The sequence below is a fragment of the Alnus glutinosa genome, chromosome 12 (genome assembly GCF_958979055.1).
Source record: "Alnus glutinosa chromosome 12, dhAlnGlut1.1, whole genome shotgun sequence".
In the NCBI taxonomy this organism is placed as follows: Eukaryota; Viridiplantae; Streptophyta; class Magnoliopsida; order Fagales; family Betulaceae; genus Alnus; species Alnus glutinosa.
This window is the reverse complement of record NC_084897.1, coordinates 8431562-8503650: the sequence shown is the minus strand read 5'-3', so window position 1 is coordinate 8503650 and position 72089 is coordinate 8431562. Positions and strand designations below refer to the sequence as shown.

The window sequence follows — 72089 nt, the reverse complement described above, 5'->3', positions numbered from 1 at the left end:
ATTTCACTATTCAGAAGACAAAGCTAGTAATAAGACAATAACACTCATAGACCCTTATGCAGCGATCGTATCTTGCACTTTGACACGTAAATCAACGTGAACACCTCCCAACCAAGTCACCTACTTGAAGGGGTCTTCAATGGATTCCTTTGCCTTAGGGCTCCTCCTTAAGATAAACTTCAACACGAACAAGTCACATACTAGACAACCCTTAGAGAGCTAGCAGATCTTCACAATTTCTACCTAAATACCCTCTCTAAGTATAGAAGAATTTAATACTGAATTCATAATTTTTACATGCCTAGAAGCCTTTATTTATAGGCTTAAGAAAACCCAAGTCGAGTCTGAATCGAACTTCTCTAGGCCATGTCCGGATGGAAGCTAAGTGCGTTCAGATGGAGAATTGCAACCGCCTTCCATACCGCACTTCAAGCATAAATTTCAGTCTCAGTGTCCAGACGGAGTTGCCCTTGCATCTAGACGATTGCTAGCTGTTTCCATGTCTGAAAATGAATTCTGAAATTTCTCAAACTCTAGATAGCGTTCGGACCCACTCATCTTCCGTCCGGACATTTCTCTTGCCCATCTAGATTGTTAAGTTGTAGCATTTTTTATTAGCTTTCCAACGACATCAATTTCATCTCAATCCGATACTTGAGCAGAAAGTTATGATAAAAATACTTAGACGTGTGCATAATCTTCCTAGAAACCGGAAATTGCTTTCTTGATGTTTGTGACACTGATACTTGTCATATTAAGGTCCTTTCCAAACTGGAGAAATAATCTCTTAATATTTTGAAGACTCTGAAGAGTACGGCAAATAAAACTAACATGGCAGTGATTTTGTCAACAAAATGTAGCTAATAAAACTAATAGATGGACCAGAAACAAAAGAAGATGCCGGAGGAACAGAAACCAGGTTCATCAGGCACTTAAAACTGTTGGAGTTGAGCATTGGACTTCATCACTGTGCCCTTCCCAAAATATCCTTCAGGAATTTCAACCGGCTCAGAGGGAGGAATTAAGGGCAACGTCTTCTTGAGAATCTTAGTGATTAGACCTCTAAACGGCAATGCAATGTTGTTATTGGACTGAAGCTCTATCATGATCATTAGCATGTGCTTGCACATACAAAATGGAACTCGATTGATGATGGCAAATATTAGTCGAGCTCGATCAAGTATAACATCACTGTTTCGAGAGATGGGATAGAGATTCTGCATGACAATTTGGGCCAACAGTCATATTGGAGCTCTCAGATAACTAATAGGAATCTTGTTCCTATATTCCTCCCATTCAAACTCCCCACTGGAATTAAAACATTTCATAAGCTCTTCCATGGAAGGAGGAGGATTGGAATTTGGGTAAGGCATGCTGAGACCTGAAGTAAGTGGAATGCCAGTGACCTCACTAATGACCTTAGGAGTGATGCGCAATTTGCTGCCGCACACCTTGGTGTCCAATTACGGCATATCATAGCGTGCATAGGGCTTCAAGTTCATGTAGAACTCATGAACAAGCCACGAATAGATGTTAACCGTATAAAAAAGACTCAGCCACCCATTCTCCTGAAAAATCTGAAAAAAAATAAATAAATAAATAAACTGGAATGGTGGAGCCTTGATGTCAGACCGTAAAACTCCACACTCAATCACAATCTTTTGATGACAAATGCGTTCAATAGTCGCATCAATCTCAGCCGTAGATCTCTTACAACCAGACATGGCTTGAAACACATACAAAAAAAAAAAAAAAAAAAAAAAAAAAAAAAAAAAATTTACCAAACACAGCCACGACCATGATGAAATCAAGAGTGAGTCATATGAAGAGGCAATAGGGCAATAAGAACCCAAAATAATGCTAAACATAGTAGGACATTTGATGAAGGCATTTTATAGAACATTTGGTGTGCCTAAACATTTTGAGAAGAACAAGAGAGTGTGATACTCCAGAAAATGCCAAAAAAAATACACTAGAAAAGCAAGAAAACCAACTGTAACACACAAGCATAGAGAGGAAATTGAATCAACTAGCAATAATAACTAGTTGAGAGAAACCCAAAAAAGCAAATCTTAGCCCTAAAAAGAAAAAAAAAAATCATATCTACAAACCAATCTAAAATCAACAAACATAGGAGGAAAGATGCACATACCTTGATGATGAGGGGATGAGGCTGCACAGATTAGAGCAAGATCACAGAAAAACGTGGCAAGTAGCAGTAAAACAAGTTGAGGGCAAAACACACCGGTGAGGGAAAAACAAAAGAAGAAGCAGATTTTAAATAAAAACCTGACTCGTGTCCAAACACAAGGAAACCGTGTCTGGACAGGAGTTCCCAAGAGCCACTTATGGCATGCGTGTCAGGACACAAGGGAGGGCTGTCCGGACACTCCACATACAAACACAATTTTTAAGACAAAAACATAGTAAATTTTTCAGTGAAAGCACCAAAACACACATGTATTTAAAATTGAGGCAACAGTCAAATGGCAAGGCAAAATATCCAAAAATATATATGAGAAGTAGGATAATATGAGCAATGTCACTCTGCAGAAAAATGAAACCAAAAGATTCACTAAACTCATGCCATTCATGTAGTGTGAGAAAGCCATCAAAAAATGCAAAAAGAACACTGATAAGGTGTTAGCAACTGAACAACCTGTCAAGAAAAGGTATAAAGTATGACAAGTTAAAAGTCAAACCTTATTTTACTAGGGCCTAGTCACCCTCATCCGATACACTAACCTAAGATACATCACTTATCTTTTACGTAATTCGTTAGTGACCGTTTATTTCCGCAATGATTTGGTCACTGACTATTTCTTTAGGGACAAGTGTGAGAATCTTTTAAGAGCATATTCAACAATGGACTTTTCGTATCCATATTTTTCTGAGAATTAATTGCTTTCATTCTTGGTGTTGTAACCTAGAGAGAATGCCAGAATATTTAGGTTCTAGATTCAACTAGCTAGTTGGTCATTTTGACTAACACACTAAAACAATTCTCTAGAAAATGATATCTATAGTAAAACCAAAGAAAAAAAAAATTCTTAAGGGAGCTTTGATAGTGCACAAAAGAGGTAGCATGAGAGGAATGAACTATCAAGCTTCAGATGCAGCAGAAAAACAAAGCAGATATCAAACTAAATAATCTCAAGTATATGTAAGGATATATCACAAAGCACAGAGACTGAGATATCAGTTCAAATGACATGAGATATCTGATAAGCTATCTAAGAAAAAAATATTCTGCATCCCCCCCCCCCCCCCCCCCCCCCCCCCCCCCGTGGCTTTTTTTTAGTTCAATAAAAGAAACTTCACACAAAAATAAGGACAGCAAATAACAACAACAACAACAACAAAAGAAGAAGAAGAAGAAGAAAAGATATGCTTAGAAAATAAGACTAAAGAACACAATAGAGTCTATTCCTAGCATGTGAAAAGTCATGTTTAAGACATGTCACAAACAACAATATTTTCCTAAGAAATTCAAACCTGCCTCCATCGAGAGGTTTGATATCACCTAGAACTTAACCAGAATAGAAAAGCAGCTGCTCAACGTACTTTTTCTATCATTTGTATTACTAACCCAGTCAGCATTAGAATAACTTTGAAAGCAATATTAGACCTGCTAGTTGTTTTCTTAAACAAGATCAAACCATTAAATGGATAGAGATTTGAAGATAGAAAAACTCAGTTCAAAACCAAGTCCAACTTATCTAACCTAGTCAAGACATCCCTCATCATGTTGCATATCCCCTCATAGCTTTTCATAGAATATGAACTATCATACTTATGCTCATGGGGTCTTAACTTGAAGCAGCTAGACTGGGTATTACCAATTTTGCCACAATGATGGCAAGTAGGGACAGAATTTTGAGTAGGTTGTCTCCTTCGCAAAGGAGAATATTTAGGCATGGAAAGCTCTACACCAGCTTTTTCCTTCCTAGGAGCATTCTCCTTAGTCCAAGATCTTTGAGAGCGAATCTTAGAGCAATATGGCCGAGTATGACCAATGATACTACAATGATGACAAGTAGGAATGAATCTAGACTTAGATTACTTCTTAACAGGTATTGTAGATTCAACTTTTACATGATCAGGTAAGCTGACACTTTTTTCCTTTATCCAAACAAGCAACATGAGATTTATCATAAGATATTTCAAGCTTAACAAACACAGTTCTAGAAGTAGAAGCAACATGTGAAGAAGAAGTAGCAAATTTATCAAAGCCTAATCCAGATTTGTCAGAAGAGCATTTTTTATCATTTAGCATTTGAACAAGCTTATCATTAGAGAATTTTACAAATGACTCTATGATTTACTCAATTAATCTTCTAGACACTTAACTTTTTCAATCAATTTTCTTCTTTCAATTTCAAAATCATTAACCTTTTCACATTGTAACTCCCCAAATTTGAACCAGCAAATTTGTAAGCAGAAACCTCCAGTTTTCACGTGATATTAATACATCAGAGATAGAACTAATGCAATGGAATATATTTTTTTTCTTCTAAAGACTTAGGAATTGATAACATAATACATCAGAATTGATTGAATTACCTCAATACATTAATTAGATATGTAGTTTTCTTTACATGTGATAAGTACACCAGGTGCATCAAAATAAGTGCCACAAATGGCATGTACATAAGCATACATAAAAGCCTACCAAAAACAAACATCATTCTAAACATGTAAATACCATACTATACTTAACCAAGTTACATACAATAATGAATGTACACAAATGATTACAAATAAATACAACCAACTATACAAATGTTAGCTTAAAATCATTAAAGCTAGCAAAAGAAATCCATGCCTTCAGCTTCTTCACCTGTATCAATAATTATGTAAATATAAGGTCATCATATTTACATAGACACAAACAAGTATGTCAATCGTTTCAATAATATAAGGCTCACTGATCTATTCAGAAGCACATAATAAGAAAATATATGATATAACCTCATGTCTATATATATATAAACAATTCATGGTCCATAGTCATGAAGTGACTATATATATATATATATATCTACTATAAAGCAATGATACGATGACAGTTTTGTGTACATAATCTTATTTATTTTCTTTCACTCGCTCATTTTAGGGCCATTAAATCTCTATTCGTCTTAGCTACTATTTATTGGAGCCATAACTCTCACACCATATTTTATAAATTTTTCAGCACAGGCAGCAACAACACACCGGGTCCATTGGCAACCACAACACATCCAACTTTCACCTATTATTGTTTTTGGCACGGGTAGCAACAATACATCCCAGTCCATTGGCAGCCACAATACATCTAACTTTGTTATTAACATATTCATTAGTCACAACAGTATGCACAAAATACATTATCCATTCACACACGAACATTTAAACAAATCTGCAATCATTATATTATGAAAATCTGTATCATATCTTAGTAAATAATTTAGACTTCCTTTTCAGTGCATCCTTTTGCTCATCATCTGCAATAAATACATATATATATATACAAGAGATAGTATATTCATCAGTTCTCTTTTCCTAAACATAAGAAATGTCACTTTCACATTCATTTTCGATAAAAGAGAATCTCAACATAATCAACCTATTATCATGATTTCAATTAAAAGAAACTTAACATATGAACATGATCTTAATTAAACTTCACTCACTCACCACAAGAGGAACCTATAACCAAAATGGTTTTAATTTGACATAAAAACCTCTAACAACAAACACTCAAATCATTTTTCCATAAAAACACCAAAACTCATCCAACAACACCCAAATCATATCTTCTCAACCCAATGACAAAGAATCACTTCAAAACAAAAACCTAGCATTAGACTTTCCATCTTTGGCCAACACTATAAAATCAACATTTAATTATTTTAGAACTCCAAACTCAACCAATATAATTCAATTAGAAAATCATCAATTAAAACCTGTTAATCCACCATAATAAATCATTTAAAACAACACTATAGAATCCTCAACCCAATCAGCCAAGGTCCATAATTACAGAAATTACAACTCACCAGCCAAAACAACCTAAATCCATCATCAAGGCTAAGCATCAGTACTAACAATTCATCTTATTACTATAAATCAAAAGACACACCTCACTTTAGAAACTTAGCAACCGAAATAACTCCAAGAATTGCAAAACAGGACACCAAAATTCCATGATAATTCGGTCATCAATCAACCTAGACAGTAAACAACAATATCCAATTCCTATGCCCAACTCTATAAATCAGCAATCACAAGAAAGACAATCAAAAACAGGGGCTACTCGACCAAAATAGGGAAATCCAGCTTTAAAATCATCTCTGATTTGGTTAGCAAAAACACAAATACACCCAAATATCCATTCAGCCCTTCAACCACCGAAACAAAGGACAACCAATTAGGGAATTCAAACTTCGAAACCACACGGGTTCAACAAAAAATCATCAACCCAAAATACCAAATCAAATATCAACAATAACCCAAAATAAATCAAGTGGAATCACAAGAAATACTTATTTTGAGGATTTTCGTTTAACACAAAAAAATCCACGGAAAAATGATAAAATCGGCAAGGTATCGATTCTCCACAAAAATCGCCGGGAGTCAGCCTTTGACCCACTAAAAATCGCGTCCTCTGGCTCCACTGGCGTCACCTGCTTTGACCCACTGGAAATCGGGTCTCAAATCTCCCTCTCTCGGTCTCTGGATCTTTCCCTCTCTCTGTGCCCTCTCTCTCTCTCTCTCTCTCTCTCAGAAAGGAAAGAAGGATCGGGAAAGAAGAAGAAAGAAAGGAGAAAAGAAGAGGAAAGAACAGAAAAGAGGGAGAAGCCGTGCGGAAAAAAATAAAAAAAATAATAAAAAAAAAAAAAGAGAAAAGAAGAGAAAGGTGCGGGGTGAAATAAACTGAAGGGGAGGGGTCGTTTTTATAAGCATATGAAGATATTTTTACAAAACTTACAAATTAAGTTTTGTAGATATTTTTCCTTTGTAGATATTTTCCACATCAAGTCTTATTGCATTTTAATCTTTTTTTTTTTTTTTTTTGAAGAATATTGCATTTTAATCTACCCATTATTATTATTCTCATTTACATTTATACTTGGACCCGTTGTTATTTTAATTCTAGTTTATCTCATGATTAATATTATCTCTGTAATAATATTATTACACTAATAACATTATTATTTCATTAATGTTACAACTCCAATAATATTATAACACAATAAATATTATACCAATTGAATTAATAATATTACTATACTAATTATATTATACCAATTGATTCATTGAATATTTAAGTCTGTTTATTCATTATTTAAATCACTCGGCAGTATTATTAGAGCCTAATAATAATTTCTTCTATTAATAAAATCAGTTATAAAATAATAAAACCAATGAATATTTATTAATAAATTTTCATATATCTCATAATTGATCAAGAATTAATATTATATCAATATGTAAGTGTTAATCTAATTTTAATGTCTGAAGACAATTAACCTTAACAACTGCTGGACGTGAATATTGTTCCCTGCAATATTAAGTGGATCGAGCGCCATATCCCGTGGATCAATCGCCAAAAGCTGTGGATTGAGTGTCAACTCTAGTACATGTTTGGTCGCAATATGACTTTAAATAATTATTTTCTTGGGTGTTACACACATGCTGTTTGTTTAGATCTTTCAACTCAGAATATTTCACAAACAACTTATTTTAGGTTCTTGAAAGCTCATTTTTTTTCATCTTTTGACTCACTATTCTCAAAATAGTAATTATTAGACTCATGAGGACTATCATATGAAGCAGCAAAAGCTAAGTAATTTGAGTCTTTTCTAGAAGTCTCATCAATTTTATCACTGTTAGAATCATCACTCAAAGTAACATTAAGAACTTTACCTTTGGATTGTTTTAAATTACCACAATTAACACGAATATGACCATACCCTGAGCATTCATAACATCTAGAACCAAGATGATCCTTTTTGTTAGATTCAAAATTTTCTTGACCAGTTCCTTTCGAATCACCTTTAGGATTTTCAGAATATTTAGTTTTCTTGTTCCTAAGAAGAAAGTGGAAGAAATACTATTAGGCAATCAGAAAAGAACACAAGATTTATGTGGTTTACCGCTAGGGGCTACATCCACAGAGTTGCAGCAGATTTCTCTATGATGAAGAAAATAATACAAGAGACTTTTACAATACAGAGACATTGATTAAACTATTCAACTTTTAAACTCAAAACATCTGAAGAACCTCTATAGAAAACCTATAAAATACCTTTCTGTGTTTCCACAATTTTCCCGTACTTCCAAATTCCCAAAATAGGTCTTTAAATAGAAAATCTGAGTTTTTAGGTATCGGCGTTCGGACACCCTCCTTGGCCGTTTGAACACCCCTTAGGGTTCTGTAGTCCTGTTGCCTCGCCTGTCTGGACGTAACATTGCACCGTCCAGACACACTATTGTGCCATTGATACATGTTGAAAATTAGTCACTCCATGGAGTCTAGACAACCCTTGAAAAAGTGATTCCTTGAATCTCTTGTCCGGACAGGGTTTGCTACCCATTTGGACAGTCTTCACAACACAACAAGCTTTACCCAAATATCTAGGGTTATAAATTCATAAAGATATTTTTAATATTTTTTTAATTACAATGTTTCATAATTAACTTATTTTTAGTGCTAAGCTTATCATAAATTCCATTATGCCTTTTTTTTTTTTAATTCACTTTTTTCTTTTTTAATTCACCGGGAAGTGAAGGAGGATGATGTTAAAGAATTAAATGTCATTGGCAAAAAAAAGTTCAATATGAGTTGGAAGATGGGGTTGTTGTAGTATAGCAATTTAATCATTTTGTGTTACCCTATATTTGGCTCTTGAATCTAAGATGAGCATAGTTTGGATTTTAAGGGAATAACCATATTGTAATGATTTTTGGATTACAGTTTTTGCTTAAGATATAAAATTCACGAAGTTTCACGGTATTGGCGTCAGATATGTACTTTGGTTCAAATATGTAATTAATTAAGATATAAAACTCATGATGTGTTGATCACCAAGTCCACTAGAAGACAATGACTCACTCACGGAACATGAAGATCAGATATTGGTTTCTAACCCAATAGATATTTTAATTATTTTTAATTATAACATTTTCTTTTTGTAATTGTTCATAAATACAAAATATAAACTTTGTTCTTGATCTTTCACATAAGGCTATTTTGTCAATTCAGTCTTTTACAACCAAACAAAACAATTGCAACAAATACCTAATAAAAAATGGATCACAATTGTTAACCAACAACTTCACAAACATCTACCAACAAAAGTCAATAATACCATAAACATTTACCACTCAAAAACAAAGACCAGCTTCTAAAAAAATAACAAAACATATACAAACAAAACTAAAAACTACTTCAAGACCCACTATCTCCTAAAATACATCATTAAATGAGAGTTATTAGCAAATTCCAAGAGTAAAGAAGTCCACATTTTCTCTACACAACCCAAAATTGACTTTACTCGTGATCTTTGTCATGTCTTCCTGTTAAACCATCTACTGATACAGCCACAACTATTGTTAGTATACATAATCTAGCTTTGTAGCTGGCCAACATCAATCCACACACTGATTGTGGAGTAGTAGCAAATTGGGCAAGAGTGAATCCTTTAATCAGTAATCGTTAATCATCAACAAATTGGGTGGAAAAGATATGTTGTTGCAATTTATAAAAGCAAACTATAAAAACTAAATGAAAGGAAAGCTACAATAAAAATATAATAATTTCACCTTCCATGCTGTCATGACAGAAACAAGATCTCTAATCTAAAAGGAAACAACAAATTCAAATCTAACAAATGTAAATCATTTTCACACAAGGAAATCACGTGTCATCATGATCCTTTGTCATCCTTTGATAAAGTAATACAAAACAGAGTTTCAGCCACTAGAGATAAATCAACAAAATAAAATATAGAGTTCAAGATAGCACAGAACTCTTATCATAATCTTCTTGTTGTAAGATTTGTGAAAATATAAAACATACTCCAAACTATACCTAGAAAGAAGGGGGGGATGAATAGGTGTATGCCAATATAATGAGGAATTTAAAATTTAGCAACCACATAAACATTCACCAAATATAATGAAAGCAATAAAACAATCAACACAGAATTTGGTGACGAAGTAGAAACTCTTTGAACCTCAAAGAAAAAAACTATTTTGGGGTAGCTAACCCAGAAATCAATCCACTATAGAAGAATAAGAACTACAATAAGTTCACACTTACAAAACCTTTGAAGTTGACACTCTCTTACATAAGGCAAGTGACCCACTTGACTTCTACCATAGTAGTCCCTTTAGAACCTCTAAACAATTCTTCTATTTTGATTTCCTTCAACGGAATTGGCTTCAATAATTAACAATACTTTGTATGGTTTACAAAGAACAAACTCTAAGAGATAAATCACGATAGCTCTAAGAACCAAAGTTCTCTCTTAGCACATGGAATTCTAGGCTTAGAAATCCTTTAAAAAAAAAAAAGTGCCAAAGAAGTCCCTCTAAACAAACTTTAGAAACCTAGTCAAAACCAAACTTGGAGAAAAGTCATTTTTTTGCAAGAACTAAGGCGGCATACAAACAAGCTCTTATCTTGTTCATACAAGAATAGGTTTACTTGTGAAACATGGATTTCTGGTGTGGCGCGTCCGTATGCGTTGCGGACGAGATTACAGACGAGCGATTCTGTGGCTTTTCTAAAGACATGCTCGTACATACGCTCTGCAGTCGAGATTGTCGACGAGTGTCTCAGTGATTCTTCAAATGTTCAGCTTGTATGTACGCTCTACAGATGAGGTTGGAGACGAGCTTCTCTGTCGATCTTTTAAGAACTGGCTTGTTCGGATGAGCTGCATATGATATTGCAAACTAGCAATCTGTGGCTTTGAGAATTAGCTCGTTCGGACGAGTTGCAAACGAGATTGCAGATGAGGCAAATTGTCCCTCTTCAAAATACTTAGTTTCAAGAGCAAAATGCACCAAGCAATGATGGGTCTCGGTGGGTTCAACCAGATCTGACTGGGTGGCGTTTAGTGGCTAAGTGTGGTGTCTTTGCCGGTGTTGATGGGTCTTAGTGGTTTCTGATAAGTGCTGAATGTTGCACATTCAAGCCCTTTAACTTATATATGTTAATTCTTTAGCATTGTTATTTGTTTGATTTTGTGTTGTTTTAATGTTTTCAGGTTTTAAATAAAGATGCAATTAATTCCATTAATTTTGGGCTTAAAGCACACTTTGAGAAGACCTAGAAGATATGTTTAAGCTTAACCAATCATAATAGAAGACCTATATGATGTGATTAACTTTAATCAAATCAAGAGAAGGATTAAATCGAAATTTCTCCATTAAGAGTCAAAATCGGAATGGGTTCAAATTTGGATTTTGCACATATCTCAGTGTTTTGATCATAACTTTTGACTCAGATATCGTATTGTGATGAAATTAGTGGGGTTGGAAAGCTAAGAAAGAATTAAACAAATATGTCAGAAATAGCTTTTCCCAAATTCGGAATTTTACTATGCCAAAATAGCCCCGAAATAAAAGACCGCAATTCATGCCGAATTTGGAATCCTTTTCCTACTTGGATTGAAGTTTCAATCTCCTACTTGGACAAGAAGACTCAAGAGACGATTTTTCTGGAATTCCAAGGGCTTCTAGGACTTGTGTGCTCCCTATAAATAGACCCATAAGCTTCAAGAGCAGGTGTGCTTGGTGCTTGGTGCTTGGGCTTGTGCTTAGCTTTAGACAGAAATTCTTCTTGGAGGCCTAACAAGTTGAAGAGGAGAATACCATGGCAGGAGGCCATCTCAGCACCACGATGAGCGGTTAAATTCCTAATAGGGTGTTGATGTAGCCCTTTCCAAGTAACAATGGTTTAATTGTATTTTAGTTTGAGATTTTCTCTATGCATGATGGTTGTATAACTGTGAGAATTGATTTTAATGTTTATATTCAATCATTATGAATTTCTTATCTTGTCTTAGAAAGTCTTTTATATTGATTGAACTCAATCCTTCATATTTTCTGTGATTATGTGAATGATTGTTATACAACGGTTTTAATTGATATATGATCAAGAGGATTAGATAGACCATGCTTAGGAAAGACAGATTATACTACACCCTAGTTTAGTGTAATTTAGGTAGACAGTCCGTACCAACCGAAGATGGGTTATACTATTCCATTGATTGTGTGTATATCCTATTAAAGACGTAGATAGTCCATGCCTAGGGAAGATGGGTCATACCGCATCTTAGTGGTTAGGTGGACGGTCCGTGCCAACCGAAGATGGATTATACTTATTCTTTAGAGGTAATTTCTTGACTACTCGAGTGAGACGAGCCCTTTATCATGCATAGTATGAATTTTCCTTATTAATTTATTATTGACCAATGTTATGCGGTGAGTGGTGAAATCAATCCCCTATTCTTGATCTTGTCCCTACTATCTTTAAATTTATGTCTTTTACTTTTATGCATTTATTTTAAGAAAACAAATATCAAATATCTTTTTAATTAAGTTATTTTTAATCTTGAAAAACTTGATAGCAATACCCCTGCAGTCCTTGAGTTTCGACACCCTCTCTATAGCCTTATCCTACAAGGATTCGTCCTATTGTGAGTGGTTATTTATTATTGATATATTTTGGTAAACAAAAGACCACATCAATTTTTGGCGCCGTTGCCGGGGACTGCAAACGGTTATGTTATTAAGTTTTAAAGATTGAATTTAACTTGATTATTTTTTTTATTTTTATTTTATTTTTTTATTTTTTGGTTTCTTTAATTTTATTTTTTATTTTTTCTCAATTTTTGTTTTTATTTTATTTTTGTTAATTTTGTTCATGTGGGGAGGCATTCCAACACCCAATGGACCATGTTCACATTGTTGTAGCCCTTATCATCATGTTAAAGATTGTCCTACTGTAGGACAAGTTTCTAACTATTCTTATGAGCATATGAACACACAGTTCTCTAGACCGAGGAATGAGCCTTACTGTGATTCCTATGACCCGGCATAGAGTAACCAGTCTAATATCCCATGGCAAGCTCAAGCTCCTGAAAGTTATGCTCCACAATTTCATGAACTATACCATCAAACATATCCGCAGTTCAATGATCAAGCGACCTATCCACCATCTAACTTCCATCCTCCCCACCAGCAATGGCAATCATCTCCATATTGTGCTAACTTTGAGGATAACTGGCAACCTTCTTCTCAGGCCACACCACCGCCTCGGTTTAATTCAGATTTTCGAGATCAGCTGTTGAAATTTATGAACAAGATGGATCAGATAGTGACCTATGTCAGTCAAACATGGAACTCTCGCTCTGAATCCATTGCTAAGATAGATACTGACGAAGAGGAGCCATCCCCCATTGACTGGTCTCCACAACAGCAGTACCATGGATGCTCACGAAGAGGAGCCATCTCCCATCTACTGGCCTCCACAACAGCAGTCTCAGGCTACACCATTTACTCAGTCAGATTCTGACTTTCAAGTTCAGATGTTGAAACTTATGGGTGAGATCAATCAGAATTTGAAATCTCGGGGTCAGACATTGAACTCTCACTCCCAAGCCATTGCCAAGTTAGAGCTTCAGATGGAGCAGATGGCAAAGCAAATAGAAGAAGAAGAGTTTCAAAGACAATCAGAGGCTGATCTTGATAGATACTATGTGATGGATGAGAGTACTTTTTATCATGAGCAAACCATCACCACAATGAATAATGGAGAAGTGGTCGAAATTCAAGGGGAAGTGAAGAAGGAGGAGCAGATTGAGGCCCCACAAGCTCTACATCGGGCAAAAGGCGAGGAAGTGAGCACTGAGGCTCATATATCATCCACTCTTATTCTCGATACGCCATATGAACCCCGAGCCCCTATTGCTTGTGATTTAACAAGAGGTCAGGAGAGTAGTTTGTTGGGGATATTAGAAGAGCAAAAAGAGACCATCAAGGTAGAAAACTTCCTTGTGTATTCTCCTCATTCTATTCCAGTTCATGATTCCCTTCCGGATGAGAAACTACTTAAGAATAGTCAGAAGGATCTACCTCGATATGCGGGCATTCGAAATTACCTTTTTGTAGGTAAAATTTATTCTCTTTGGTCCAAGAGAAGAAAAGATTGGTGCTTCAAATTTAAACTTAAAGGTTAGGGAGCACTGAGCGCATCAAGGATGTGGATTCCGTTGGCTTGGCAGATCTCACATATTTTGACTAAATGAGTCAGCATCATTGGTTCGAGCACAGGCCTTGTACGCTCGAGTCCTCCATCAGGCCAAGGTTCACGATCTCCTTCCAGGTTTATCTTCTCCATTGTTGTTTCATTCTTAGTTTATATTTTTACAACAATGTGTTGCACTTGACTGTTATTTGGTTGGAGTATCACTCTCTTTTTCAGGATATGTATTTTTACAATCAAGTTTGGGGGTATTGTGACGACCCATTTTTTTTTTTTTTTTGAAAACATATAATGAGTCATCACAGTGGCACGACAACATGTCGCTCAGCCAACATACGATACACATTCCATAATATGTACCTGATAATCAGAGTTACATCTACGCAGCGGATAACACATAATAATATTATCAACATAGCGGAAGGTACATCTATAGACAATAGTTAATCACAACAAAAGAGTTATTAATATATCTATCTGTTTAAGGCTTTTACATAGCTATTAAATACATACTAAAAGACTGGCTCATGAATACAAGTGTCACAGGCGACACGAGCCATAAACAAAGTCTACCAAAAGGCGAACAACACATGGTCCAACCATTATAATTGTCGCGTCGGGCGTTGGTCATAACGTCCCAAGTACTATGCTACGAAGTCATTCATTAGATCCACTGAACCTGTAGTCAAAGAGTCAAAGTCTGTACGGTTGTAGGGTTAACCACATCCGTACAGGTGAAAGTATGAGTTCACCACCTCAGTAGTATAAGACTCACTACGGAGTAAACAATGCACGCAAACATACATACATACAAGTTTCAACAATATTATTCACAAATCATTAAGTCCACACAACACCACCTCATTAAGTACAAGTCACACCATTCACCACACACATATGTCATTACGGTTTCCACTAACAATATTCCCAGCATACCATAAACAATATTCCACACATCACACCAGTGCTAGCACTTCAATGCTAGGCTTACATCAACACCGCCCATAAAGTTACGACCCGCAGGGTACACATCTCACGTGAACTAGCACTTCAATGCTAGGCTTACCACATATCTCACTAATGCTAGCACTTCAATGCTAGGCTTACCATCAACACCGCCCGTAAAGCTACGACCCGCAGGGCACACATCTCACGTGAACTAGCACTTCAATGCTAGGCTTACCACATATCTCACTAGTGCTAGCACTTCAATGCTAGGCTTACCACACATTTCAGCCAAGAGCTGCTACCCTCTGGCCTACCACTCATCTCAGCCAAGAGCTGCTACACTATGGCCTACCACTGTGCCAGATACTACAACACTGGACTTACCATCTATCAACTACCGGGTTCTCATAATACCAAAGCATCCACACTATATACATATCATCACATGTGTATTCCCAAACATATTTCTTTCAACACATACCACATTCATTTTTATCAACAATTCCATAACCATCAATAAATTCCAATTTCAATAACATCCATTTTTCATCACAATTCTCAATCCAAATATATCATAACTCATTCACATATAATTTTACCAACGATTCCATAACCATCAATACATTCCAATTTCAACAACATCCATTTATCATCACAATTCTTAATCCAAATATATCATAACTCATTCACATATATTTTTACTAACACTTCCATAACTATAAATACATTCCAATTTCAACATCATCCATTTATCATCACAATTCTTAATCCAAATATATCATAACACTTCACATATATTTTTACCAACACTTTCATAACCATAACTATAAATACATTACAATTTCAACATCCATTTATCATCACAACTCATTCACATATATTTTCACCAACAAATTCCATAACAATAAATACAACCAAATATTATCAAAATGTAAATCTAAATTCCTAGGATTCCTCAGTGAGTAGAATACTCACCTTGGCTGCATTGGACTCTTGACTCGAACATTTGCTCGTGTACTAGGTACTTGAACTCTACAATGGAGAGCCAATGAAAGTCTCCAATAATGATACATTCCTTGGCTGCATTGGACTCTTGACTCGAACATTTGCTCGTGTACTAGGTACTTGAACTCTACATTGGAGAGCCAATGGAAGTCTCCAATAATGATACATTCCTGCAAACATTTATGATGTTAGACTAGACTATTGAACCCCATAATCTTTGACACATAAACTACCCGCTTCTAGACTAGCTAGGTTTCCTTAGCTACTATTAGGTTAAGCCTTGATTTTAGATTCGTATTTATTTCGTTGTTAACAACAAGATGTATTTACTATTTTCATTGGTTTATATATCATTGTTGCATCACATTATCATTGTTAATCCATAAATGACTAGTTGTTTATTTACTAAGTTAGCAAGGTATATCGAACTCATATACATGTATATACATATTTATATATACAACATAAGTTGAGTTTAAACCTAGCTTAATAGTACATTTAACTATTCCAAATGGATTCAAAACCTAATTAGGTATTCCCAAAATATTGCTAATTTATTAATTGTTCTTTAATACCATAAGGCTATTTTGGGACATATCACAATCTTATGACTCTTTCACCTTAAATCATCTCACTTATCGATTTACTATATTATTAGGTCGTAGGACCTTAATGAATCAATTGGTTAATAACTACATCGGGCTAGGTATAATTTCATGCACTAATGTATTCTATTTGCTTGTTTATCATTATTACCCATTATCTTGATCTTAATTGAACCCTTATACATATATTGATTCACCTTTTCCATTTACATAAAAGGAATCTAAACATATTAACTTCAACATCAAAACATCAAATCTTTTCTATTAACCACCTAAGCAAGCAAATCACCCATTCTAAAATCAAACATTTACACACCAAGAATCCATAACGATTCACCACAACAAAAACTACATACCCATCAATATCAACAATAATATCCTTAAACCAATGGTCTTACAAATAGGCCAACATTAATACCAAATTTACAAATCCAAAACCACTAAAATCATCTAACCACATACCTACAAATCCAACTCCCAATTTATGATTCAACCAAAATACACTCATCAAGGCCCTAAAATTGTATTCTAACTTACCACATTCGGCCAACCATTTTGGAAGCTTACTAAAAATCACCAAAACTAAACTCAAGCAATGTCCTAACCATACCCAATTTTCAGCCACCCAAAATCAATCCAAAGACCCATTCGGTCAACAACAAATCCAGAATTTCTCAACTAAGTTAACCCATAAAAATACACCCACCAACAATCCATTTGGTTTTGCCCAAAAATCCTAACCAAAACTCATCAATCAAAACCCAAAATAACCTAAACAAGAGATAATCTAACCCAAGAGGACCCATCCGGTTCTACCAAAAATCAAAGGAAATATCTTCACAAAATCAGAAACAAGGGGAAGAGGAACTCATCGAAACAGGGCCAGAATTCGGTGCTCAGCCGCTGCCTCCATGCTCCGACGGTGGCCCAGCCACCATAGCCCCAAAATCGCTCCACCACCGGCCAAGAGCTGCTCTCCACACTCTCGGGTTTCACCCTTTCTCTCTCTCTCTCTCGGGCTGCTGGTGCTTGAGTGACCGAAGGAAGAAGAGAAGAGAAAGGAGGTGCTATCGGATGGGGGAGAGAGAGAGGAAGAAAAAGAGAGGAGAAGAGAAGAGAGTGCGAGAGAGGGGAAGAGGAGAGCGTCGGTGCTGCCGTGGCGGAAGAAGAAGAGAAGAGGGAAAGAGAGGGGTTCGAGCGAGGGGAGAAGCCGAGAGAGGGGGGGTGTGGGTCTGCTGCGGATCTGAGAGAAGAGGGAAGGAAGAAGAAGGAAAAGAAAGGGGAGAGAGAATGGGGAGATGTCTGCTACGGATCTGAGAGAAGAGGGAAGGAAGAAGAAGGAAAAGAAAGGGAGAGAATGGGGAGATGTGCGGTCCACCGAGAGAAAAAGGGGAGAAAAGAGAAAGAAGAAAGGAAAGAGAAAAGGGAAGAGAGAGGAGATAAGTGGGACACGTGGCAAACTGCTAGTGGGTGGGAAGGGATAATGAAATGTCCACTATCCTATCATGTAATGCCACATGGCCAAGATTAAATTTTCTTTTATTTCAAACCCCGAACTTATATGAATTGCGGTGGGATCCCATTTTATTAAAATCTTATCATTTAGTAATTAACATTTAGTCCCCCATATATTTAAGTTTACACTTAAATCAATGAAATTAATTATTTATTCAAATAGGACCTACTGTCATAGTTATCCATCTAACTCCGTTGTACTTTATTTTCATAACATAAATATTATTACCTAAAATCTAATTATTAGTCTCATCTACTTAATAAATATAATTTATTAAATGCTAAACTCCTTATTTATTTTCTTGGTCATTACAGGTATGATATGCCCCACATCTACTCATTCAGGTATTCCTATCCTCTTACTGTTATGTTCAGTTCTATATACACATTGGGGACAAAGTGTGATTCAAGTTTGGGGGTATGGAAGAACGAAACACTGTCGAATATTTTGCTATGTTATTCTTGAGCATGCTGTTGATTTTGAATTCTGATTCATATTTCATTGGTGAGCTTAACATGATGAACACATGATCGATTGACTAGGGAATTTAGAGTTTTGTTATTCTCTTTGGCAGCATGAGATATTACTTGTTTCAATTTGATTCTCACAAGCACATTAGCACGTATTTTGTGGGGTATGAAATTTGAATCGGTTATGTCTGTTATCAATATCTTTGATGCAGCTGAGTAACTTATTGGAGGAATAACCTTGGCATTATAAAAAATAAAAATAAATAAAAAAAAAAGAGAAAGAAAGAAAGAAAGAAAAAAGAAAAAAAAAAGAAAAAAGGAAAGAATAATATTGATCACTTTGAGCTTTTCACTGAGTAACCGGATCTCTTGCCTCATTAAGCATTGAGTGTTCGCGTCAAAAGGTGAAAGTTTGTTTTGATTGATAAAATGGCTAAGTTTAGTTTCGTAGCCTTTTTGACTCAAGTTAGTAAGTCTTTAGGGTGTTTTACACTTAATGCCTTAAAACCATCTGGTTTGGGAGTCATTGACCTAACACTCGTTACATAGGTCAATTAGAAAGCTTAAAGGAGCTAAGCATTGCACAGCCTGCATATAATAATAATAATAATAATAATAATAAATATATATGCCTTGGTTGTTTTATCTAATGGGGAGTCTAACGAATTTTGAGTGTTGAACCATTCATGATTGAGATTAGTTTTTGAAACCCCATGACTATGTGTTAAGTTCAATTTACACTAATTGAATCTTGTGATGTCTCATAATGCCATGTTAGTAGCTTAATTTTTAGTTCCTTGAAATTGTAAAGATGGAGTTGATTTTGTTAAGCTTGCTAATGAATGAGAACCATTATTTTTATGATGCTGCATTCTTGAGGATAACATGGTAGGAAGAATGTTTGTGGGTATCATTCATGGCAAACCCTCACGAGACTTCACTCGTCCACTAGGGAGTCCTAGGGGTTTAAAAGGCTTGTTGCATACGCTAAATGCAATCGTACATCCCACGAAAGAAGGATTTATCTTGTTGTTTTTCAGTTTTATTTCTGGTTTTGTATTGCTAAGGGACTAACAATATGTAAGTTTGGGGGTGTGATAAGCGCTGAATATTGCACATTCAAGCCCCTTAACTTATATATGTTAATTCTTTAGCATTATTATTTGTTTGATTTTGTGTTGTTTTAATGTTTTCAGGTTTTAAATAATGATGCAATTAATTCCATTAATTTTGGGCTTAAAGCACACTTTGAGAAGACCTAGAAGATATGTTTAAGCTTAACCAATCATAATAGAAGACCTATATGATGTGATTAACTTTAATCAAATCAAGAGAAGGATTAAATCGGAATTTCTCCATTAAGAGTCAAAATCGGATTGGGTTCAAATTTGGATTTTGCACATATCTCAGTGTTTTGATCATAACTTTTGACTCAGATATTGGATTGTGATGAAATTAGTGGGGTTGGAAAGCTAAGAAAGAATTAAACAAATATGTCAGAAATAGCTTTTCCCAAATTCGGAATTTTACTATGCCAAAATAGCCCCGAAATAAAAGACCACAATTCTTGCCGAATTTGGAATCCTTTTCCTACTTGGATTGAAGTTTCAATCTCCTACTTGGACAAGAAGACTCAAGAGACGATTTTTCTAGAATTCCAAGGGCTTCTAGGACTTGTGTGCTCCTTATAAATAGACCCATAAGCTTCAAGAGCAGGTGTGTTTGGTGCTTGGTGCTTGGGCTTGTGCTTAACTTTAGACAGAAATTCTTCTTGGAGGCCTAACAAGTTGAAGAGGAGAATACCATGGCAGGAGGCCATCCCAGTACCACGATGAGCGATTAAATTCCTAATAGGGTGTTGATGTAACCCTTTCGAAGTAACAATGGTTTAATTGTATTTTAATTTGGGATTTTCTCTATGCATGATGGTTGTATAACTGTGAGAATTGATTTTAATGCTTCAAGAGCAGGTGTGCTTGGTGCTTGGTGCTTGGGCTTGTGCTTAACTTTAAACAGAAATTCTTCTTGGAGGCCTAACAAGTTGAAGAGGAGAATACCATGGCAGGAGGCCATCCCAGCACCACGATGAGCGGTTAAATTCCTAATAGGGTGTTGATGTAACCCTTTCGAAGTAACAATGGTTTAATTGTATTTTAATTTGGGATTTTCTCTATGCATGATGGTTGTATAACTGTGAGAATTGATTTTAATGTTTATATTCAATCATTATGAATTTCTTATCTTGTCTTAGAAAGTCTTTTATATTGATTGAACTCAATCCTTCATATTTTCTGTGATTATGTGAATGATTGTTATACAACGGTTTTAATTGATATATGATCAAGAGGATTAGATAGACCATGCTTAGGAAAGACAGATTATACTAACCCTAGTTTAGTGTAGTTTAGGTAGACAATCTGTGCCAACTGAAGATGGGTTATACTATTCCATTGATTGTGTGTATATCCTATTAAAGACGTAGCTAGTCCATGCCTAGGGAAGACGGGTCGTACCGCATCTTAGTGGTTAGGTGGACGGTCCGTGCCAACCGAAGATGGATTATACTTATTCTTTAGAGGTAATTTCTTGACTACTCGAGTAAGACGAGCCCTTTATCATGCATAGTATGAATTTTCCTTATTAATTTATTATTGACCAATGTTATGCGGTGAGTAGTGAAATCAATCCCCTATTCTTTATCTCATCCCTACTATCTTTAAATTTATGTCTTTTACTTTTATGTATTTATTTTAAGAAAACAAAAATCAAATATCTTTTTAATTAATTTATTTTTAATCTTGAAAAACTTGATAGCAATACCCCTGTAGTCCTTGAGGTTCGACACCCTCTCTATAGCCTTATCCTACAAGGATTTGTCCTATTGCGAGTGGTTATTTATTATTGATATATTTTGGTAAACAAAAGACCACATCAGTTTCAACCAAATATAGTTGGGTGGGGGTCAATGGCTACCTTGATCCTCTTTGCTGGTGCTAATGAATTTCGAAGGTTTCACTGATTATGACTTCATCATAGATATTGATGTGCCCTTTGTACCATTTTTTTTTTAAGTCAGTCTAAAATGGTGTGTTTCAATTCAACCTAGGGGTAAATTTGTGCTGAAAAAATGCTTTTGTGTAACTTGCCATTCACGTGTGATAGTTTCCATCAATAGTAACGATGAAATCTAATTCAAGGAGCAACTCAGAACAAAATGATAATTTGTAAGCCCCAATTGGAGTGAGTTATACTTAAACAGTCCAAGATATCGTAGTGTGATATGAGATTAAATAAAAAATAAATATTCTTCTCTAGTGAGGGAAACTCCACCTTCTCTCTTAAACCAGTGTTTGGTTCATCAACCTTCTTTCTTACATCTTCCATCTTTGGAAACTTTCTGACCCTTTCGGTACCTACAATTTCCCTTCTTCCCTTTCAAGCTTCTTTCCACAATCACCCTTTTTCTGTTTTTCCAAGTTGCGATGACCACACCACCCGTTAATCTGCAAGACCTTATCTCTGGGACTGAGGCTCTTAACTGTGATGATCCTTCAACTCCGCAGACGTTACCGCTAGCTACACCAATTTCGGCTCTCCACCGTTTAATTGGTAAGCTTTTATCTTCCAAGCCACCCTCTGCTTATTGGTTGCGAGAAACTTTAGTCAATTCATGGAAATTTGCTCACCCCTTTGAGATTACGAACCTCCGTGAAAACAAGTACCTCATTACGGTCTTTCATTAAGCTCATGTTGACAAAATTATGGAGTTAAGACCATGGAACATTAAAGGTTCTCTACTTGTTTTAACACCCTGGACTCCTGATCTTACTTTTAAGGAAGTGGAGCTTTTTACTTGTGCTTTTTGGGTTCAAATTCATAGTTTGCCTCTTCAAAATATGACTGCACGGAATGCTGCAAGTATATGCCTCTCTCTTGGTAAAGTTTTGGACTTTGAAAATTGTTCTACTAAAGGTATTATTGGCACTCACCATCTTCGGATTCGTGTTGCTATTGATACTTGCAAGCCTCTTGTTCTCGGGTTTTCTCTTCCACGCCCAGGTCGTTCTGCTTCATGGGTTCGGTTTCTCTATGAACATTTGGTGGACTATTGCACCATCTATGGGTTAATTGGCCATAGGAAGAACTTTTGCCCTGCTCCACTACCTCAAGGACCCCAAGATAAGTATGGGATATCTCTCTGTGCCTTTGTTCTTTCAGGTCCTTAGTCTTTTTCTTCTCCAAGTTTGAAGGTTCAGGCACTTCCTTCTGCTCCAGCAACGACTGTATTTGCTTCTCCTATGATGGAATTTTCTTATGCTCTTATTTGTGCTCCTTCCTTTGCGGCAGTCTTCTCAGCGCTTCCCCAGCAAACCAGCACTGTGTCAATTCACCACCCAACACAACTTGCTGAACACGTTCTGCAAGATTTGGCATCTCCTCAGGCTGTGCTTCTCCCGCACGTGACCCCCTACAACCCATACTTGCATATACTTGGACATGAAGCTGCCACGTCTCTTGCTGCAGGTACTCTTTCTTCGGTCAAACCTGCATTGCCGACTAAACGTGGTAAGGGAGTTTTAATTGCATCTGATATTTCTTCTGTTGCTTTGGGAAACTCCCCATTAGCCAGGCTCATGTTTGGGCTTTCCCCACCTATTTTATCTCCCTCTCTTGGCCCACCCGTTCACCCATCTCTCACTTCCAGCCCATCACTTAATCCTTCAAGCCTATCTTCTCTATCTCAACCCAATATCATTTTACCTCCTTCCTCTTTCCAGCTTGCATCTGAGATGTCCCCCTCTAGCCATTCCCACCATATTCGGCCTTCTTCCTTTAACCCGCCTTTTTTTGAACCTTCAGAATCCTCTCCCAGAAAAATCACCCTTTCAGGTTCAGGTTACCGCCCTTACCTTCCAAAAACCCCCACTGGTCCCCTCTATGGCCTTGCTCCAGTACATTCCCCACCCTCTCTTGGTCGTTCTAGTCACCCTATTGGAAGAAAAAGACCCACTGCATTCGGACATTTGGATTTATCTTCTCCTCCTTTGAAGCGTAGGTCTTCCCCACCTTACTATCCAAGGAATTTACAGGATCGCATAGATATGGTTGCATATTCTTTGTCATCTTTGAAGCATGTTGTTGTCTCTCCAGTGGCTTTAACTACAGCTTTTAGCTCTCAGCCTTTGTGATAAGAGTTAAATGTTGCACATTCAAGCCACTTAACTTATATATGTTAATTCCTTAGCATTGTTATTTGATTGATTTTGTGTTGTTTTATTGTTTTCAGGTTGTAAATAAAGATGCAATTAATTCTATTGATTTTGGGCTTAAAACACACTTTGAGAAGACCTAGAAGATATTGGTAAGACCTAGAAGATATTGGTAAGCTTAACCAATCATAATAGAAGACCTATATGATGTGGTTAAGTTTAATCAAATCAAGTGAAAGGACTAAATCGAAATTTCTCCAATAAAAGTCAAAATCGGATTTGATTCAAATTTGGATTCTGCACATGTCTCGGTGTTTGGATTATAATTTTTGCGTTAGATATCGGATTGCAATGAAATTTATAGCGTTCGAAAGATAATAAAAAATTCAACAAATATGTCATAAATAGCTTTTTCCCAATTCGGACATTTACTATGTCAAAATTGCCCTGCAATAAAAGACCGCAATTCTGGACGAATTTGGAATCCTTTGCCTACTTGGATTGAAGTTTCAATCTCTTACTTGGACTAAGAAGACTCAAGAGACGATTTTTCTAGAATTCCAAAGGCTTCTAGGACTTGTATACTCCCTATAAATAAACCCCTAAGCTTCAAAAGAATGTGTGTTTGTGCTTGTACTTAGCTTTAGACAGAAAGTTCATCTTGAAGGCTTGACAAGTTGAAGAGGAGAAGAACATGGCAGGAGGCCATCCCAGCACCACGATGAGCTGCCAAATTCTTACAAGGGTGCTGATGTAGCTCTTTCCAAGTAACAATGGTTTAATTGTATTTTAATTTGGTATTTTATATATGCATGATGGTTGTATAACTATGAGAATTGATCTTAATGTTTATATTCAATCATTATGAATTTCTTATCTTGTCTTAGAAAGTCTTTTATATTGATTGAACTCAATACTTCATATTTTTTGTGATTATGTGAATGATTGTTATATAATGGTTTTAATTGACATATGATCAAGAGGGTTAGATAGACCATGCCTAGGGAAGCCAGATTGTACTACACCCTAGTTTAGTGTAATTTAGGTAAACAGTTTGTACCAACTAAAGATGGGTTATACTTTGCCATTGATTGTGTGTATCCTATTAAAGGCGTAGCTAATCCATACCTAGGGAAGACGGGTCGTACCACATCTTAGTGGTTAGGTGGACGGTCCGTGCCAACCGAAGATGGATTATACTTATTCTTTAGAGGTAACTTCTTGACTACTCAAGTGAGACGAGCCCTATATCATGCACAGTATGAATTTTTCTTGTTAATTTATAATTGACCATTGTTATGCGGTGAGTGGTGAAATCAATCCCCTATTCTTTATATCATCACTTTTCTCTTTACATTTATGTCTTTTTACTTTTATATTTATTTTTAGAAAAATCAAATCAAACATCTTTTAATTAAGTTATATTTAATCTAAAAAAGCTTGATAACAACACATATGCAGTCCTTGAGGTTCGACACCTTCTCTATAGCCTTATCCTACAAGGATTCGTTCTATTGTGAGTGGTTAATTTTATTATTGATATATTTTGGTAAACAAAAGACCACATCACTTTGCCTTCAACTCCTTTCCCGGTTGAGATGGTAGTTCCACCAGATTCTCCCTCTGCTGCAAAGATTGTTTACAAAGCTGCTCGTAAGGCTCGCAGTGTTACCCAGCTTGTTTTGGTGGATGCCCAAGACATTGCTGTTACTAGTTCAGATTCTGCTCCAACTTTAGAGGCGGTTGGTTCAACCATGCCCCCTCCAGTTCCATGAAGTTTCTATCTTGGAATTGTAGAGGTCTAGCCAACATCTCTACAATTCGCAGTCTCAGGGCCATCGTTAGGCTAAATAACCATGATGTTATTTTTTTGTCTGAAACTAAAACAGCTGCTAATGTTGCTACTTCTATTATGCTACAGCTTAGGTTTAATCACTTAGTTCAAGCCCTTCCCTCTTCCTCTAGAGGTGGTCTTTTGCTAGCTTGGAAACATGATGTTAACCTTACAAGCTTCTTTGTTTCTCATGATATTATCTGTGCTTGGTGTTTATTTGTTGATACTAATGTGAAATGGATGGTTTCTATGGTGTATAGCCCCCCTTATAAGAAATCTTGTTCGGAATTCTGGTCAAAACTTGCTAATTTTGGAGTTACTTTTAGTGAACCTTGGCTTTGCATTAGGGATTTTAATGCATTACTGCTTCTGTTGATAAATTGGGTGGTCGGCCGTTTTATAGCAGTCTTGATAACTATTTCTCTCAGTTTCTTAATACTATGGGTTTGATTGATTTAGGCTTCTCTGGCAACCCTTATACTTGGTCTAATCATGGACAAGGTCTTGCTCTTATTAAAGAACACCTTGATAGGGGCATTGCTTCTTTTTCTTGGATTTAATCATTTCCACATTTCTCTGTCACTCATTTACCAGCTTATTTTTCTGATCATAATCCTCTTATTTTAAACACTTCTCTCTCCATCCCTTCCCTTCCCCACCCTTTTCGTTTTGAGGAATTCTGGTCTTGGGATCCACCTTGTGGTGTGGTTATTGATGAAGCTTGGTCTCTTGACATTATTGGATCCCCTTCCTTTTGTTTAACCAAAAAACTTAAAAATACTAAGAAGGCTCTAAAGTATTGGAATAAACATTATTTTGGTGATATTCGTACCAAGCTTGATTCTACCCTTAAATTGCTTGATAGCACTCAACAGGCGCCCTCCATTGATTCTACTTTAGCCTTTGAACTTCATCTAAAGTCTTTGATTTTAGAGTATCTACAATAGGAGGAATCTCTGTAGAAGAATAAATCTAGATAACTGTGGTTGACTTGCAAGGATCTTAATACTAAATTTTTTCACACTAGTACTCTTATTCGTCGCAGGAGAAATGCTATTGACCGTTTATTTACTCCTATTAGTTGGATTACAGATAGGAATGCTATTGGTAGAAGCTTTGTCTCTCATTTCAAATCTACTTACACTTCTACTAATATATCTCCTGCTCCTAAGCTTCTGGATCTTTTTCAATGCTCTATTTTCATATGATGATAATCTTTTTCTATGTGCTATTCCTTCAGAACCTGAGATTTTTGAGGCTTTGGCTAGTTTGGGACGTTTAAAGGCTCCGGGTCCTGATGGTTTCATTGCTTTATTCTATATGAAATATTGGGATACTATTAAGCATATTGTTCTACATGCTGTTTGGAATTTCTTTCAGAATAATCAGCTTCTTCAAGAACAGACCATACTTAGCTTTGATTCCAAAAAAGATTGGTGCCTTTACTGTTCAGAATTTTCAACCTATTAGTCTTTGCAATATTATTTATAAGATTATCTCCAAATTGCTTGCTAATAGGCTCAAGCTTCTACTCATCAAGTTTATTTCTCCTTTCCAAACAGCTTTTGTACCTAATCATCATATACATGATAACTCTATTTTGGCACATGAAATGCTTCACACTCTCAAGGCCAAGAGAGGACATGGTGGTCTGATGGCAATTAACCTTGATATGGAAAAAGCTTTTGATAAGATGGAATGGTCTTTTTTACTGGCTACTCTTCACAAGCTTGGTTTTCACTTCCGTTGGATCAACTGGATTCGTCTATGTATCTCCACATCTTCATTCTTAGTTCTTTTAAATGGCAGTCCCTTTGGTTTATTTTCTCCCTCACGGGGACTTAGACAAGGTGACCCTCTCTCTCTATTTCTCTTTATAATTGGATCTGAGGTTATTTCCAGGCTCCTATTTAGTTCTCTTTGTGGTTTTAAAATTGCTAGAGCTTGTTCTCCTTTAAATCATTTGCTTTTTGCTGATGACTTGATTATTTTCTCTACGGCTACTTCCACTGAGGCTACTACTATTAAAGAATGTCTTGATAAATATTGTCTTTGGTCTGGTCAATCTGTGAATCATGTTAAGTCTAATATTCTGTTTAGTAAAAACACAGCTTCTTCTACTATTACTGCTATCCATAGCATTCTACCTTATGATGTCACTCCTGCTATCGCTCAACATCTTGGTCTTCCTCTCTTATTTGGCAAATCCAAAGCGGCTGCTTTCTCTGATATTTTGGATAGAGTTCAGGGGAAAATTGATGGATGGCGTTCAAAAACCTTGTCACAAGCAGGTAAAACGATTTTGGTTAAAGTGGTGGCTTCTGCTATCCCATCTTATGCTGTGAGTTCATTTCTACTTCCTGATGGTTTCTGTCATAAATTGGACCTTGCTTTTAAGAACTTCTAGTGGGTTTTCCAAATGACAAGTCTCGCAATTTATCTCTTAAATCTTGGAGTTCTCTTTGCCTTCCAAAGGACCAAGGTGGTTTGGGTTTCAGGCTCATGAAAGATGTTGATTTATCTCTTATTTCCAAACTTGGATGGAAGCTCCTCACTAATCATGACAGCATTTGGGTTCCTTTATTCACGAACAAATATATTAAGTATGCTAATCTTTTCTCTTGTCCTCTCAGTCCTGGCTCTTGGATTTGGCATGGTATCAAATCTACTATCCCTCTTCTTACTCGAGGTACGTGCTTTGTGCCTCATTATAACTCTAGTTTGCCTATTTGGTCTTCCCCCTGGATTCCCACCATGGATAATTTTTTACCTATCCCTCGTTTACCCCAACTCCCTCCTTCTTATCCTTTACATATTGATGATCTTATTTCCTATCCCTCTTTGACTTGGAGACTAAATTTACTTAACTTTTTGTTTCATTCTACTACTGTGGCTGAGATTTTGAAAATACCTATTAGGTCAAACAATGATACTTGTTTATGGACACCTTCTTCCAATGGTACATTCTTGACTAAATCCGCTCATCATCTTCTTTCTTCTACCTCCCATCATTTCCCTTCTCCCCTCCCACCATCTAGTTGGAAATCTTTATGGAAGCTCAATATTAATCATCGTTTAAAGTTATTTCTTTGGAAGATGATTTGGAATATCATTCCTACTAAGTATAGGATTTCTCACTCTCTGCCCTCCTCTCAAATGGACACTTCATGTTCTTTATGTGTTGGTCCTATTGATTCTATTTTTCATCTCTTTTTCTCTTGCCCTATTGCTCGAGTGGTTTGGCACCAATCTTTTTGGCCTATAGATATTCTTGCTTTACACATTGCAGATATGACATAATGACTTTCTATTATCCTTAACCCAACAAGGATTGGCATTCCTGCAGAAGACTCTCATTTGTTTTCGATTTTTGCTGTGGTTGCTTGTGATCATATTTGGTTTTTCAGAAATAAGGCTGATTATGAAGATTTGGTTCCCAATGCTCTTACTATTTCCGCTCATATTAATAGATTGGTTTTAGAACATTCTTCGGCTTGGAAATCTTCTCTGTCCAGAAGCCATGAGGTTTGGCAGAGGCCCAGCTTTCCTTTCATCAAAATTAAGTATGATACTGCTATTCGGGGTTCTTTTTCAATTCATCAGCCCTCCCTGCACGGCAGTTTATGGAGAAGCGCTTGCTGCCCTTCTAGCTACAAAACTAGCTCTTTCTCTTCATGCGTCTTCTTTTATTTTAGAAGGGGATTCCACTACTATCACTTTGGCTCTACAGAATCCTTTGATTACACAAGACTGGCGTATTGCATCTATTATTTCTCACATTCACTTTCTCATTTCCACCACAACTAACTGGTCTGCTAGTTCTGTCAATTGAAGTGCAGATTTCTGTGCTCATCATATGGCAAATTGAGCCACAGCTAGACTTTATTCTGGTTGCATTTCCATTTCTTATGTTTCTGGATCCTTTTCCCCTTGTTTAGGAAAAGCTGTTTCCTCTTATTTTCTAGTTCCTTAATGTTTATACTCTTTTTATCTTGTACTTTTATATATATATATATATATATATATATATATATATATATATATATAAACTATGTTTTTTTATTTTGAGAAGCTATACCCAAACATCTATGAAATTTTAGAAGGCTACGGTTCTCTCGTATCCAAACGACGGGAATAGCTCGCCAGGTCAGCACCACATTCGGACAAATAATAGAAAAAGCTAAGAAAGGTAAGCACCACGTCAGATACAAATCCCAATGAGGTGTCTCCGCTCTCCTTCCGCTCAACTCCACCAAGACGACACCAAAAGCCAATCACAACACGCCACGGCACACAAAATACTTTCCCGATGTACAACATTACCCCTATCCATCACATTCAATTTACCAAAACACCCACCCCCTCATGCTTATCTTCATTTCCTCTGCCACGCAGTCACTGACCGAGCTCCGAAATATGGCGTCCATGGCCTACCTCCTCCGTCGAAGGCTCCCTCACAAACCCTTCCTCCTCCAAATACGCTTATTCTCTTACTCTTCCTCAGAGAACCAAACCACGCAGCGCATAGAGAAGATTCTCGTAGCGAACAGAGGCGAGATTGCGTGCAGAATCATGAGGACCGCGAAGCGGCTCGGGATTAGGACCGTGGCCGTTTACAGCGACGCCGACAGAGACGCGCTTCACGTGAAATCTGCCGACGAGGCTGTCCGTATCGGTCCGCCCCCGGCTCGGTTGAGTTACTTGAACGCGTCGTCGATTGTCGAGGCTGCAATGCGTACCGGTGCGCAGGTGAGAGAGGAATTCTTGTTTGGCTGGGAAGAAAGTGTCGGAAAATGAAAGAAAATATTTTCTTTTTTGGTGGCTGCTTGTTAGAGTATAAGATTAACTGGTTATGTTGTTGATTGTTGAAGTTAATTCTATTGCATTTGTAAAGTTTGTACTGTTTATCATTAGTGATGTAATCATGACATAGTAGTTAAGCTAGAATAATATTTGAATTCAACCAGTTCCATTTTGTTGAGATTGCTGAAATCTAAACCATCCATGTATGTTGGTCCAGCGTAAGACTTATGTGGGTCCACATATTGGCCAGTTTAGATCTTTGCGGGGAGTACGGTGAATGAGTAATGCTACATATCACCCTTATGTCCTTCTAAAATTGATGTGATTCTTAAAATCACCATTGAATTTATGATATATCACTATTGGATTTTGATTCAATTGTAATTTTAAGAGCCACATTAATTTTGGGGGACAAAAGGGGGACATAAGGGTGATATGTAGCATTACTCATGGTGAATTGCTTCTTTGATGAACATGGTCAACTTGTGTACACGACAGGTGCAAGTAGCAATATGTAGAGGTGTCTAGCATAACTAAGCAGCATTTCTTTTGAAATTTCCTTTTAACGGTAATGCTCATTTTGGTTTCTGTCACTGTTGCATCAAACAGTACCATCAGTTCTGTATCTCCATGGATTCAGTGCTGTTAACTGTTTACCATGTAAAGTCAGCTTTTTTTTTTTTTTTTTACACTGGTAAATGGCTGTTGCTTAGCATATTGGCTCTTATGGCATATGTAATTGTTTTGTTGTTATATTCTCATTGTTCGATTGGCTCATTGATGTTTAATATTTGTTAGGCACGGCTTTGTTTCACTGGTAGAGATTGATTGCTTAGTATTTTGGACATTGCAAGGACATGCTTTCAGAGTGGATATCTTCTTTTGATAATTAGGCTATACATCCTGGCTATGGTTTCTTATCGGAGAGTGCTGATTTTGCTCAAATTTGTGAAGATAAGGGTCTTACATTTATTGGCCCTCCAGCATCTGCAATCCGTGACATGGGCGATAAAAGGTACAACTCCCTGCCTTTCTTCTTCTTGTTCATCATCCTGATCCCTGTTTCGACTTTGTTCTCAACTTCTCCTGTAAATGTTGCTGTTGCTTAATATGGTTTAGGATTGGGGATATGGGAAGTTCTTTTCTATTAAAACATCTCTGTCTGCAAAACCTTTTATTTTTGATAGGTAAGAGATCAATTTTATTAGAAAAGTGTAAGGCGCCCTTTGGTATACTGGAAATATATAAGGAAAACACCTAACTAGAAATAGAAAAACGAGTGAGAAAGTCAGAAAAAGAAATAAACAAAGGATGGACATAAGCCGAAGTCCAACAATACAAAGAATGATAGAACAAAGAAAGAAACTCTTCCATGGTTTTTTCCAAGTCTTCAAAACTCCTATTGTTTATTTCCCACCAAAGGCACCAGAAGATACAAATATGTGCTATTTTCCAAACAACAACACTCCTTGATCTGCCAGATGACCACCAACATGTAAGCAAGTCAATAACCCAAGACACATCGAAACGACTGAAGAGAGAATTCCACACAATAGAAGCCACGTCGCAGTGGAGAAGGAGATGATCCACAGTTTCCTCGGTCTTCTTATACATGCAGCAACGGTTGATCACAATAACATGCCGTTTTCTAAAGTTGTCCTGGGTGAGGATCTTACCGAGAGCCTCAATCCACACAAGGAAAGCAGCCCTAGGAGGAGCTTGAGTACACCAAACACTTTTCCAGGGAAAGCATCTGTCACCAACGCTAGTTAAGGAGTAAAAGGACTTGACTTTGAAAACTCCTTTTTTAGGGCCCCTTACGCTTTTTATAAAATTTTCTTACTTATAAAAAAAAAAAAAAAAACTCCTTTTTTGGAGGGGACTTACCACAACCTTTCTTTATTGTCTATGTTTAGTTTAACTGAATGTAGCAATTGGAAGAAAGAAGCAAAGACATCCACCTCCCAATCGTGAACCTCCCTGATGAAGCTCACATTCCACAGGAATGAGTCACCCAACCGCTCCAGATTATCCGCAACAACGGCGTCCTTAAGACGAGCAATGCCAAATAAAGCTGGAAAGGCTACTTTGAGGGTTATCACCGCACCACAAATCATGCCAAAAACTAATCTTAGAGCCATCCCCCACGACGGATCTAGTGAAACGAGAGAACGAATCCCAACCTTTCTTAATGTTTTTCCATACCCCCACACCAAAGGCTCCTGTCGGCTTGAGAGAGCACCAACCACCCCTTAGGTTGCCATATTTAGAATCCACCACGACTTTCCACCATGCATCTTGCTTAGACCCATAACGCCATAGCCATTTGGCTATAAGAGCACGATTGAAAGTCCTCAAGTTTCTGAAACCCAAACCTCCCTCAGAGATTGGAGAGCAAACCTCGTCCCATCTGATCAAGTGATAATTGAATTATTCGCCTATCCCACCCTAAAGAAAGTCTCTTTGAAGCTTCTCAATGCGGTTAGCTACATGAATAGGAATGGGAAAAATAGACAAGAAATATGTAGGGAGGTTGGAGAGTGTACTCTTGATGAGGGTAACCCTAGCACCCTTGGACAAATACAACTTTTGCCAACTGGCCAAACGGCGCTCCATCTTAACCACAATATCATCCCAGATGGACGTAACCTTGTGGCCATTCCTTCCATATCTCTGTAAAACCTAATTTACAACTGTCAGATTTCTTTTATTCTTTTACAAGCATGTGGGTTTTTGTGTGGGTGCACACGCCCATGCATGTGGCCATTCCTTCCATATCTCTGTACAATACTATTAATTTATCTATAAAAGAACAGATTCTCATGGATTGATGCTTAATTGGCTTACAGTGCATCGAAGAGAATAATGGGTGCAGCAGGGGTGCCATTGGTTCCTGGATATCATGGTAATGAACAAGATATAGATATAATGACTTCAGAAGCAGACAAGATTGGGTATCCAATCTTAATAAAGCCAACTCATGGAGGCGGAGGAAAGGTGTGTGATTCCCTTGTGTATCTTCTAATCTATAATGATGTTATCATAATTGTGATATATGTCCTAACATTGTAAATGGTGCTAGTGTTATGGATATGGTGTTGAAAAGTACATGTGCTAAAACATAGATTGGCAAAATGTCTTCCCTAATTTATGTGCCTTCATGAGCCTGTATTTTTGAATGGGTTCTTTTGGACCCTTTTCTGATAATTATCCTCCTACATTAATGAGGCTTTATTCAAGTAATGGTTTCTTCAGCATAGTCCATTTGCCATTTTTCGGAGTGAAAAACACTAGGGACCAGATGTATTAATTTAGGGTTCTTTGGAACGCAAGATAGGTTGTTCTAGAAAACTCTTGACCTGGGTATCTATTTCTCACCAGCTGCACGTCAATCTTCTTTCAAGGGTCACAAATTCAATGGTGACATCCCTAAAAAAAAATTGATGCAACTTTCCAAAATTTAAATATAGTGTACATATTTTAGCCATGATACAACTTATAATATGTATTAGTAATCATCATGTCAAGTACAGGCCTTTGCCATTTCCACTGGTTTAACAGACTAAAACATAGATTTATTCATATTAATAAAAATGTTTGTATCGCCTTTGCAACAGGGCAAGAGAAAAGGGCTTCTTTAATTAGGATTACCCTTGTCATGCCTGATGTTTGTTTTGGTTGTGCCCCTCTGCGCTTATTTTGATTAAATTGCAATTACTTATCAAAAAAACAAAAATGTTCGTATTTTTTTTTCAGATGAAGTTCTTACAATGTGCATTTTCTAGGGTATGAGGATTGTGCAGAGTCCAAATGAATTTGTTGAATCTTTCTTGGGAGCACAACGTGAGGCTGCTGCTTCTTTTGGCATAAACACAATATTGCTGGAGAAATATATCACACAGCCAAGGCACATAGAAGTGCAGGTTCTGCCGTTCTTTGTAACATTTGTCTTTTTTTTTTCTTTCTTTTTTTTTTTTTTTTAAAAAGTAGTTGATTACGATTAACTGATTGTAATGTATTGTAAGCATTTATTTTCCAAAATATCCTGATGGTGCTCAATGTGGATTTTAATTTGAGAAAAATTAGCCTTAGACTTCTCCACAATTTAGTGGAAACTAATATGTTTAACTTTTTGGTTGGCACATAAAGTGCATTCAATCTGATACTCATCATATGCTTGGATTGCCTATCAGGTTTACATATTGATTAATAGATGATTCCCTTCTGTTTGATATTATAGATATTTGGGGACAAATATGGGAATGTTCTTCATTTATATGAGAGGGACTGCAGTGTGCAGAGAAGACACCAGAAGATAATTGAAGAAGCTCCAGCTGTAATGATAGTTTTCTAGATTTTTTTGTTCTGGTTTGTGATTATAATTCTTCTAAAGTTGTAATGGGAAACTCATTAATGCAGCCAAACATTTCCAGTTCTTTCCGCTCCCACTTGGGCCAAGCTGCTGTGTCTGCAGCCAAGGTGAGGTTTCTTAATCTGTTGAACTATCTAATGTTTGTGCTTGTCATCTGACATTTGTAGGATGTTTGCAAATCACATGATTAGTTTATGATGTAATATGCATGCATGCACGCATCCATGTTGATAGGTACATGCCTATTATGGGGAAATGCTTTGGGGCAAGGATGGTTAATGTCCCCTCTGAAACTTAAAACTTATTTACTCTGAGCTAACAACCTTGGAGTAACTCTATTGATATCATGTAACTGTAATAATAACAACCTTTGAGTAATTCTATTGATAACTCATTGTAGTAGTAATCTTGAGGAACTTACCATGGGGTTCCATTGATAGGTTTATCATACTACTCATTTATACATTCCCCCCACGGACGACCACTTGTTACACTCAACCCTCTTAAACTAAAAAAGCCCTCTGGTTAGGCAAGATCATTAAAACGGACGGACTCTCAATCATATGCTATACACGTGCATTTTTTAGACATGAAATGAAAAAAATACCCATAGTTTAGAAACTAAATTTACTTAAATACCCTCAAAGTTAAAGAAATTCAAAATAAATAAATAAATAGAAAATAAGCTGTAAATTAAAAAAAAAATGAAAAAAGAAAAAGCAAAAGGGCCACCCTTGGGCGTGGTGGTTGGACCACCCCTAGGTGATTACCGGTGGTTGACCCAACCCCAAGCGTGTTTCGGGGGTGGCCGTTCCAGCTAGTGGCAGAGCCAGTTGATCTTGATCGTAGCGGCTAAACTAAAAATATGATAAAACACACACTACAAAAAAAAGAAGACATTTGATGTCATTTTATAAATGACGCTATTTATGGAAAAAAAGGGCGCCAATTGTTTTACGTCATTTCTTCTGCGTCGTTTCAGTTTGGGCGTGATACCAATGGTCCAGAATTTTTTTTTTGTGACGTTTTAGCCTCAAGAGACGTTTATTTACGTTGTTTTAGTATGGTGCGATGTAAATAGGTTGACGTCGTTTACACTATAAACAAAATTATTTTTTATGTTGTTTCATGTGTAAACTACGTTAATTTTTATGTCTTTGAAACAGTAAACAACATAAAATAATGTCATTTACTGTGTAAACGACGTGAATTTTTAGTATTTGTTGGATGCATCAAGAAAGAAGAAAGCTTTCTATGCGTATAAAGAAAAAAAAGAAAAAAAAGAAAAAAACTTTTTCTCCATCAGCTATCTCAAAACTTTTTCATTTCATTTTCCCATGTTTGCACTTGCACCACACGTAAGCCTTGACTCCATTGGTTATTGTGAGAGGGTGTTTAATTTTCTACTTTATTCCTGACTCTATAACATCCTACTGAGCCTGGAAGTGGGCTCTTTGTTTAAGAGTATTAGTTAAGAAAAAAGTGTGCCATTAGAAATAACGTATTCTTTCACTCAAATTTTCAACTTTCCAATAAAAGAGTGTGGGACCATTTAAAAAGCCAACAATTTAGGTAGCGGCCAGTGGCTCTTGAAGGGCATGACTTCCTTTGTAATACAATTTTCTTTTGGACATCAGCAGGGGCCATGACCCCTTCTGGCCTGTGAATAGCTCTGCCACTAGTCCCACCCCTCTTATGTTCTTCTTCTTCTTCTTCTTCTTCTTCTTCTTCTTCTTCTTTTTTTTTTTTTTTTTTTTTTTTTTTTTTTTTTTTTTTTTTTTTTTTTTTTTTAACAACATGAGGCCATTTTTGTGATGTCACAGAAAAATGAACACATGCCTGTCATGTGTGCTTTTCTCTATTAGATTTAACGACTTTGACTAACAAAAGGGGTTTTTGGCCAACGATTAGTAGTTGAAGTTGTAACATCCCGATTCCATACTGGGAAGAGATGAATAACTCACATAGAGTGAGTGGTTTATAAAGATACTTATAGGTGTTAAGTCTCACATTGCTTAGTTATTAGGTGAAATTAGACTTTATAAGGGATTCTACGAAAGCTTTAAATTGACTAGTCTTTTTAGGGTGATAGCGCAGATGTGGCTAGCGCTTTTCTTTGGGTCGTTACAAATAGTATCAGAATCACCTAGTAACGCTAGGCTATGTGGTACTAGAGCATTGCATAACGTGGCCTTGACGAGGATGTCATGAGTTTAAGAGAGTTTGTAGCACCTCGGTTCCATATTGGGAAGAGATGAATAGCTCACATAGAGTGAGTGGTTTATAAAGATACTCATGGGTGCTAAGTCCCACATTGCCTAGTTACTAGGTGAAACTAGGCTTTTATAAGGGATTCTAGGAAAGTTCCAAATTGACTAGTTTTTTTGGGGTGATAACGTAAATGTGGCTAGCGCTTTTCCTTGGGTCGTTACAGAAGTGGTTTGAGATTTTGACAAATAGCTCTCTGAGTTTTAAAAAGTGATTAAACATTTCCTGGGGCAAGTAATAAAAAACAAATAGGTCTATGCTGTTAGAAAAGTTGACAGAATCCGTTAATGTGCCACATAAGCACCCTAAACATTATGACACGTGTCACTTAGAATAAAAAAAAAAAAAGCGTACTAAATATAAAATAAGGAAAAGTATACATACCCCCGCTCAAACTACTATTTCATTGTCAATATCCTCCAAAAGTATCAAAATTTGTCAATGTACCCCCGATGATAAAAACACCCTTCATAAAATTATATATATATATATATATATATATATAAAAGAAAAAAAAATGAAAAACCAAGGAGGTGGAGCCACCCTCTTGACCAAATGGGGGTGGTTTGGCTAAACCCTCTTTTTTTTTAAAAAAAAAAAAAATTCGGGTTCTTTTTTTTTGAATTTATGAAGATATTTTTGTCTTGTTGAAACTTTTTTTAGGTCATTTTTGTCTTTTTATTGGCCTTGGGAGGACATTAACAAATTTTGGTTGTTTGGGGGGATATTGACAATGGGGTGGTAGTTTGAGAAGTGGAGGTATGTGTACTTTTCTCTATATAAAATAGAGGGGGTTGTCATGGCAGTGAGCCGGTAACAGCCTTGGCTCGAACCCATCTATCCCCCAGATTGAGATCACCAAAAAATCACAACATTGAATCGAAGAAGAATGAGATTAGGGTGAGAATGCTGGTGTAGGTGGATGTGGGTCCTGGACCTGCTTTGTTGAATAGTTTTTTCAGTTTAATTTTAGTTGTTTGCATTTGGGTTTTGGGGTTTGAAACCTTTGACAGAGGTTTTGCCGTTTTGGTTATTTTTCTAAGTTTTATTTGAGAGCTTAACTTTATAGTAGTGACGATAGAAAGAGGGGGTGGTTCGGCCACCCCCTCTAAGCATATCCATCCACCCTCAATGGCTATGGGATGATTTGGCTACACAAATTTGGCCAAAGGGGTGGCCCGATGACCCCTGGGTTTTTTTCAATATATATTTCATGTTTAGTTTTTTAATATATTTTATTTATTTTTATTTTTTGTTGTAAGTGACACGTGTTACATTGTGATTGGTGGTGATGTGGCACATTAACTGATTCTGTTAACTTTTCCAATGGCAGGGATATATATATTTTATTATTATTATTTTTTTGCTTACCGTAGGGAGTGTTTAATCACTTTAAAACCCTGGAAGATATTTGTCAAAATCCCCCAAACCACAATTATGCATTTATCCCCATAATTTAATCTATCTAATTAATGTTTAGATTGAGAATTGATAGATTACCAATTATTTCAAAAGCTTGTGCCGATGGAAATGGTGATTTTAATTACTTAATTATTATTTTGACACTTCCCCTTACTTATGAGCCTAGACTTCTTACTAAGTAGTGCCTAACAAATAAGAATTTTTAATTTTGTTTGGGAGATAAGGGACGAATTAATGTTCAAACTTAGGACTATTATTGTGATACTGTGATTAATAATCCCAAATGTTAAAGTTGATAAGAAATAGTTAATTTAATTACTTAATTAATATTCTACATTCACCCCTCACATGTGGGCCTCAAATATCTCTCAATAAGTTGGGCTAGTACGTGAAATATTTAAATAAAACATTTAAGCTTTTGAGGCAACCAATGATTTATTGAGTAGTCTTGGCCTGCAAGGGACATTTAGTTGTGGAATATTAATTAAATGATTAAAATCACAATTTTCTCTCAACTTAAATGTATTTTTAACACAACTTAACACAATTGATGATTTGACAAGAATCTTTAGATTGGAGTGTCATCTACTAGAGTTTGTTATGGTTAAGATATTCACGAGTATTAATAACAACTAAGAATTAGATAAGATGAGGGCAGTGAGATATGATTAGGCACTTGGAAGCTTTAAAAGTAGCTGAGAGTTTTTTGACAGCACCACATGTTGTTTGGGGTTCCGAATTTTGGCCAAGGAAGTGTTTCTTTGGCTAGCTTTAAAACTTGATTTGCAGCATGAGCATTTTTTGAGTCTCTGCCCTACCCTCCATCCTCTTTTATTCTTCTTCTTATTGGGCTTTCTCATTATTTTTTACTAGCGTATCCATTTTATGCAATGGCTCCTTATGCTATTTAAACTTGATTATATTGGCATCCCTCTAGATTATTTAAACTTTTTTTTTCCTCACATGCAGCTGTTGTATCTCCAATACATAGCACCTTCCTATTCAGTGATAAACTTCATTATCTGCAAAAACCATATTGATACCATAAATTTCTCTCTGGGGAGAAGTCCAATGAACTTGTTCTATTTCTAGCCGTTTTTGCATTTGTTTCCTTTTGCATACTTGTCTTTTGAGTACTTTCATTTTGCCTTTTTTCATTTTGTATTTTCCACTAATGTGGAAAAGTCTATTGATACATAAAGGCAGTTGGGTATCACAATGCTGGCACTGTGGAGTTTATAGTTGATACAGTCTCAGGCCAATTTTATTTTATGGAGATGAACACCCGTCTTCAGGTACTTTTGTTGATATATTCTCTCTCACTATTTTAAATCCACATGCTTTACAGGGCCCTAATGGGGAGCATATACATGCAGGTTGAGCATCCTGTGACCGAGATGATTGTTGGTCAAGATCTCGTAGAGTGGCAAATCTGTGTTGCAAGTGGAGAACCTCTTCCCATGAGCCAGTCACAGGTGCCCTTGTCAGGTGAATATAACCTTTGGCAAAGGCCATTTGTAAGAGTTGATCTTAGGTGCTTCCTGTCACCTATCTTTTCTTCTTCTTCTTTTTCTTCTCTCTTTCCTCTCTCTCTCTCTCTCTCTCTCTCTCTCTCTCTCTCTCTCTCTCTCTCTTTTTGTTACTTTGTTTTTTGTTTTTTGTTTTGTTTTGTTTTGTTTTTTTGTATATTAGGAAAAAGAAGGGTACTTAAAAAATATGAGGATCTTATGTTTATGCTTTGTGTTGCCTTACCAAATGTTGGTAGAGGCTGTTTGTATATATAGAGAAACTAGAACATAGTTACATGAGTTTAGGAGACTACAGTTCTGATAGGAATGAAACACTACAATCTGATCTGAGTATTTGAATTCAAAATATTATCTTATCACTAGTTCCTATAATCTAGGTTTTATTTTCATCTTGAGAGCGCATAGAATTAGGAACTTTATCTCGAGAAGACATATCTAGCTGAGGGGTAGATATGTCTTTAACATGCCCCTGCAATCTCAATGGTATAGGGAGAACGTTGAGATTGGTACGAAGGAAAGCAAAACGGGCAGAGGAGAGAGGCTTGGTGAGAACATCCGCTAGTTGATCCTTGCTGGAGATGAATTGAATGCGGATGGTCTTCTTAGCAACCATGTCTCGAACAAAATGAAAGTCAATTTCGACATGTTTTGTTCGTGCATGGAAAACTGGATTTGAAGATAGGTAAGTAGCTCCGATGTTGTCACACCATAGTGTAGGAGGACGTGTAAAGCTGAGCCCAAGTTCAGAACAGAGAGACATAATCCAGGAGAGTTCAGTTGCAGTGTTTGCTAGGGATTTGTATTCGGCCTCGGTGCTGGAGCGTGCAACAGTGTGTTGCTTTCGACAGCTCCATGAAATAAGATTTTTTCCAAGGAAAATACAATATCCACCCATAGAGCGACGATCATCTTGGTCTCCAGCCCAATCTGCGTCGGAGTAGGCCTCAATGGAGGCTGTTGGTGCACGGTAGAAGTGAAGACCATACTGAACCGTTTCCTTGAGATACCTTAAGAGTCTCTTTACAGCCTGCCAGTGTAGATCTGTGGGATTATGCATGAATTGAGCAAGTTTGTTCACACAGAATGAGATGTCCGGTCTTGTGATGCAGAGGTACTGCAATGCACCTACTGTGCTGCGGAATAAAGTTGGATCAGAGAATAAATCACCTTCAAAAGCCGAGAGGTGAGTGGAAGATGCCATTGGACAGTTGATCGGTTTGGCCTCAATCATTTTGGTCCTTTTGAGAATGTCCAAAATGTACCGATGCTGAGACAGGATAAAACCAGTGGAGCTTGGAAGAACTTCAATTCCTAGGAAAAAATGGAGTTTCCCGAGGTCTTTGACAGCAAATTCCTGTTTCAATGTCTGTAAAAGTGTAGAAACTGCAGATGGTTTAGATGATGTGATTAGAATGTCATCTACATAAATGAGTACTAGAGTAGTGTAAGCAACCGACTTATAGATGAAGAGAGATGTGTCTGATTTGGATCCATGAAAACCAAGCTCCAATAATTTACCACTAAGTCTGGAGAACCAAGCTCTTGGGGCTTGTTTGAGGCCATATAAAGCCTTTTTGAGTTTACAAATATGATCTGGAAACTGAGGATGAGGAAAACCGGGAGGCTGAGACATGTATACCACTTCAGAAATATTTCCATGAAGGAAGGCATTTTGTATGTCAATTTGATGAATCGGCCAGCCATTGGACAGAGCAATTGATAGAACAATGCGTACCATAGTAGGTTTGATCACAGGGCTGTAGGTTTCACCATAGTCAATGCCCGGTTGTTGATGAAATCCCTTAGCAACTAGCCTTGCTTTGTACCTTTCAATCGAGCCATTAGCCTTCCGTTTGATCCAAAAAACCCATTTGCAGCCAATTATATTAGAAGCTGATTCAGGAGGAACCAGGGTCCAAGTCTGGTTCTGTAGTAAAGCATCAAATTCGGTGTTCATGGCAGCTCTCCAACGTTTATCCTTCACGGCTGTAAAGTGACAAGTAGGCTCTCTCTCAACAGCTGAGGACTCGGCAAGCAGGGCTCTCGGGAGGGGGTACCAAACTCGACCATCTGTAAACTCTCTAGGCTTGTAGATGTTATTTCTAGCACGAGTAATCATGGGATGTGAAGAAGCAGGTGGAACTAAAGGATGAGTTGAAGAAGCTGAAAAATCAGCTAGAAGTGGGGACTTGGCAGAGCTGGAAGATGCTGAAGAGAGGGACTGCAGTGATGGAGAGTGCAGAAAGTGAGAGGAATTTGGAGAGGAGGGCTCTAGGGCAGGTTGTGGGAGCTGTGCTGCTGACTGTGGTAGGAGAATGGGCAGGGAGAGCTGTTGCCGAGTATTGCAAGAGTTAGACTCAAGGGACGATGAGGGAGGAGTATATGAAAAAGTAGATTCATTGAAAATAACATCTCTTGAGATGTAAAGGCGATTTGTGGGCAAGTGGAGGCATTTGTAGCCTTTGTGAAGAGGACTATAGCCGAGAAATAAACAAGGGACAGAACGTGGCTGAAACTTGTTTGAATTATATGGACATAAGTTGGGCCAACATAGACAACCAAAAGTGCGTAAGAAGGTATAATCCGGAGAACATTTGAAAAGTGTTTCAAATGGAGAATGATTTTGTAGAACTGTGGTAGGCATGCGATTGATTAGATAGCATGCAGTAGAAAAAGCATCATCCCAAAATTTTAAGGGTAAATGAGCATGAGAGAGTAGTGCTAGACCGGTTTCGACAATGTGTCGATGTTTCCGTTCGATAGCACCATTTTGTTGGTGAGTATGTGGGCAAGACACACGATGCTGAATGCCAAGATGCTTGAGGAGGTTGTTGACAGGGCGGTATTCACCACCCCAATCGGATTGAATTGCTTTAATTGTGGTATTAAAAAACCGTTCAACATAAGATTTAAAGGTGCAGAAAACTGAAAGAACATCACTCTTTAAGGAAATTGGATAAAGCCAAGTGTATTTGCTATAAGCATCAAGAAAAGAAACATAATACTTAGCACCAGACCTAAAGCTAATAGGGGCTGGTCCCCATACATCAGTATAGATTAAATCAAGAGGACAATTGGTAGATCCGAAAGCTGAAGAAAAAGGGAGTTGCTTGCTCTTTGCACTAAGGCAGGCAGTGCAAACAGTGGAGTCTTTTGGAGAAGCAACTAGAAGCTGAAAACGAGAAAGCACACGGCGGACAATCTTCAAGGTGGGATTGCCCAACCGTGAGTGCCATTGAAAAGTAGAAACACGTTCACCCACCATGGCATGACGGGGATGTTTATTTGTGGAAGAAAAAAATTGATAGAGTCCATGTTTATTCGGCCCGTGGAGGAGTTTCCCCGTGCGACGGTCCTTTAAGGAAAAATGGGATGGATGGAATTCAAAAAACGTATTAGTATCTTTGGTGAATTTCTGAACAGAGATGAGATTCTTGGATATTTGAGGAACATGCAGAATATCAAGGAGATCAAAATGAGAATTAGGAGTAGAGAGTCGAGTTGTACCAATGTGTTTGATTGAGAGCCCCTTACCGTTGCCAATACGGATTTGATCCGAGCCCAAGTAGTCTTCAGCCTTGATATTTAAATTGGCCAGATCAGATGTCAGATGGTGTGTAGCTCCAGAATCCGGGTACTAGTTCTGATCAGTGCTGCTGGATGGGGTAGAGAGATAGGCCTGAGCCTGAGAAGGCTGTTCTTGAGTGTAGGCCTCATTGAACCTATTGTAACAGTCTAGGGCAACGTGACCATAGCGGTTGCATACCTGGCATACTGGGCGGTTGGAGGAGGAACCACAACCAGATGAGGGTCCTCGGCCTCTGCCACAAAATGGCCTGGAAGTGCCAGAGAAGCCACAGCCAGAAGAGTGATTATCGCGGGAACCACACATGCCACGGTTTGAGTGTGGAGAAGAGTTGCCTCGGGAAGCAAAGTTTGCACCAGCAATAGAGAGATCAAGAGAGGCTTGATGCTGCTCTAAGCGCATCTCGTGAGAGAGGAGATGACCGTAGATTTCGTCCACAGAGAGTGGTTCGGCTCTGGTTGTAACAGAAGTTACAAATGGATCAAAGTCAGAGCCTAGGCCAGCTAGAAGGAAGGACACCTTCTCAAAGCCATTGAGAGGTTGGCCTACGACAGCAAGGGCATCACACAACGTCTGAAATGTGTGGTAGTAGTCGGCGATGGAGGAAGATCCTTTCTTGAGAGTCGCCAATTGATAATGCACCTGCATGGTGCGCGCCTTCGTCTGAGACGTGAAAAGGGTCTCCAAGGTTGTCCACGCATCTCGGGAGGTGGCACAGCGAGTGACATGGGTCAGCATCTTTTCGGAAAGAGCTGAGTTAATAGCTCCGAGCAGCAGTTGATCTTGCATGCTCCAATGGAGGAAGGCCGGATTGGGAGACGTGGTGGAAATACCATCTTTGGTGGATGTCACAGTGGGAGGAGGGCGGGTGTGGAACCATCAACATAACCAAATATGGCCTATTTGAAGTAAGGTCCTGTTATGAAGTGCTTAGTAGGAAAGAAGGCCCTTCATTTCCGTGGAAGAATATTTGGTGTGCTAAGGCTCCGACAAGGGTGGCGTTCTTTGTATGGTCTGCAGCTTTAGGAAAAATACTTTTTTTTGATAAGTAAGAGAATTTTATTAAAAAACGCAGAGCGCAATCAAGTATACAGGGGGTATACAAGAGAGACAATTAAGAAGAAGAAGAAAGCAATACAAGGAAATCGTTATAACTAATCCCTAGAGGTGCGAGATACGCAGTCGTCCAGGAGTACAAAGAATGAATAAAAAAGGAAATGAGCTCCTCTATGGTTCTTTCTTTGTCCTCAAACTGTCTATCGTTGCGTTTCGTCCACAAGCACCACATAAGACAACAAGGAACCATTTTCCACACGACCGCGCTTCGGGAGCGTCCCCCCGGCCACCAACAGGCAAATAAGTCTATCACCCGAAAATGCATCGCCCAAGACAGACCGAAGCGACTGAGGATGACATACCAAAGAGCGCGTGCAACCTCGCAATGAAGAAGAAGGTGATCCACAGTCTCCCCGGTCATTTTACACATGCAACATCTATCAATCACAATGACACGCTTCTTTCTGAGATTGTCCAAGGTGAGGATTTTCCCTAGCGCTGCAGTCCAAGCGAAGAAGGCCACTTTCAATGGAGCCTTGGTCCGCCAAATGCTTTTCCAGGGAAATAAAATAGCATCTTTGCAAGCAAGAAAGAACTAACATCAAAAGACCCTTTGTGAGAAAGGGACCACCAGAGCCGGTCTCCCCCATCATGAGCAACCTTGGAGGATTACAGTAAGGAGAAAAAGGAAGCCATGACGTCCACCTCCCAGTCGTGTACGTCTCGAAAAAATCTGACATCCCACTGATAGGATCCACTTACTACTACCAAGTGGTCTGCCACCAGAGTATCCTTGACACAAGCTATTTCATACAGAACTGGAAAAGCTTCCTTGAGGGACATCTCCCCACACCATACATCATCCCAAAAACGGATCCTGGACCCATTACCCAAGATAAGTCTGGTATAGCTACAAAACAAGCTCCACCCCTTCCTAATGTACTTCCAAGTCCCCACACCGTGAGACCCAGGGGGGTCTAAGGAACACGAACCAGCCCTAGTAGAACCATACTTTGCATCCACCACAAATTTCCACAAAGCCTCTCTCTCATAAGCATAACGCCACAACCACTTCCCTAAAAGCGCCTTATTGAAAATCCTCAAGTTCCGGATGCCCAAACCACCTTCAGAAATAGGATAACAAACCTTGGACCAACTAACCAAGTGATATTTGAATTCATTGCCTATGCCACCCTACAAGAAATCTCGATGCAACTTCTCAATACGACTAGCAACACTGGATGGAATAGGGAAAAGAGAGAGGAAATACATAGGAAGGTTGGAGAGAGTACTCTTTATAAGGGTAACCCTGCCCCCCTTCGACAGATACAACCGCTTCCAGCTAGCCAGCCGCCTCTCAATCTTACCTACAACTTCATCCCAACAAGACTTAGCCTTGAAAGGAGCTCCCAACGGAAGACCAAGATACTTTATAGGAAGAGAGGAAACTCCACAACCCAAGATGCTAGCCAAACCGTCCATATTATCCACATCACCCACAGGAACCATAACAGATTTAGCCAGATTAATCTTCAATCCTGAAACAGCTTCAAAAGACAGAAATAGCATACGAAGATAATGAAGATGATCAGAATTAGCCCCGCAAAAGACTAAAGTATCGTCTGCGAACAATAGATGAGAAATGTTAATCGCTTCACTGTTGCCAGAACTCACAGAAAACCCTGATAGGAAGCCCCTTTGGGCAGTAGCGTAGAATAACTTACTAAGAGCCTCCATCACAATAACAAACAAGAGGGGTGACAGTGGATCACCCTGTCTAAGGCCACGAGAGCTGCTGAAAAAACCAGTTGGGGAGCCATTCACCAACACAGAGAACCGCGCCGTAGAAATACAATGCGCTATCCAGGAACACCATCTCTCCCCAAAGCCACATCTTCTCAACATATACAATAAGAAATCCCAGTTGACATGATCATAGGCCTTCTCAATATCCAACTTACAAAGTAACCCTGGTTCACCGGATTTGATGCGACTATCCAAGCACTCATTGGCTATAAGAACTGAATCAAGAATTTGCCTACCTTTCACAAAAGCATTTTGAGGGACGAGATAATCTTCTCCACAACCTTTTTAAGTCTATTTGCAAGGACTTTTGCAATGATCTTGTACACACCACTTACAAGACTGATAGATCCACATCCCCAGATTTCTTCGGAATTAAGGCAATAAAAGTGGCGTTAACACTTTTGACAAACTTGCTTTGAGAGTGAAAGTCCCAGAATACCCTCATAAGATTTGACTTGATCACATCCCAGCAGTCTTGGAAAAACGCAAGAGAAAACCCATCAGGACCAGGTGCCTTGTCTCGATTCATGCATTTCACCACTTCTAAGACCTCCAATTCCTCGAAAGGAAGTTCTAAGGAAGAGGCCTCAGCTGTATCCAAAGTGTCGAAAGCAATATTATCCATTCTAGGTCTCCATGGGAGAGGTTCTACAAAGAGAGACTCATAGAATTGAGCAACATGTTCCCTGATAACCTGCTGGTCGGAAGAAATAGAGCCATTGATAGAGAGCGACTCTATGAAATTAGACCTCCTGTTCGAGTTAGCAATTTGATGAAAAAATTTAGTGCATTTATCACCCTCTTTCAGCCAAAGAACCCTAGACTTCTGTCTCCAACTAATCTCTTCATGTAAGATAGAGTTCTCCAGGTCTCTGATGACCACACATTTCCTCTCCTTTTCTTCGGAAGATAAACCTTGTTGTTCCTCCAACCTATCAAGAGTACATAATTCTTCCATGTGCATTTTTTTGCGAAACTCCACATTACCAAACTCCTGTTCGTTCCATCTCTTGAGATCAGCCTTTAAAGCCTTAAGCTTTTGAGTGAAGATGAAGCTAGGAGAGCCCTGAAAGCGGTAAGATGCCCACCAAAGCCGAACCCTATCCACAAACCCTTCAGCCTTCAACCACATATTCTCAAACTTGAACGGTCTGGAACCCCATTGAATGCCACCGCAATCCAGGAGGATAGGAAAATGATCAGAACACAATCTAGGAAGCCTTTTCTGAATAGACCCTGGAAACTTGACCTCCCAGTCCGGAGAAACAAGAAATCTGTCAAGACGAGACCAAGAGGGATTCTCCTGATTATTGGACCACGTAAAGGTCCCTCCAGCAAGAGGAAAGTCCATGAGGCCCTGCTCGAAAATAAAGTCTGAGAACTCCATCATAGCAGCGTTAAGAAGAGCTTCCCTAGATCTTTCAACAGGAAAACGAGTGACATTGAAATCACCCTCAATACACCAAGGCAACTCCCACCAAGAAGAAAGGCCAGCTAGCTCGTCCCAGAGCGAGCTTCTTAAAAAGTCAAAGTTAGGACCGTATACCCCAGGCCCAAGTAAAGTCATCGGCAACGCTCCTGAAAGAACAAGCAACAACAACTCCCCCACATACACATCTAACTTCTCAACAACCCTTCTATCCCACATGATTAGGATACCACCAGAGGCCCCGCAAGAGGGTAAGTAGCACCAATCAACAAAGTGACATCCCCAAAGGCTCCTCACTAAGCTGTTGGAGATAAACTCCAATTTGGTTTCTTGCAAGCAAATAATGTCTGCCTTCCATTGCCTAATTAAGTTTCTGACTTTCAACCGCTTACCACCCTCATTTAATCCTCTGACATTCCACGTAAGAATTTTTGGCTTCATAAAAAACCTCCAAGCGCCCTCCCTTTGCACCTACTCTGAGAGGTGCTTCCGCTTCGCATATCATAATTAATAGAACATGATAATCTGTTTAGTTCCCTAGTGTACTTATTGCCCACTTTCAAACAAGAACCCGTTTCCTTCTTGTCATTCTCAGCAAGGATAGCCTCAAACACGGCTGAAAGCTGACCTTCATAGCCATCACACGTAACCCCCACCGAGTGGCTGTACTGCAGAATCACCTTCAAAAAGTCCTTTGAAGATTTTTTACCGGAAAAACCCCTGAGATTATCACTAGGACAGCAACACAAAGGAGACGGCACTTCCTCCGGGAGCACAACAAGCTCCAATCCATTCGTGGGCCCCAAACCGGAGGGGGGAAAGAGAGTAATAGGGGCATTCTCAAACATAGAAACAGAGGGAGAAATGCCCGAAGGAACCGGAGAGTCTGACGGACTCCGACCAGCCCAAACAACCAGCACGTTTTCTGAGTCCATCAGGGCTCTGACAGGAACAAACGGGACTTTGGGTAATACCTCCAAAATAGAGACGGATAGCTCAGACCCATCACTAGAATCCGGTTGGGAAGTTACACTTTCCGGGGCAGGGACTACAGGCGATCCTCCGGCGAAGAGGAGAGGTGGGCTAAAGACAGTGTCCACTGCGTTGATGACCGACCCAGTACCTAATTCCATAAGAGTGGTGTTGCTTACCGATGCTTGGATTTCGAGAGGAGAAGATACACCACCGTCAGCCACTGTGCTTCCCACAATCGGACCCATACTCCTGGCTAAACCCATTTCTTCCCTTTCTTCCCTCACAGCCACTGCTGTGATTTCTGGTCGAGACCCCCACTCGGTTCTGGAAACAGACTCATCGAGCAAGTTCTCCGAAAATGTGATCGTCGGAGGTGGGTGACCAGTCCCGTCGGAACTCACTACACTTTCCGGAACTTTCTCTTGTCCACCGGAACCCAACGCCGACGTCGGTCCTACTGCTGGGAGCGCTACCAGATCGACCGTTGGACCACTTGGATTGGGCATAGGAGTTTTCGGAACCCATCGGGTCCTCCGATTTTTTTTATTAAAAAAAAAAATAGAAAAAATACTGACCCATGACAATCTGCGAAAGAGGAATATTGTGGTTATTGAGTGGTGTTGTATGTGTAAAAAGAAGGGGGAGGCTATTGATCATCTGTTACTTCACTGCGACACCGCCCGTGAGCTTTGGAGCTTTATGTTTTCTTTATTTGGAGTTGAGTGGGTCATGCCACAAACGGTGCTGGATTTGTTGACTACTTGGGGTGCGTCTTTTGGGCATGGCCTAACTAAAAAAGCTTGGCGGTTAGTTCCTCACTGTGTTTTGTGGAGCATTTGGCGGGAGCGGAATGCGAGGCTTTTTGAAGATGTAGAGACTGTAATGGTAGTGTTAAGGAAGCGTGTGCTTAACACGCTATTTCTTTGGTTAGCGTCCAGTCTTTGCCACCTAGGTGTTTTTACTTTTGTAGACTTTCTAAATTTATTACTTGTTCCTCCCTTTTAGGGGCGCTCTTGTATACTTCTCGTGTATTAGGGTTGTACCCCTCTGCGCTTTATTGATGAATTTGAAATTACTTATAAAAAAAAAAATGATCTGAACGTTGGTGAGTTTGGTAGGATTAAAATTCGTGAAGGTCACCAACGGAGGTGTTTGGTAGAGGGTGGAGACAACAACAGGAGGAGAGTTGGTGTCAAGTAGTGGTTGTGAGGCTGGGTTTGAGGCAGACATGACTGAAACGTGGGAGGGAAAAAAAAAAAGGAGGACGTGAGTCACTGTTGTGGCTCTGATACCATATAAAATATGAGGATCTTGTGTTTATGCTTTGTGCTGCCTTACCAAATGTTGGTAGAGGTTGTTTGTATATATAGAGAAACTAGAACATAGTTACATGAGTTTAGGAGACTACAGTTCTGATAGGAATGAAACACTACAATCTGATCTGAGTATTTGAATTCAAAATATTATCTTATCACTAGTTCCTATAATCTAGGTTTTATCTTCATCTTGAGAGCGCATAGAATTTGGAACTTTATCTCGAGAAGACATATCTAGCTGAGGGGTAGATATGTCTTTAACAGTACTCAACATTGTGTAGATACTATCACTATTAGATCCCACAAAAATGAAGAAAAGGTCAAGTGCTGGATGGAACTGTGGCTAAATAGATCATTTTTTTCTTTTGCTTTATTTGGTTGCTTAGTAGATGGAATAAGGAACTGTAAGATCCTTGATTCTCTTTGTTCCTCTATCAGCTTGGTGGCCTACACATTGAAATGCCTACTTCTATGTTTGGAATACAAGCTTTTGCTGCTAATGAACTCAATTGATGATAGCAGATTAGAGTTATTAGTTATAGGCAACTGATAACTGTCTTATGACTTGGGCTCTATAATTAAGTTGGAGTCCATTGTCATCTTTGAATTTTTAACAATTAGAAGATGAAAAAATGACTTGTGTTATTTCAGTTGTCTTGAAGGGCCATTCTCATGACATTCTTGAAATTATTGCTAGGATTTTAAAGTATTACCATTTTTCATTAGGCAAATATGACATAGGTCTACGTCATAAACTAGCACTTCCTAATTAATTATTATTATTATTATTTTTTTTAAAAATGATTTCTTATTGGGTGAACTAGGCGAAGAGTTCAAATATCACCTGGTTAGTTGGCCCAAGGGTTGTTCGCCACTCTCGAAGGGAGGGTTGGAAATTCAAAACTTGCGGTTGTTCAATCGTGCTCTCTTCGGTAAATGGCTTTAGTGCTATGTGCTTGCGAGAGTGGCAGTGGACCTTATATTTGGCAGTTCTTGGAGTGGGTGGTGTTCTATTGAGCCTTTTGGTGCGTTTGGGGTGGGGTTATGGAAAAATATTAGGGGTTGGGGGAATTTTTCATGTCACACCAGATTTGAGGTGGGAGATGACTCCAAGATTAGATTCTGGCATGATCAATGGTGTGAGGATATGGCCCTTAAGAAAGCCTTTTCAGATTTATTTGGTATTGCCTATGCAAAGGATGCCTATGTAGCGGCTCACTTAGAGTTTTTGGGTGATTCCAGTTAGTAGAACGTAAGCTTTGCTAGAGCAGCCCATGATTGGGAGGTGAATATCATAGCCTCTCATTCTTTTGGGTGTTGTATTCAGTTAGAGTGAGACAAGGTAGTGAAGATAAGTTGTGTTGCGTCCTCTCCAAAACATGGTTAAAGGTTAGATCATTTTATTGTTCCTTGGTCTGTAGTGAAGGCTACGATTTCACCTGGAAGAGTATTTAGTGGACTAAGGCTCCCTCAAGAGCGGCCTTTTTTGCTTGGTCGGTGGTTCTAGATAAGATCATTATCATGGATAACCTCAAGAAGCAACTTGACATTGTGGTGGACAGATCTTCGATGTGTCAGAGGGATGGGTAGTCCGTGGATCTTCTTTTTCGTTGTGACGTGGCTTATGCCATTTGGATTGCCTTTTCAGTTGTTTTGGTTTGTCTTGGATTATGCCTAAACGTGTAGTTGACCTGTATGCTTGTTGGTGAACTACCGGCAGTGCGCGAAGTGCTACTGTGTGAAAGATAGTGCCTACGTGCATAATATAGCGTTTATGGAGGGAAAGGAATTACATTTGTTTTGAGGACTGTGAGAAGACTTTGGAGGAGATTAAGTCATTTTTTTTCAAAATTTTGTGTCTTTGGATAGTTGCTTATGTTTCTCCTTTAACAATTAGTTATAGTGATTTCCTTATTCTTTTTACTCATTCTAGTTAGGTGCTTCCTCTTGTATACTTCCTGTGTATTTAAAGGCTCCTTTACACTTTTAATGATATTTGCCGATTACTTATAAAATGAAAATTAAAAATACACAATTTGTTATGAATAAAATTTTTAATTGTTTGGATTTTTTCACCAATACTGTGTTACATTGGTATAGAACAATAGTTGAGTTTGCACATCCTACATGCACTATATGTTCACACATACAGATCCGGGATTTGTATAATTTCTCGTTATCATGACAGGTCATGCTTTTGAAGCCCGAATATATGCTGAAAATGTACTGAAAGGATTTCTTCCAGCAACTGGAGTTCTTCATCATTATCATCCTGTTCCAGTGTCGTCAACAGGTCAATTGCATCACATGTCCACATTACTTATATAGTAAAAAGAGATGCTCCAGCCCACACTTTGTGCTGCTGAAAATAACTTCCCCGATTTTTTAATGCCATTTTTCCTTCCCACTATACTGTTGCATATAAGATATACAATTTATTAAGGTTTCCTTGTCCTTTTGGTGTATATCTGTCTGTTGCTCATGTGGAATCTTTCTTTTAGCAGTTCGGGTTGAGACAGGGGTTGGACAAGCTGACACTGTTAGCATGCATTATGATCCTATGATTGCTAAGCTTGTAGTATGGGGAGAAAATCGTGCTGCAGCATTAGTAAAATTAAAGGATTGCTTGTCGAAGTTTCAGGTATACTTGATTTCAGAGTTACATCACAGCAGTGTGACAAGAGTATATTATAAACATTGTTACTGTTAAAGTATGATTAAATGATTAAATTTATTTATTCCTATTAGCTTAAGCTTTTGGGATAAGTGATGATTTAACATAATATCAGGGCAGAGGTTTTGAATTCGAATCATGTTTCTTTCATTTACATCTCATTTTAATTAAATATTTTACATGATAAGCCCACTCGTGAGGGGAAGTGTTAAAGTAATGATTAAATGATTAAATTTAACTCTTCATATCAGCTTAAGCTTCAGGGATAAGTAGTAATTTAACAGTTACAACTACTGCATATTTATCCATTTATTTCCAAGGTATAACAAATGTTAGATAATTCTGTTTATTGGATATCTCCTGGGCCTTTGGGCCATATAGTAGAATGATGTCCCAATATTGCTTCTGGTCTGGATAAATAGGAAATGTGTATGATAAATTAGAAGAAAAAAAATGGATGGTTTTAATATCATATTTTGGAAAGGGAGATCCCTTAAATGGCCAAAATAATATAATGCTACATTTGTGCAAAGACTGCTATTTCAGTGCATCTTTTGGTTTTGTGGACCATTCCTAGGATCTTACCAGTTGTGTATTCCTCGTAAAAAATAGGTTCTACAACTTTGTGGAAGTTTCAAGTATTTTTGAACAGTTTATTTCTTCTTGAGACATATTCCATCTTTTAGACAGTTAATCCTTGATTGAATCACTAATGTTATTGTTCTTTCATAGGTTGCAGGCTTACCGACCAATATCAATTTTCTCCAAAAACTTGCGAACCATTGGGCGTTTGAGAATGGCAATGTAGAAACAAATTTTATTGAACGTTTTAAAGATGATCTCTTTGTTTCTCCCACCAATTCAAAATCAGCAAAAGAAGCATATGATGCTGCTAGACTTAGTGCAACCCTGGTAGCTGCATGCGTAATCTCAAGGGAACATTCTCTATTGAAAGAAAATCCCCTTGGTAATTGAAGGTCCCAATCAGTCAATTCTGTCTTGGGATGTAATAGTTATTAAAAGCACTCGTAATTTTTACAAATGGCAATGTATTCAGGGGGCAACAGGTCACTCTCCATATGGTATTCTTCTCCCCCTTTTAGAGTCCATCATTGTGCCACTCGTACAATGGAACTTGAATGGGTGAATGAATATGACAGCAGCGCATCAAATCTCTTCACACTTTCAATTACTTATGAGCCAGATGGAAATTATCTGGTTAAGGTATGCATCCACTTGTAATGTGTTTAAGAGGATGGTTTTTATTGGCCAGTTGTACTTGAATTTTGAATTTATTCATGTTAAGAGAGCGATTTCTCTTTTCTTTTATTTTTCTTGTTATTCTCCCACAAGTTATCCTAATCTTGGGTTATTCTTTTTGGCTTTATTCATGCTGCATATGTAATTATAGACAGGAGAAAACTGTTCCCATTGTATGGAAGTCAAAGCAGCAGACCTAGGTAACCATGATTTCAGAGTTGAAACTGATGCTGTAAGCATGGATGTCAGTTTAGCTGTTTACTCTAAGGTAAATAACTCTCTCTGCATGCATCTTTAGGAGTGTAGATAAATTAATTTATAGGCACTTTTTCTGCAGTTTCCTTTATTCTTGCTTATTTATGAAGAATTATAGTCTAGCATAGCTAATTATTGATTGCCAATTTTTGCTGGCAGGATCAGACTAAGCACATTCATATATGGCATGGGTCACATCATCATCATTTCAGACAGAAAATAGGGCTTGAGTTATCTGATAATGATGAAGTTCAACATAAGCCCAGCTTTCATACAGCATCCCAGCCTCAAGGGACTGTTGTGGCACCCATGGCTGGTTTAGTGGTCAAACTTTTGGTGAAGGATGGGACAAAAGTGGAGGAAGGACAGCCTATACTAGTCTTAGAAGCAATGAAAATGGAGGTTTGTACTCATGCTTCTTGCATTTTGCATCTAATATTACTTTTCTGATAATTTCCTATGCTAAACCTGTAAATTTTTATCCTCCCTCTAAAAGCATGTTGTAAAGGCACCATGTGCCGGATGTGTCCATGGGCTTCTAGTTACGGCTGGTCAGCAAGTTTCTGATGGCAGTGTTCTCTTCAGCATCAAGGTCAGTCATTTCACTTTGATACACCTAGACAGTTGAAATGGGTACAATAGAAATGACCGTACGTACCATTGGTACTTGCATGTAATTAGGACAGAAAGGCAGCATATGATGGATGCTGTCTCATACTGGTTCTCCTATTGTGATTTCTAATATTAGAGTCAAAATGGAGGGAAGCACCCATATAATTATGGAGGAGTGCTACACATATACTTTTAAGTGTTCACTCTCTAATGTGATAGTGAAAATCACTATTGGACTTTCACTGCCACATCAGGGAGTGGACACTTGAGAGTATGTGTAACATTTTTCATAATTCTGTAGACCCTTTCTAAGCTTGCACACCACATGCAAGCTCCTGCGACGCTTTTGCTCAACCCACAGCTGCAGTTCACCAGGCGTGGCATTTAGGGTTTAGGGTAGGCGATTACGCAAATGCAGTCTACATGTGCTTAAAGATATCGGAAGTGTGTGTTTTATTTATTCATTGAGGAAGCAAAAGAAGGAAATGATAAATAATAATAATAATAATAATAATAATAAATCATTCTAGAACAAGTCATTATTCAAAAACTAGTCCTGGATAGTTTACCATTATTATCCTTGACGCTGCTCTGTGTTAAAAATCAACAGAGATCTGGATGCATTAGATCCCTGAATTTTATAAATTGGTAGACAATATTCCTTCTGTTGGATTGAAAAATTGTTGCGTTGTCAGCTCTTGTATGTGATTTTTTGAAATGTTATGCAGCCGATCAATTGATGACACATTTTAATGCGTAGTAATTATGGTCAGTATTACTTCCTACAATGTTTACATGTTTAGCTAAGCATGTGATGACTAGAGATTTTGTACCTGTGCAGGATTAGTAGAATCATCATGGTTTTATGTTTTCCGGACAAATCATAGCAAGGCAGAGCTCATCTTTAATTGTGCTCAGAGGGGACTTGGCTGTCTGCATTTCTGCTGTAAGAAAATTGACATTTATCCCTTGTTTACATTGGTAAAATAAAATCTTCAAGATGTAATAAAATAAAAAAATAAAAAAAAACTCTTATACCTTTCAATACGGAAAAGTAAAAGTTAATGGTTCCCCCCCGCCCTGCAGTTGGTGGCCGGCGAGCTTGTTTCTTTACCAGTCACTTTTTAGCTTCTCATTATAAAGAATTCTTAATTCATTTCATAAGTTGCTGGATTGACTGGTAAATCAGCCCTAGATGTTTCTTAGGAGAATCTTCTTAATGAGACTCATCTGAGATTACAAACAGGATGATGGATTTTCTAAGTGACTGGGCTTTGAGCTCACACTTAATTCATCTTTGGAATTTGGGAGGTTGCTAACATTCTTGGCCTACATGCGTGCAATTGTATTTATTTTAGCATTTTTAGGAAACATTATTAAATTGATTTCAGGGGCATGCTTGTATCAAATAAATCTCTAGAGTGGCGGTGAGAGGTGGTCCCTTTTTCTAAAATTTTGTTTTTTTATTTTACTTTTTGTTTTGATTTGTTTTGTTTTTTAGATACTTTGAAATGAAATTACATCAACAAGGGCTGCTGGGCAACCCAATTAAAATACAAATAAAGACTAGGAAATACAAGTAAAAGACTAAGAAAGTAAGTACGCTTGGACAATGCTTCTGAAGATGCAGGCCCATTAATTATGGATACAGATGCGAAGAATCGAAGCTACTGATAAAGGTGGTAAATGGTGTATAAGGAATTCAAAGGACCCAAACACCATGGGTAACCAATAAAGAGAATACAAAGAGAATATATACAACAAAAACAAGAAATACAGAAAGTCTAAAAATACAAACAGAGAAATAAAATCAACAGAGTATTGGGGAAGAAGGATGGGAGACTCCATGACTTGCACGTGTGAACCACGCGCCAGCTTTTGGAGACCTCTCCCCACCCGTGAGAGCGGCACGCAACCAAAATTCACCAACAACAAAGGCAGTGGGGGCGGAGAGGAGAGTTGGCCTTGCACGCGACGGTGAAAGAGTAAATCTTTCTGGCGCGTGCAACACACGCTCTGGGCAGTAGGTATCAGAATGAGAAGCGGTTGGTGTCGGTGAAAGCGAAGGATGACGGCGGTCATGGTGGAGAGGCGTGTGGCATGTGAAAACTAGTGGAGATGCGTAGATTTAGTTTCTAAATTGTCGATCCAAAAACCTTGCCAAAATTCGCAATAAACACAGGGGGTGTAGGAGATGGCCGGTGATTTCTTTGATGATGTACAAGAAAAGAAATTAAAAACAGTAAATCTCTAGCCAGATAAATGCTAGAGCAAGCTCCAGTCAAATAAAGGCTAGAGCAAGCTCTAGCTCGAAAGAAGCCTCATCAGAGGTAAGAAGGGGGAGGGAGGGAAGCACAGAGCGTCCCTCCTCCCAAGGTGGTTCGGTCGAAAGGCTGATCAGAGAAGGGAAGGGGTTTGGGAGAAGAGAGTGTTTTCGCCCTTTGCAATTGGCATTTTACTTTTTGTTTTCTTAATTAAGGAGTAAAACTATGTTTTTACGAAAGTAGCAAGCGGTAAGTCATCAGCTAGGCAACCTTTTTTTTTTTTAAGTAATCTTTTGTCCCCAAGGGGAGGGACTAGGGAGAAAGGGAGGATTGAATTAATAATCTCCATTTCATGAGATATGGTCTTGGTCAAATTGAGCTAGCTCATAGAAATCCTTTAGCATAATACCTATAAAATGTTAATGATATCTTCAAGAAAAAATGTCAAATTTTATATTAAGGGTGGTAGAGCTTGAGCCATAAACATGGGGACCAACTTCCATGGATGTGGGGGTTGAACTATGGAGTCGAACCTCCATAGCCTCGCTAAAGTTAGTCTAGGAGCTATTAAGAAGTTGGCCACTTCTCTCTTAAAAACAACAGAAAGAAGCTCTGAACCTTTTTTTATATTGGTTAAAACTGTCTCTTTCGAGATTCTCACCGCCTCCTTTTGAGAAGAGGTATGGCTCTTGCATCCATCCTTCTCCCCTCCCTCCCTTTTTTTTCTTTAGTCTTCCCATGTGTTTCTCTCTCTCTCTCTCTTTAGTTTTCCTTTCCTTCATTCTTTCTCTCCATTTTTCCTACAATTTGAAATTAAGATCTACCACTTTTTGTAAGTATGCTCCACCCACGCACCAACCCTCCACAACAACCGGTCTCCGCTGCTTCATTCAACATCTTCCACTACCATGCGTGCACACCACGCACCTCCAGAGCGTGCATGTTGCATGCCTGCCGCCGTTATCACCTCCTTTTGATCCACGCATAAAATCCACGGCTCACCCACTTCTCCTGCAGCGGATCTCCATAGTTGAAACTTTCTTTTGACATATGGAGATTTCCATATATGGTTGCAGCGTTTGTTTTGGTGTTCACCAAACATGCTTTTACCAGACATTGTGGTGAAGCTTCTCTTCAGAGGCTCTGATCCAATTATTTATTGTGTAATGTGCTTTGCAATGTTGCGTCTTTTATCTTTCTGCAATCGTTATTGTGAAAATTGTTCTGTTTCTGGAATATTGCATCTGTAAACCACCCTTTGCGGCTGCCCCGGTTTGCCTCATGGGCTGGGTCATTTATTTTGTCCATTCCCATTAGTTTTAGGTTTTTTTTTTTTTTTTTTTTTTTTTTTTTTTTTTTTTTTTTTTTTTTTTTAACACTGTTTTCTGATTGTTTTGGAGCTTTTATTTGGGTTGCCCACCTTTTATTTGTTTTGGGTACGTTGTAATCTCTCTTTTCTCCTCCAAATTGAATTAAAAAACATAACCTTCATAGCCTCATGGTAAGCAATTTCTTGTTTTATTGATATTTTTTGAAGGTATAATTAGCATTTTACGAATATTCTATTAGAATGAATCATCCGTCCTCACGTCGCTGTTGATGAACAGCGATCCATAAGGTCTATGGAGTGTTTTTTGTGCAATGAATTAGCTTTATGTATTCCAATTGGGGACTGATCCCTGCACAACTGGTTGTGCAGGGAGCTTTTCCCATTCCAATTTCCAATCGTGTCTGAAAATTATATATATATATATAGAGAGAGAGAGAGAGAGAGAGAGAGAGAGAGAGAAGCTACAACCACTAATCACTCAAGAAATTTGCGTACTAATCACTCAAGTAATTTGCGTGGAAGTCATTCTGTTTTCCTTTTCTTTACAATAAAAACAAGTGTGCCGTACAAGACCAGGCGTACAAAATTGGATGGTTTGTTCAGGACAGCTGCAGCCCCCCAAATTGCGCCCCACTAGCTTAAAAGGCACGTCAATGGGGTTTGAATTAGGGAGGGCCAATTTTTGACGCTAACAATTCGACTTCGATACGGGAATATGGATTGTCACCTTTAGTTTGAACGTATTATTTTAGAAAAATAAATGTTATATATCACATCTTTTATCTCACAATTATCTTATAATGTTAATGTAATAGTCACAACCAATCATTAGATTTTCATTCTAATTGAAGACTATCAAGTTGCTAATATGTGCCAAAGTTTCCTAAATATGAAAAACATAAATATAGAGAAACTGCTGATAGTGCTATATAATATGTTACATTGAGGCCCGTAATAGTCAAAATAGCTATTGAAAAAGTACAACTCTTTATTTTAGCTACTGGTTTTTTTTTTTTTATATACTTTCTCCTACATATTCTCTATTCTACTCTTTATTTCCTTTAAGATTATTTTGTGTGGAAGAGAGTAAAAGAAAGAGGGAGAGAGAGTGTGAAAGAAGGAAATGAAAGAAAGAAAAAACAATAAAAAACTGTTTTTAGTGTGAATAGTGAATAGGCTCTTCTGCCTATTTACTATTCACATTAAAGGGAAAAATTATATTATGCCTTTTTGGCTGGAGACAAAAAAAATAGCTCATAATAATTAAATTGGACAATTACGAGTCATTTTCTTATTTGTCGGAGATGCTGTAACCTTGTTTGCCAGATGTGCAAGATTTTTTATATTTCCCATGTAAACAAAAGTGAGCTGGAGAAGAAGGTAGGCCAGAAAACAGAAAAGGTTGTTCCATATATATTCCAATGCCAGAGAAGATGGGCTACGGATGGGGTGCTTCACGAGGAAAATATAGAGGAATATGCTCTAGCTGCCCAATTGCTCACCGGTGGGATATCTATGGAATATTATTGTGTCATTGTTGAAGAATACAAAGAATATATATATACACTATATATGCTCCCATTCTTCATTCTTGTTCGCCTTTCCGTTTTGTGGTTCGGGCTTTGATTTCTCAGTCAATTGCTCAAAAGTATATTGGAATAATCTATAATAATAATAAATAAATAAAAAAAAAATTGCTAGCCTTCTAGTAAGTTGTTTGTGGAATATAAGCAATCACCCATTCTATGACATTCCCAAGTATCTGAGATATCACTGGCAAGAAGAAAAAATAAAATTAGAAACTAAAAGATTGATTAAAACATATATATATATATATATATATATATATATATATATATATATATATATATATAGAGAGAGAGAGAGAGAGAGAGAGAGAGAGAGAGATATCAAATTAAGATGAGATTGTAATTAAGATTTATTCGGTAGGGACCTGGCCTCCTCCCCAATACGAATATAGAGTCCCGCCCCTGGTAGCTTGTCTCCCGGGTTAATATACCCCTGTTTGAACTTGCTTGCATAAGTGAAGGTGGCACTCCATCATTTGCTTCCGCGGAGACTAACACCCTCGGAGAAAAAGCTAAAGACTACTCCATGGAAAACAAAGGAGTTGGCCAGAAGAAGAAGAAGAAGAACAGCAAGGGTAATTAAGCTGACTTTGGCATCGGCTCTCTCTTGTTAGGTTATTATTGAGGCGAAAACAGTTCTTTCAGTACTCTGTTTCCTCGCCATTTTCCCATTTTCAAGAAGATCCTGAGCTCGATCTGGTTTAGTATCAAGGTGATTCTGTTTCTGTTATATATATATATGCCATTACTATTATGCCCAAAATATCCTTTGTTATTATATATATATATATATATATATATATATATATATATATATTTTATGAATTAAAAGCTTTATAAACCAAATACAACAATACACACACTCCAGTCAACTGAATACAAGAATTTCAAACTAAAACTACAACCGAGCTGCAAAACCAGCTACAATCAAAACATAAAATCACAAAAGCTTAATTGAACTAAACAACCCAAAAATTACAAGGGAAATCTCGGACGGAACTTAGCCAAGACCCAGAATATCCTCTATTATATTATTAACTAGAGCATGTTAAACGGTACATTGTTATACAGATGACCGATTCTTCTTCAATTCCTCTCAACTAAATAGGATCCTAACCTGATTGTTACGCACCTGTCATTCAATTTGATGATATAAAAGTGCAAAATAAGTGTATTAAATATGCACAAAAAGGCATGAAGAGATGAAGAATCCAATTATATTTTATGTTTTGAAAGAGGAAAACTAGTCACAATCCTCTACTCTAAAAATGAGCTGACTCAAGATTTGCATGTTTCATGCACAAGGTGGGTCCCAATCTTGGGCGTGCCTCATTACTTGTAAAGCAGAGCATGTATGGCCGTATGGGAGTACGGTCAATCTTCTTATCATTGCCCACCAAGAAATGGGGTTGTTAGGTCATTTTACAAATGTATATGTACATAAATAAAATAAAATAAAGAGAGAGAAAAGGATCTCAAATTACCGGTAAATCCGTTAAACAGGGTGTTGAAGTACAAGTAGAAGAGATTATATTTGATTTGATTTTGAAACAGTCACACGGCTATTCTAGGCCACAACCGCGTTTTTCCCTCTCTCTCTGCTCAATTTTCTTTTCTTTTCTTTTCTTTTTCCTTTCTTTTTCTACTTGGGTACTTTCTTTTTATCGTTTTCCCTCATCTTTCATTCTTAAATCTCGTCCACAGACATCTTCTCGCCTGTCGAATCCACAGATTCAGCACACCCACTTTCTTTCGCTTTGGGGTATATAATTCTCTCTCCTTTTTGGTTTGTGAGGTGGGTTTTTTTGGGGGGAGTTTATTAACTGTTGAAGGTGTTTACTTGATTTTATTAGTTTTTATTTAGTATATTTATTGTAGGGGATTGTATTTCTACGATTTGCTTCTTCCTGAGAAACCCAAATTGGTTATTTGGTGATGAAGATTGGGTTTTGAGCTCCTACTTTTGTGGAGTTGGTTTCATTTTTTTTCCTTTGTGAAATTTTATATTTTTAAGTCTATTATTGTGAGCTGAGAAAGAGAAAGTGAAACTTTTTGTGCTTTTCATTGCCCCTTTTGAGTATTTCAATGATTTTGGTGGTTTTGCTTTGAATTGGTAATCAATCAAATGTTTTGTATTGAATATAAGCCGGTTTTTCGCTTCATTTCCTCTTGGTTTTGAATAAAAACTTGCTGGGTAGTTTTGGGTTTCCTTTGTTTTTGCTGTTTTGAACTTTGATTCTTGAATTGAAGTTCAGAAAAATGGATTTGAGCAATGGTGAGGGAGTTGGAGCTGTAAAGGCAGCTGGGAAATCCAATGACCATGAAGGAGACAGTGCTTTAAAAAAGTCTAATTCTAAAGAGAATGCCTTGGGGTTCAAGGTGAATGATTTTGGTAGCAAGGATATGTTTTTCAGAGCAGATACGATTGATTTCAAGAGCTTGGATATCCAGCTGGAGGAGCACTTGAGCCGGGTTTGGCCGAGGGAGACGGAAGTGCAGACGTACAAGGAAGAGTGGGAAATTGATTTGTCTAAGCTGGAACTAAGATATCTTATAGCTCATGGGACTTATGGGACTGTATATCGAGGTATTTATGGTGGCCAAGATGTTGCAGGTAATTTTGGATTCTTCCAGCTTTCCTTGTACTTGAATTGATAATATATTTTTTGGTTTAATGATATAGTATTTTGTTAGATTCTTTTTATTGGTTATGTAAGTGTATTAGTGTGAAAATTGAGTGTATGGTTTGCAATGAATTCAAACGAGAAATTGGATCGAAGTAAAGAAAAAAAAGGACACCCCCTTGCGAGCCATGCTGTAAGGAAAAATGCTTTAGGATTCACAGCCTAATACTTGATGTAGCATGGTGTAGTGGATGACAGAATTAACAATCACAAAACTCACAACTCTTCCCAAAATTAAGAAGAAAATCAAGGATTTGAGGTAAAATAGGAGAAAACTCAAGCTTTGAGTGTTTCTTATTGAAAATTGAAGAAAATATATCATAAGCTGTAGCCTAAGCCGTCCTAAATGAATGGATACAGAGAAATAAGTACAAACCCGAGGAAAGCAAAATAAAACGAAACTTCCGAGTCGCGTTTGAACGGACAAGAGTCTCGTTCGAACGGAACCTTGCGATGGAAGTCCGTGGTCGAACGAGCTTCCACCAACTATCGACCGAACTCTTCAGGTTGTTGTTCGATCAGCACTCGATCGAACTGGCATCGGCACGTTCAACCAAGCCTCTCGGGAAGTAACCTCGGTTGAATGGGTATTGATTGGCCATCGATTGAGACTCCCTGGAAGTCCATTCCAAACTCATCTGAAGGCTCGTTCGAATGGGCCTTTGCTCTCGTTCGAAAGCGCACGTCTTCTCTTGTTTTCTTCATGAAGTCAAACGCGGTCTGATCTACATCAATACTTCATTTGTCATGAAGTTTTAGTATGTTTGATGACAAGGCAATGATAAATCGTTATGTTCTGGCTCCACTGTTGAGCTGACAATCTATAGTATCTGTCAAAATTAATAGTGCACAAGTGAAAGATGATGTGTGTTACAGGGAATGTCTTTTGATATGTATACTTTGTAGGTTTCCAGTTATTTTGAGACATGATTCTTTGGATGTTTGTATTAAAGGGCTGAATCTTGAAGCTGCCAAATAGCAGTTGAAGGCCAAGCCCAAAATGCCTTAATGGTATCTTGTACATCATTTCAGTTGTGTTTAAAAAGATCCTTTGCTAAAGGGATAGAATAGGCAGCATGTGCGGCTCTGATATGCAGTGTATCTCATTAGGATTGGTTACCATGTACAGAAGAACCATAGATAGTACGAAAACAAGAGGTGAAATACATTTTTAAGTTCTGCACATTCTTAGGTTAGTGAAGAGAAAGTTTTTGGAAGGTATTGTAGTGTCAAGTGTAGGTTCCGTGCACTCGAGTGTCTAACATGCCCATTTTTAAATAGAGAAGTGTCCTGCAGTTCTTGTCTGTAACTTGGTGTGTACTTACAAAAAGTATTACTGTACTTGGGAGAAATCGGTTGGTTAAATTCTGTTTTTTTAAGGAAACCGTAAAGCCATTCCTCTCCTGGGAGATTTTTGGTTTAAGTATGGTTCAGATTTTGCTTTTCATTTTCCAAGATCTGAAATATACTCAGAGTCTCCTGTTGGAGAAATTGCCTCCTTAGAAAAATATTTCTCTTACTGATCGAAATCTGTTTAAAGCTTTAGAGAATTTGGTTTCCTATGAGAGTTTCCCAACATTGAAAATCCTTGTAGGATGTAATGTCTCCCCAAGCTTTTCAAAATTTCTTGACAAAATGGAATTTTGTTCATTACATATAGGCTACAGTTATTAATAGAAACGTTCATATTTTAGATAACCTTCTTGCAAATTAGGATTTTTATGTCTTCATAAGCTGTTACCTTGGATCAAGTTTTTTGTGCCCTGTCCACTTCATTTTTCTAGGTTATCTCCATCCCTGCCCTGGGTTTGCCACTAAGGACTGCTAAGTCACAATCTTACCATTAAGGTATTGTCCTTGCAAAGGCTTATTTTTATTGGTAACATGGCATAGGGCATTGCAGTACTAGAAGCTAAGTATCGGCTTAGGAATCAATACATTTGTGCGTGTCCACATACATATACATATACATTGAATACATGTAAACCATCTCCACGTCTGTTGGTGTTTTCCAACTCTGATTATGTGCCAATTGTTAAGTGAGCGGTGAACTTTTTCAGTTCTGTGCAATATAGCCTTTAAAACATTGATGATTTGTTAATGGCATAAGTTATGTCATTTCTGTGTTTGTGTGTGCTTTTATTTATAAAGACTCGCTGCCCACTGTTATTCTTTATATTATAGTGAAGATAAAGACTCGCTGCCCACTGTTATTCTTTATATTATAGTGAAGATATTGGACTGGGGGGAGGATGGTATTGCCACAGCTGCTGAAACTGCTACTCTTCGGGCATCGTTCCAGCAAGAAGTTGCCGTTTGGCATAAGCTTGACCATCCAAATGTTACAAAGGTGAAAACTGACTTTTGCTGCTTTACATAATGTGATGTTGTCATGCATCCTTGACGCGACCTGCCAGATACTATGATGCCGTGCATTTCTACAGTCGGTCCAAGCATGCAAATACATGGACAAACACACACAAGGAGATTAGACAATCATTCATGACTGGTTATATGTGATAATAATTGAAACGATTTAGCCGATCCCAATGTGTCAGAAATAAGGCTCAACTGAGCTTAGTTATATTCATTTTTCAAACTTGCATGAAGATGTCTTTCTCCAGTTTTGTGGTTTCTCATTGTTTCAAATAATAATCCAGTATATCTTTAACAGTTTATTGGAGCTTCCATGGGAACTTCAAATCTTAAAATACCTTCGAATAGTGCATCAAATGAAGGTCATAATTCTCTTCCATCCAGAGCTTGTTGTGTAGTTGTTGAGTACCTTCAAGGGGGGACTTTAAAGAAATTTTTAATAAGGAATGTGAGAAAGAAACTTGCCCTTAAGGTTGTGATTCAAATTGCTTTGGATCTCTCTAGAGGGTAAGTATATTATTTTGTCAGGCTAGAATTTATTACGGTATGCTGTGGGTTCAAATTAATTGGATCATGGTTATGTATTCTTTAATCCAACTTTGCAGGTTAAGTTATCTTCATTCCAAAAAGATTGTTCATCGTGATGTTAAAACAGAAAATATGCTGCTAGATGCTCAAAGAACTGTGAAAATTGCTGATTTTGGCGTTGCTCGAGTTGAAGCCCAGAACCCAAGGGACATGACTGGGGAAACTGGAACCCTTGGATACATGGCCCCAGAGGTACCCACCCCTTGTTTTCAGACACTTATAAGCATGTAGAATTGCCTGGTTAATGAAAAATAGTCTTGTCATCGAAGTCCAAAAAATAATTTGAATGATCTGTTCATTTTGAGATACTTTGAAGAAAAAGTTGTTGTTCATTTTGAGATACTTAGAAGAAAAAGTTGTTTCTTTTTGCAGGTTCTCGATGGTAAGCCTTACAATAGGAAATGTGATGTCTACAGTTTTGGTATATGCTTGTGGGAGATCTATTGCTGCGACATGCCTTATCCTAATCTTAGTTTTGCAGAAGTTTCATCTGCAGTTGTGCGACAGGTTTGTATGTTTTCGGTTCTTAAGCAAGTTTTATTGCACATTTGTATTGAAAGTAGTGAAATTCAACTACAATTATTGAGTAACCCACCTGCTGAAACGCTCTGGCCTTGCTTATTAATAAAGAATACCTTTATCTGTTTACAATCAAATCTTTTAACTCATGTTTGAAATTTATATTCTCACTTAATAGTCTTAGAATTATTGATCTCGAGTCTTTAAATCATTTTCATCACAAAAAATTCACTGTAATCTGCTTAGTTCTCATGTGAAAGGTCTGTAGTTCTGATTGGCCTTCAATAATTTTTTACTACATCATTTAATTACCTTCAACTTTTAGTTCACTTATGTCCACAACTTGGAACACTACATCCATGCTTTTTTGCTCAGTATACAAAAAGAACCTTATTCATTGCATTATGTAGAAAATGTATATCTCTATGTGCGTGCTTATGGCCCAGGGGCTATTGGTTAGGATTGGAATATATTCCACCATAGTCCCTGGATATGTTATAACTTTAAATGTTTAATTTGGGTGCTCCAGGCCAGAGAAACTAACTTGTTGCCAACTATAAAAAGTGATGTTATGTTGATGACTGAACTTGTTTCGTTCAGAACCTTCGACCAGAAATCCCAAGATGTTGTCCAAGTTCATTGGCGAGCATTATGCGAAAATGCTGGGATGCAAACCCAGAGAAGCGTCCTGACATGGATGAGGTGGTGAAGCTGTTAGAAGCAATAGACACGAGCAAGGGAGGTGGCATGATTCCTGAAGATCAGGTTCATGGTTGTTTCTGTTTCAGCACAGCTCGTGGCCCCTAGTATCATAAATGTGCAAATGAAGTTAGTTTTGCAGCACTTTTTTAAAACAAGTAGTTCACAGTTTTCTGCATAAACAGAAAACAAAAGAGCCAATTAGGAATTTGTGGTCCATATGAGATCTTACTCATTTAATGCTTGGATATTGGAGGGGCAACAATACATTGTTGTAATTATTTTATTGCATATCGAGTCACTTGCCTCTCAACAGGAAAAGAAGCAGGATCAAGCTTCTTCTTGTTGCTTATTTTTGCTAATAAAATGATTAAAGCGGTAGGATATTAAGAGGATCCTTGGCCTCTTTCAAACACCCGGTTTGGAGATTCAAACTAGCTTGAACATGCATTTTTATTCATCAAGCGTGGCTTAAATAGGCTTACATCTTTGGAAGATAATAAATTGATAGGAATGATAGATACACACGTAAAGAGAGTGATAAAACATATCAGCTAAGGGTGATAAAACATATAAGCTAAGAGAATAACTTTGTGTAGGGATTTTGCACAAAACCTCTTTTGTACCCTCCAATGAGAGGATGACACATTAGCTTTGGACAAAAAAGGTGAATGATGTTAAAACACTGGATCTCTACCTTCTTGTCACTCGTTGACTTTAAAAATAATAATAAAAAGACTCATCGTTAACTTATTCTCTGTAACAGGCTTATTTCCTGTTTAGTGTTTAGAGTAGATTTAGAGTGGGAAATGGATTGAACAATTCAATGGAATTCATAGAATATACTGGAAAATATAGATATGGCAAGTTCGAGGCTGCCTTCCCTCCACAGACAATTCATCAACTTCAAAAGATACCCACCTAAACCAGGTTGAGGGCTTATATCCTGACTTTACAACAGAAATGACTTAAACGCATAACCTAAAGCATTAAACGGCGCACACTTAAAACGACACCTGTGAATGCACAAAAGGCATTAGGCCCTTTAGTCCAACGCACCGTTTTGATCACCCTAGGTGGATCCCAGTTGTGTCGCACTTATTCTCCTACTCCCGCTCCTTTTGCCACGTGGCACGACAGAACTCACCTTATCTACCTTTCTTCTAGACTTCTCTTTAGTTTCCCTACCACTCTCTTCTTCCTCGTGACTCCAAAGCACTCTGCCCACAAGGTGTGGGTAGGCGTTTTTCAAACCATAAAACTCTTCCTAAGTGGCATCATCGGCCAATTGGCCGTCCTAGCGAACCAGAAGCTCGATGTTGGGCCGATTGTCTTTCGGCTGAGCACGGCGGTCAAGGACTTCCACCAGTTTGGGCCTGAGGACCCCATTGGCATCCACTGGAGGAAGTTTTGGCAAAGTCGAAAAGGCAGAGCCTAGTTTGGGCTTGAGCTAGGATACATGGAAGACACGATGGATACGAGCCTCAAGTGAAAGATTCAACTCGTATGCAACTTCACCAACCTTGTGGATGATGGAAAATGGCTCGTAGAAGCTGGGAACAAGCTTGAGGGACCACCGGTAGGCCATTAAGGACTAGTGATAGGCCTGGAGCCGCAGGTAAACTTGTTGACCGATCTCAAACTTTCTCTCGGTTCTTCGTAAATCTGCATACTTTTTCATTCTGTTTTAAGCTTGATGCATGTTGTGTCGGAGGAGGTCGAGGATTTGCTCGCGGTTACACAGCACTTCGTCCACGGCCTCAACTCGAGTAGTGCCGGGTATGTTGATGTGAATTTTAAATGAACCCGTAAGTGCACGAATCGTTTGCAGTTAATGGATTGCAAGTGCGAGGTCGATCCCACAGGGAATTGTGTTTTTTAAAAACAATTTTATTTCTAAACTAATTAAATCTTAACCTAGTTCCAAATTTATTTTTTTGATTTTGATAAATAAAAGAAAAAAAAAACATAAATAAAATAAAACCAAAAGGAAACAAAAGAAAAATACTAAGGTTTTGGAATCCACACCCACCAAATCATAGCAACATATTCTCATGTTCATCAATACACATCCGAAGTTCTCTCCATACAAATCTTATGTATGTTCTACTATGCTTCAAAAAATTATTAAATCATTCAATGAATCCTTTCTTTATACAAATCACAAAAGATATCCGGTTTACACCAAATCATCAACTGTATTCGTAGAACGAAATACAATAAATATCCAACGTTTTGATAAATAAAAACCCAAGCAATTAATTAAATAAAACTATCTTAAATCATCATATGTATCCGTAAATCACAATAGATACCCAAGAATCATCTCAATAACTAAGTTGAAGTAGAACAATTAGAAATAAAAAAACTCATAAAATCGGATAGTCTAAACTTACATGAAAATATTGTTGCTCTTCAATGGTGAAGCGTCATCCTCAACCTTAATTGAAAAATTAGCTACACATGACTATAAAAAATAAATTCTAAACTAAAAAGAGAAAAATATGATGTTTGGTTTATGCTCTCTTGCTTCCCCTCCTTTCTTCTTAAGGTTTAGATGTCTATTTATAGGGGAAAAACAAGCCCTAGAAGTCCTGCATATTCTAGAAAAATCGGAGGTTAGTCTTCTAGTTTGAGTAGGAGACTTAAAACTCAATCCAAGAAGGAAAATAATTTTAAATTCGTCTAGATTTACTGTCTTTTATTGCGGAGCACTTTTGGCATATCAGACGTTCGAATTAGGAAAATCGTATTTCACAATAATTTGTAGTATTTTGAGTTAGCTTTCTAATTCCGCTAATTTCACTTTAATCTGATACTTGAGTGGAAAGTTATAACCAAAATATTATGACGTGCAAAATCTGAATTCTAAACCAATTTTGACTCTAATTAGAGAAATTCCAATTTAATCATTTTATTGATTTGGTTAAACATAACCACATCATCTAGTTCTTCTCAAAGTGTGCTTTCTTCCAAGCTTTGCATTTTCCACCTTAAAGCTGTCGTTTTCTTTTAACAACCTACAAAACACTAAAAATACAAATCTAACACAAAATATTAGATTAAGACATAGCTAAAGAATTAACTAATGTAAATTAAGGGGTTTAAATATTCAATATTTGGCACTCATCATATTTAGCTCAGCAGTCTAGATGGGGGTACCTCGTATACGGCCTCGAAAGGGGTCATGTGGGTAGAGGAGTGCCAGGTCGTGTTGTACCAGTACTTTGCCTATGGAAGCCATGTTGTCCAATGCTTAGGGCTATCTTGGGTGAAGCACCTCAGGTAGTTCTCAAGGCATTTATTGACTATCTCATTCTGCCCATCAGTCTGCGGGGTGGTAGCTGGTGCTGAGTTTTATGGTAGTGCCTTGTAGCTGGAAAAGTCCACTCCAGAACAGGCTAGTGAAAGTCGAATCCCTATCTGAGATGATGGATTCAGGCATTCCATGTAACTTGAAGATATTGGAGATGAATAGTTAAGCCACAGTGGCGGCAGAGTAGAGGTGAGACAGTCTATCAACTACCACAAAGATGACTGAGTGACCCCTAGAAATAGGGAGCCCTTCCACAAAATTCATGGATATGTCAGTCCAAATTCGGTGAGGGATGGGTAGAGGCTGCAGCAGCCCTGCTGGAGAGGTGTTTTCGTGCTTGTTTTGCTGGCACACTTCGAATAAATCTTTTGATGTTTGCCCTCCTGCCCTTCTAGTAGAAGTCTTGTTTGGCCCTATGTAAGGTTTTCTCATAACCCGAGTGTCCAACCATAAGATCACTATGTGCGAAGAGTAGGACTTGAGCCTTGATTTGGGATGACTGTCCTAAAAGGATCTTGTGTTTATACAAGAGAAGATTGTCCCTAAGAGAGTACTTCCGGGCATCCAATTCATTCTTATGCCATTTACTCAATAGTTGCTTAAGCTCTTCATCCTCCTAGCACTGATTCTTTAAGTCTTCCACCCAATTGGCAATGGGGATAGATAATAAGGACAATGAGATTTCTTCCTTCTCTCCTACCTTCCTAGAGAGTGCATCCGCTACTCTATTCTCTACCCCCTTCTTATACTCCATAGCAAAGTCATAACCAATGAGTTTGGTTAGCCATTTTTGCTAGAATGGGGTGCCAACTGTTGTGAGCTTTAAATTACTTGCAAGCGCACGAATCATTTGCAATATAGTGTATGTGCAAGTGCAAGGTCGAATCCACAGGGAATTGCGTTATAAAAATTAATTTCTATTTAAACTAATCTCATTTTAACTTAGTTCTGAATTTTGGGATTTTCTCATGCAAAATAAATAACTAAATAAAACTGAATTAAAAACAATAGATAAAATGCACTAAAGTTTTAGAATTCACACTCACCAAATCAAAGCACATATTCTCATGTTTGCAATAAAATCCTATGCATGTTCTAATTTTCATAAAATTACTTACTGAAAAATTCAATGAATCCAGCATTTCCACAAATCACAATGAATATCCAATTTAATTCAAAACCATCAAATGTATCTGTTTTGACAAACAAATCACAATGGATATTCAAATTAAATCAAAAGATTCAATGTATCTGTTGGATGAAACATATTGAATATCCAACGTTTACATATATATTAATCGAAACAATCAATTAAAAGAGTTTTAATCCTTTAATTGAATTGAAATGAACACACATTCGGATTATACGAACAAAACATGAAAATACGAAATCTAAATCTATTTAGTAGCGAGGCTTCATCTTCAACCTTAGTTGAAGATTTTAGCCTCTCATGACTAAAAACAAAATACTAACTTTTATTAAAAATATAAACATGAGAGAGTTACAAAAAGAA

General features: G+C 37.8%; 2 protein-coding genes across 8 annotated transcripts; both read left to right on the top strand.

Moving 5' to 3' along the window:
• The first annotated feature begins 30233 nt into the window (after nt 1-30233).
• Nucleotides 30234-56530, top strand: LOC133851878 (methylcrotonoyl-CoA carboxylase subunit alpha, mitochondrial). 3 transcript variants are annotated; one of them, XM_062288484.1, is made up of 16 exons: nt 30234-30597; nt 31545-31666; nt 33501-33648; nt 34437-34574; nt 34892-34987; nt 35071-35130; nt 39916-40008; nt 40090-40201; nt 52599-52703; nt 52915-53051; nt 53817-54051; nt 54142-54308; nt 54496-54612; nt 54759-55001; nt 55096-55191; nt 55940-55980. In XM_062288484.1, the coding sequence occupies exons 1-16, from the start codon at nt 30265-30267 to the stop codon at nt 55949-55951; spliced, it is 2214 nt and encodes a 737-aa protein (XP_062144468.1). In that variant the 5' UTR covers nt 30234-30264; the 3' UTR covers nt 55952-55980. The 3 variants fall into 3 exon arrangements, with proteins under 3 accessions (XP_062144468.1, XP_062144469.1, XP_062144470.1); XM_062288485.1 differs by lacking the exon at nt 55940-55980 and adding an exon at nt 56053-56530 and having other exon boundaries at nt 30235-30597; XM_062288486.1 differs by having other exon boundaries at nt 30462-30597; nt 31450-31666.
• A 4228-nt stretch (nt 56531-60758) lies between these two features.
• LOC133851879 (serine/threonine-protein kinase STY13-like) lies at nt 60759-67551 on the top strand. 5 transcript variants are annotated; one of them, XM_062288489.1, is made up of 7 exons: nt 60759-61106; nt 62650-63008; nt 65307-65428; nt 65753-65961; nt 66060-66234; nt 66415-66549; nt 67162-67551. In XM_062288489.1, exons 2-7 carry the CDS (start codon nt 62654-62656, stop codon nt 67366-67368), a joined length of 1203 nt encoding a protein of 400 aa, XP_062144473.1. In that variant the 5' UTR covers nt 60759-61106; nt 62650-62653; the 3' UTR covers nt 67369-67551. The 5 variants fall into 5 exon arrangements, with proteins under 5 accessions (XP_062144473.1, XP_062144474.1, XP_062144471.1 ...); XM_062288490.1 differs by having other exon boundaries at nt 62645-63008; XM_062288487.1 differs by lacking the exon at nt 60759-61106 and adding an exon at nt 61897-62156.
• Nucleotides 67552-72089: the final 4538 nt, after the last annotated feature.

Bases quoted from the DNA above. Each gene is read 5' to 3' on its own strand.
- LOC133851878 (XM_062288484.1), top strand. From the start codon at position 30,265: ATGGCGTCCATGGCCTACCTCCTCCGTCGAAGGCTCCCTCACAAACCC. The intron at 34,988-35,070 runs GTAATGATAGTT...TCATTAATGCAG, and splicing joins TAATTGAAGAAGCTCCAGCT to CCAAACATTTCCAGTTCTTT. The intron at 54,052-54,141 runs GTAATTGAAGGT...CAATGTATTCAG, and splicing joins ATTGAAAGAAAATCCCCTTG to GGGGCAACAGGTCACTCTCC.
- LOC133851879 (XM_062288489.1), top strand. From the start codon at position 62,654: ATGGATTTGAGCAATGGTGAGGGAGTTGGAGCTGTAAAGGCAGCTGGG. The intron at 63,009-65,306 runs GTAATTTTGGAT...TTTATATTATAG, and splicing joins TGGTGGCCAAGATGTTGCAG to TGAAGATATTGGACTGGGGG. The intron at 66,235-66,414 runs GTACCCACCCCT...TTCTTTTTGCAG, and splicing joins TTGGATACATGGCCCCAGAG to GTTCTCGATGGTAAGCCTTA.